This window comes from Pinus tabuliformis, chromosome 5_2 (assembly GCF_031772625.1).
Source record: "Pinus tabuliformis cultivar Carrire ecotype Pingquan chromosome 5_2, CPIR1, whole genome shotgun sequence".
NCBI lineage: Eukaryota > Viridiplantae > Streptophyta > Pinopsida > Pinales > Pinaceae > Pinus > Pinus tabuliformis.
Window position 1 is genome coordinate 659,404,660 of NC_142306.1, and position 72,089 is coordinate 659,476,748.

Sequence of the window (72,089 nt, forward strand, 5' to 3'; positions counted from 1 at the left end):
TGAATATATATGATCAATTCTCCCATGTATGGACCTTCTTGAGAACTACTTTTCCGCCATTGATCACGTCTCAGAAAATGATACCTTACATCGATGTGATTGGTCTTGCTGTGATAAACTAGATTCGTAGCCAAGTGAATAGCACTTTGACTATCACAGAGTACATTCACTCTCTCTCGTGTCCTTCCAATCTCATCAAGTAGACCCTTTAACCAAATTGCTTCTTTACTAGCATCTGAAGCAGCTATATATTCTGCTTCGATAGTGGACAACGCAACTATTTCTTGAAGCTTTGACATCCAACTAATTGTTCCACCTGCAAGAGTAAAAACATAACCTATAGTAGATCTCCTTTTGTCCAAATCACCTGCATAATTAGCATCCACATATCCGCAGACTGATCCTTCACTACCATTAAAGATGATGCAATGATCACTTGTGCCACTTAAATATCGAAGCACCCATTTCATTGCTCGCCAATGTTCTTCACCTGGATTTGCCATAAACCCACTGACAACTCCAACTACATGTGAAATGTCAGGACTTGTAGATATCATCACATACATTAAGTTGCCTACAACATTTGCATATGGTACGTGAGACATATACTACTTTTCTTCATCAGTTCTAGGACTCAAAACCACAGAAAGCTTAAAGTGGTAAGTTAATGGAACATTAATAGGTTTCACATTGTTCATTCCGCACTTTTCAAGTACTTTCCACATACTTCTGCTGTGATAACCAAAGCTTACCATTTTTCCTATCTTTGTGTATCTCCATGCCCAAGATATGTTTTTCTACTCCAATATCTTTCATATCAAACGTCCTAGAGAGCTGAGCCTTTAACCTGTTAATCTCATCCATGCTTTTGCTTGCAATAAGCATATCATCAACATACAAAACTAAGATAATGAATATGCCAGTGAAACTCTTAAAGAAAACACAATGATCATACTCACTTCTAATAATGTTTTGGCTCACCATGAAGAAGTCAAACTTCTTTTACCATTGCCTGGGAGATTGCCTCAGGTCATACAATGATTTCCCGAGCTTTCTAACTAATCTCCTGCTATGATCTTGCACAAAACCTTCTCGTTGTTCCATATATATCTCTTATCTAAATCACCATGTAGAAAATGTGTTTTAACATCTAATTGTTCTAAATCAAGGTTAAATAATGCAGTTAGTGCAAACATAGTACGAATAGAAATAAGTTTTACAACTCGTGAAAAAATCTCATGAAAGTCAATACCTTCAACCTGAGAATACCCTTTTGCTACCATCCTCGCCTTATACCTTTCGATACTTCCATCAACTTTACGTTCCAATTTGAAGACCCATTTTCATCCAACAACACTTCTCCATTCAGGAAGTTCTACAAGATCCCAGGTATTGTTCTTGGTTAAAGAATCCATTTCTTCTTACATAGTCGTTTTCCATCTTTCTCTATTTGTATCATCTACTGCTTTTTGACAACAAGAAGTTTCCCCATCTTCAATAATCAAAGAAAAAGATGAAGGAGAATCTTTATACCTTTTGGGAGTTTCTCTATCCCTTGTAGACCTTCTTAGAGTGTCTGGTTGCTGAACTGGTTCAGAAACTTCAACAACTTCCTTTGTATCTTCATCACCTTTTCCTCCAGAAGTCTCTCCCTTTCGACTTTCAAAAAAAGGTCGAGCCTCCAATTGAATTTGTTGATTTGGCGATACCTGTTCCTATTCAATTCTTTCAACATTTGATTTTAAAAGAGAAGATTCATCAAATATTACATCTCTACTAATGACTATCTTCCATGATGTAGGATCCCACAACTTGTATCCTTTCACCACATAGTCATACCCAACAAAAACATAACATTTCGATTTCAGATCTAATTTTGAACGCTGATTTTTAGGAATAAGAGCGTAAGCATAACAAACAAATATCCTTAAATGTGAATAATCACAAGACTAACCTGACCAAACTTCTTTAGGAGTTTTACATAATTGCTATTGAAGGTGACCTGTTAACTAAATAACAAGTAGTGGATACCGCTTCTCCCCACAACTCCTTTTGCAGGTTAGCATTGTTGATCGTGCTTCTGGCTCTTTCCATAAGAGTTTGATTCATATGTTCAGCAATACCATTTTGTTGAGAAGTATAAACAACAGTTTTGTGTCTAACAATTCCTTCATCCTTACAGTATTGTTCAAATTGTAGAGAAGTAAATTCACCACCATTGTTAGTTTTTAAACATTTAATTGATTTTCCTGTTATTTTTTTTACCATTGCTTTAAATTGTTTAAAGAAATTGAATGCATCAGCTTTCTTTTTCAACATAAAGACCCAAACTTTACCAGAGAAATATCAATAAACATCAAAAAATATAAAGCACCTCCATATGATACAATAGGAGATGGTCCCCACAGATCAAAATGAATATAGCCCAATATTTCTTTACTATTATGAATTCTAGTTTTAAACCTCTGTTTACACTGTTTTCCATACACACAATGTTTACAGAAATCCAACTTCAAGGATTTCAAATCAGGAAGTAATTTACAGCTCATGAGTACTTGAAGGCCTTTCTCGCTCATGTGACCCAATCGCTGATGCCATAAACAAGTACCTTCGACTTCTTTCTCTGACACAATAGCTGCTTCACCCACCTGAATACTTTCTTTGAGTCTGTAAATATTTCCAACTTTTTCTACTTTCATAATAACTAGGGCGCCTTTTGAGACTTTCAACACTCCATTCTGACCTGTAAACTTATAACCATCCGAATCCAACACTCCCAAAGAAATCAAATTTTCTTCAATTCAGGTACATGTCTAACACAAGTTAATGTTCTAACTATGTTATCATACATCTTAATCCTTATATTTCTCATCCCAACAGTCTGACATGATACATTATTACCAATAAACACAGAACTTCCATTTACAAATTCATATGAAGTAAACCAATTTCTGTGTGGACACATGTGATGAGAAGCACCAGAGTCTAACAGCCAACTTTCAAAATCCTGAGAGACATTACATACATGTAAAGTTTCATCTATCATACATAATTATTCAGCAAATAAAACTTCGTCTATCATACTTGAATCAACTTGATTTGATTCTTTCTTTGGGTCATCATAGTCTTTTCGTTTCCGGCAGTATTTCTTGAGGTGTCCAATTTTATTGCAATACCAACATTTCGCTTTACAATTCTTTCCCTTTGATTTTGATTTGGAAGATCCCCTTGTTTTTTCTCCTCTTTCCTTTGACCGTCCTCTGGCTATCATCTCTTCTAATATAGTTGTTTTAGTATTTGTTTTCCTCCGTATGTCTTCAGATAAGATAGATCCCACAACTGATTCAAATTTCAAAGAATCAACAGTGCTCAAACTGATTGAAGCTACGAAGTGGTTCCACGAATTGGACAAAGAATACAACAAGGTTATAGCTTTGTTTTCTTCTTGAATTTTAACTTCCATATGTGATAATTGGCATATAAGTGTATTAAAAACATTTAAATGTTCTGCAGCATTTGTACTCTCCTTCATCTGAAGACTGTACAATTGTCGTTTCAAATAAATTCTATTGGTTAACAATTTTTTCATATATAGTTTTTCCAATTTTTCCCATAAACCTGCAACTGTACTCTCTTCAACAATGTTGAAGTGAACTTCATCTGTCAGGCATAACCTGATTGTACTGAGAGCTTGGGTATCCAAGTCCTCCCAGTCTGAATCTATCATGCTAGCAGGTTTCTTATTTTTCATGTCCAAAGCTTTGTGCAACCCTTGTTGCACTAGCAAATACCTAACTTTCAGTTTCCATAAAGCAAAGTTGTTCTTGTCGGTGAATTTCTCCACCTCGAACTTTGCATTTGTTATTTTAACTATTTCTTTCTAATTTGATTCTAACTATGCATCTAGGGTTTATTTCTGAATTTCAATTTCTCCACAATCTTCGTTCAACTATGGTTTCTTTCTGATTTTCCACAATCTGCCTTCAACTAGGGTTTCTTTCTAATTTTCTGAATTTAAATTTCTCACAATTTGCTTTCAACAAGAGTTTCTATCTGATTTTCCACAAGGGTTTTTTTTTCTGATTTAGATTTTCAACACAAAAAACTAATTCTGTTGCACCCTTTTTTTTCTTTTAACCCTCGTTTTTTTTTCATAATTTCTTTTATCTTACTACCTAGATTGATTACTTCAAGTATACAGAAAACAATTTCCAGAGAAAAAAATACTCCAAACCCTAATTTGTTTTTCAAATTCATTAGCGCTCAACAGAAAATATCATTTCTGTTATTTAAAGATGAGCAAAAGTAAATACCCGAACTCATTTCTACTGATCGAAGCTGCAAATTTTGTCAGCGTAGGCTCAATCTCTCGGCAGCTCAACGCCAATCCCTTTTGTTGGCTTTTTCTGGACACATGGACTCTTGGCGATAGCTGTTCTTTAAAAAAGAAAAAAAATAGCGGCAACTCTTTCTTCTTTCATAAAATCTGCAGCAGATATCTGAGCGAGCTCCTCTTCAAAATTCATCAACAACTCTTGCCCTTTTTTTCAGAGCGGGCTCCTGTTCAAAATTTGGCAGCAATCTTCACCTTTTTTTTCGAGTGGACTCTTCTTCAAAATTCAGCTGCAGTCCTCCCCTTTCTTTATGAGCGAGCTCCTCTTCAAAAAGAAACTCAGCAGGGCAGCACCTCCTCGATGGCGGCTATCACCTCCTCGACGGCGGCTATCTTCAAGAAATCAGCAGCAGCAACCGGGCTCCTCTTTAAAAAAAAAACTTAGCGGGTTACTCTGCAAAAAAATGGTCTCCTTGTCAACCTCTCGGTGGTAGTTTTCAATTAGCGGTTCTTTCTTGCATCTGACTATGGTTCTCTTCGATGGACGACTTTATTTCTTGGGGTTGCCTTTGTCCTCAGTCAATAGATTCCTCTGAGACCACTTGTAGGTTTGAGTGGTTAATTGAACAAGAAAGAAATGAAATGAAACTAAATGGAAACCGAATGCAAACACACAAGTAAAGTATGAGATTTTACATGGTAAAACCTTGACAGCGTGTCAAGGAAACATCCACAAGGCAAGAGATTGGATTCTTTATTTGATCAAGAATGATTCTCCATGATGACAATAGTTCAGGCATTCATTAGCGATTGGATTCTTTATTTAATCAAGAATGATTCTCCATGATTACAATAGTTCGGGCATTCATCAATTTTATAAGAGCCTCCTTTTTAACTGATCAATTTTATAAGAACCTCCTTTTTAACTGTTGTTTCGGTATAAAACTAAAAACTAAGTTAGTAGTAACTAATACAATTGTTTGCACATATTTACATAATTCGTTGTCAAACTCCAACGCCTATTGTCTATTCCTGAAGATTGATCATGTAGTAGTATAATATATCAATCCTTTTTTGAATTGAAAAAAAAAATGTATGCCAATGATGCCTCCATCCACTACCAAATTATGGCCGCTTACATACTGAAATTCATCGCTTACAAGATACAGCGCTGCTTCAGCTATGTTTTTGGCTCCAAGAGTTGGACCATTTAAATTTGGCAGGCCTCTAACAAACTCCTCTATTTTCTGCTTTTTCTGTTCAGGATCTTCTTCCAACATATCTGCATTTTCTGGATCAGATTCCGTCGGAGCATTTATCAACATTGAAGTTGTAACTCCAAAAGGAGAGATGGACTTCATCCGAATCCCATATTTTCCTAGGTCACATGCACCATTCTTTGTTAATCCAATGATGGCATGCTTCGATGCCGTGTATGCATGACGCCCATGGTGAGATTAAGTAGATGATGATGGCATGCTTCGATGCCGCGTATGCATGACGCCCATGGTGAGATTAAGTAGATCGCAGATTTTTCGAATATTCTGGAATCAGACAGATTGATATGGGTGCGGTCAAAAAATGAAAAAATGATGGTGATTATGTTCTTGAATAATTCGAGAATTTGCAATTGATTTAAAGATGCCGGCATATCCAGTGGTGTCCGATTCCCAAATATTCCGGGAATCTGCAATCAACTTAAGAATGACCGCACGCCCCAAGTTGTTCGAGAACGCCTGCAACACTTGCAATAGAAATATTGCACCCATTTCTTTTGGAAACCATTGCTCTGGCTCTGGCTGCATGTTAATGCCCGACTCCTTACACATTAACACTCGTTATTCTATCGAACTCTGCTGCATCAAATTCCATTATGCTCTTGCGCTTGGCCTACTCCCCATGGATTCCTGCCTTGTTGTAGATGATATCTAGTCTCCCATATTTGCCAACCGTTATGTTGACGAGCTCCGCCACATCCTCTTCTCTGCTCACATCGCAATGCACGTATGTTGCAGTAGGAGCCAAGGAGGCGGAGAGATTCTCTCCTGCAGTGTCATCGGTGCCGGCTATCATAACTTTTGCACCATGTTTGGCAAAAAGTCGAACGGTAGCTGCGCCGATTCCCCGCGCACCCCCTGTGATAATAGCCACTTTGCCTTCTAACCTATGTCAAATACAAGCCATCGTCAAACACATTACTGAATTAGTTTTTTTTCAGGTTAAACACTCCCTCAAGACAAACCAACGGATTTCTATGAAAGATCAAGTTGATAATTCTAACAGTGATAGTAATGAATGTAACCAATAGATATTATTAATTCAATCTAATGTTATATGTACCTAATTTGGAAGTTCTCATACATGAAGAGTTAATGGATCACCCCACTTATCAGACGGGTTGAACAATGGATCTCTGTTCCTTTCTGTATATAGTTGTAATAGACAGAGAAAATGATATTACTGGTCTGTCTTACCTTTGAAACGATCTGAGTTCATCTTCACTTCTTTCCGAAATGATAGGGACTCTGAATTGCCTATACCCATCAACTTCTGCAACTATATTGGGTATCGGCGAATACCCATTCACATCAACCTCTGCAACAAAATTTGGTATCAGCGAATACCCATTTCCGTTGCTCTCTGCAATGATATTTGTGAACACTATGGGATGGCCATTGTCTTTGGTCTCTGATACAATATTTGGCATTGGTGAATGGTTAATCTCAGTGCTCAACGGGTAAAGAGACAGAGCACACAGACTTTCGTACTACGTTTTGCTAGTAACGTTTCCTAACCAGCAGCAAACCCAGATCATACTCTCTAATTATCATTGTGCGAAGACCTTATTGGCAGTTACCAGTTATAACAGAATATGAAAGATGAGAACTAGAACCAAATACTTCTATAGAAGCTAATTAAGTTGAGCGATCGTCTTAGTAAATAATTAATATTTAATTTAAGCATTAATTGAGCGCTGATGGGTATGGATCAAGTGATGAGACAATCATGGCATTAGTTTTTAAACGACAACTTTCAAAAATTTATTAATGGAACTTTGTTCGCACTCATATTCCTTTCCCATTTTGTTGCTAAAAGATAATGTGAGAATAGAATGCCAAACCAAATGGAAGGTAGAAGGAAATTGCTCAGAAATTTAAATACATAAAGGTCTAAATGTCGCAAAAGTACCTGTAACAAGCTTGCATGAAGACTTGCAAAAAAAACTCCACATATGACCTATACACTATTGTCAGCATTGGCCACTTGCTATATATAAATATAAATTTTTCGTTACCTTTTCGGAGAAAAGAGACTGCTCTGAGAACCTATCTTCTTAAGAAAGCCGATCGACCATTTATGCAACTTTTATTTTCTTGTGTAGCCAATAGAAAACATTCATGGCATGGAACGCAGAAACAACCTTATTTCTGTTATGGGCGTAATCTCTATTTGTGTTTCGAGAAATGAAGTTATTTAGGAATTTACCGTACAAATCCATATGTGGTTGGTTAAAGCAAAATAACTGAATTTGACGTAACTATTACTAAAGTCGCAAAATAACTGAATTTGACTTAACTATTACTAAAGTCACTTTTGATTACATTACCGCTTCACTTTTGATTACATTACCGCTAGACATTCCATAGATAAGTATGAAACAAATTCTTTAATGGCAAGAACTCTCGATATCGGATTCTACTGGCGTCTCCTCAAACATATCATGAAAGCACATACGGATTGAAGGAATGAAGGTGTAATACCCTGCCCGTTTACGTTGTTGTTAATGTACCTACATTGCTATGTAGGTTGGTGAGCCGGATAAATTTGATCATAGGCTAGTGAACCTAGTTATATAATGTGGCTTGCGTGCCACATTATACGAATCCAAATGGTGGTATTACTTAGTTTGGAAAGTCCGCGGATTTCTTAAATGAGAACTCTTTTTATGATTGGTATTAAGATGGGATGCTTTATCTCAAAAAGGATGGAAAGGTCCAAGAATGTGTATTCTTTGCTCTAAAGAAATGAAACTATCAAGCACCTAATCAACTTTTGCTCCTTTGTGAAGTATGTTTGACAAATGTTATTTCAGCCTTTAAATTAAATACTGGGTGGATTGGGTCTTATGTGGAATAGTGTCTTTGCACATGGGTTGAGAAATTCTCATCTCTAAAGTTTTTTTCCTATATGTTTGTTTTTTTGGAATTTGGTTATAGAAGGAATAGAGATTTCTTTCAAAAGTCATATTTTTTGGTTTAATTGTTTATAAAATAAAGATTTTTTATTTTTAACCTTTATTACGGCAGAACCATTTTTGAGAGTTCGGAAATCTGTTCCAATGATTTCTCGCTTTGGCACTGTATGGGAACGTTCCCTTTTGAGCGGGAGCTGTAATGGGAGTTTGGGAAAGTTCTAGGAGCTTTGAAGACTAATTTTTTTGCAGCTTGGAAGAGTTGCGGGAGCTTTGAAGACTAATATTTTTGGAGTTCCGGGGTTCCCTCAGGTTGGGGAATACAATTGAACTACTCACAAAACATGAGCCTAAGTTGAAACCTTTGCAGGAAGAAATGCTAAAGACATCCTTAACACCGATATTCTTAATTGAGAAACTTGAACAATCTCTTGATGGGTCAAGGAAGCTTGTGGCACCTTGATGTAAGGGCGATATCTAGGATATCTTGTTGATGAGTATTTCTTTTGTTGTTTATGTATATATATGGTAGAAGATTATGTGTGCATATTGTATGGGATGTCATGCTGATGAGTATTTCTTTTGTTGTTTATGTATATATATGGCAGAAGATTTTGTGTGCATATTGTATGTGGCAGTCAATGCTTAAACATTAGAGTTGCTTTACTTTTTCTCTTAAGATGTAAAACTGTTCGTTTGTATTTTTAAGCCAGATTGTTTCAAAGACTTGTCATGTGTCATAATGAACTTGGCATTTTAATATTTCATATATATAAAAGGGAGAGATTTAGGGAAAGAGACACCCAAAGAATATATTTATATATAAGAGAGATTATATATTTAAATTGATTTTAATATTTGAATATTTTAATTCAATATTGATTTTGATTATTATATAAATTATATAATTAATTTTTTTTTATTTTTATATTTTATATTTTTTTGTTATATAATATTACCGTTCCTGTAAATTTTGGGGAAACCTCTAGCCATTCCCGACACCCGTACCCAAGTTCCCAACATTCCCACATTCCAGAAACTCATTCAACATAGCTTTTAACACGCGAATCTTTTAAAAGAAAAAAGGAGAAGGGATATAAGGGAGTTAGATGTTTGTGGGCTTTTTTTAATGGAGCTAGTCAAAGGGGAAGGTGTGGAGCAAGAGTTACTTTTTTATTGTATAAGAATGTGATGTTCTTGGAATAGGTCAAGGAACCATCTTTTTTGCTGAATTAATGGCAATGTAGATTGTTATTTTTTTGGAAATAAGTAAAGACATTCAAATTGGTAGGGGATTCCAAGGTCTCAATGGATTGGTTTAATGAGAGGATTGAGCTCAAAATTCTCCAGTTAGAGTAAGTTATGGAAGAGAAAAGATTGTCAACCTCAAGAACAATTTGATGACATTCAATTCTAGCGGCTTACAGGGAAAAACAATATCATAATTGATATGCTCTCAAAACAAGCTTTGTTGATGAATAATGGAGTTTGATCTTATGCAAAATTTCATAGTGATATTTAAGTTTCTGGATTTTCTTTTAATCTTTTTTATCCTACCAATCCTATGAGGAAATAGAAGATTTTATATAAGTTTTGAGGTAAGACAATATTCTAAGCTAAATGTATACAGGAGTTGACAATGGTGTATTTTTGTATATTCTCTCAATTTCAGAGTTTAAAATTGAAGTAGTTGTCTCTAGCATTTGGTAAAAGGGCATAAAATTATTTCCCATGCAAATGAAAGTTAAAATAAAAATTTGATGGTTAACTTTGAAATGAATATTGTTTTTCATTTTTTCAATTGGAGGGTAAGAAAATCTTTTATAATATGTTCTACTTTTCATTATTTTTATACTTTTTTTATTAGTAATTTTCTATATAGTTTGGAAAAAAAAAAACATGTTAACCATTTTTATCATGTTATCAATTTTATGATGTTATAATTTTTATAATATAGAATTCTATTGTCATGGAGCTCATATATAGATGTATCACTTATTGAAATTACATCTTAGTAGTAAGAATCTAAGATAAAAATATTTGGTTGTGGTGAATATTATGAAGCACAAACAATTCCAATTGGAATCAACTCCCCCTCCTCTTGTTGCTAAAATTGACAAATGGTACTTACCAATCATCCATTGCCCAACCAGTAGATGTAGTCCACTTGGTTGTATTGATTGCATACTCCATTTGTTTGCATATACTATTTGTTCCACTTGATCGGATTTATGAATATCACCTAGATGTCCTCTTTATGCCTACTTAACACAAAAATAGCTACAAATGGTATTTACCAGTCATCCATTGCCCAACCTGTAGATTATCTTACTGTATACTCCTCTTGGTTGTATTTATTGCATACTCCATTTTCTTGCATATACTATTTGTTCCACTTGCTTCGATTTATGAATATCACCTACATGTCCTTTTTATGCCTACTTAATACAAAAATAGCCACTAGGGATAGAAAACAATTTAATATAGTCTTCATTCCTTAGTATAAACTTCAACATTAAATAAGTTGTATTTAATTTAAACATTCATTTTTGTTGAGAAAAAGTCATGTTATGTTCTTTTGCACATCGTGCTATATATCAAAATGCACGTGTCAATTATTAGACTGATAATTTTTATGAAAAAAGACTTTCGTGAATTATATTTCATTTTTCTAAAATTGTGTAGTTGGAGGTTTTGAATAGTTGTTTTTTTGTAATTGGACATTGTAGTGATATCCATAAAATGATACTATATTTGGTTAAATTCATTGCAATTGTTGGAATGATTGGACCAATTACTCTATGATAAGAAAGAAGATTAATTTCATTATAAAACAAATTCATTTCATGTGAGGAATAATGTTAAGAAGATGAAAAAGTAAATGGCTAAATTCCTTCTAAATAAATCAAATGGCTAAATTCCCTCCATATAATTTATATAGAGACTACAAATAAATGGTCCACTGGAATTTCTACCCTATGATTTTTGTATACAAAGTGTAAGTAAATGATTCTATTAAATTGTTTTCATTCCTGTATAAACTGTAATATTGCTGAAATAATGCCATCTCTCGTATTCATTCAAATTTTAGATTGTATATAAAAATGGGCACAATAATACTGGTAATTTGGGAGATAGATATAACCTTTTAAATTATTTTTCATTTTTATATAAAAAGGATAATTTGTTTTACTTATAACAACTGAAAAACCAAAATGAAGATAATCCTTCCAATTAAAACGTAACTCTTGCCTTTAAATTTGGAGTTTGTGTTTGTATTTTGATAGTGTTCTGGATTAAGGCAAAGATAAAGCAACGCTCTGCACTGTGGCAGAGAATCACTGCTCACGTTTTTAAAATTATATTAAAGCTGGACATTAGAAATCATAGATTCCTGCCACTTTTTCTACTCGCCAAGAATATATGTTCAGAATTTTCTTAACAAAGATGCTACTCTAATTAGGGATCATAATATATGTTTAGAATTTTCTTTAACAAAGATGCTACTCTACATGGCCATCACATGTAAAATCACCTCAATAGAATTACGGAGTCTTGTCAGTATAAAAGCCATTGCTAGCCGTAGGCAATGAATCCATCTAACGTTTTAAAGGCCCCAGAGAACGAAAGCCTATTCGATAATGCTAATAGATCTTAGTCTTCTGTGTCGGCATATATTCATAAATTAAAAATCTTAATGAAAAAAGAGGCATGCCATGGCTCGCTTTTCAACGAAAAGGAGGATAAAGGGGCTGGGAATTGGTCGGATGATTAAAAGTGGTTGGAATCTGGGTAAAACATTTCAAAAAATCGTGTAGAATCAGTGTTTGAATCGTGTGTTTGATGGTGGAAATAGAACTATAGATTCAGCAACATGTGGAAATAGATTCAGCACCATCAAAAAACGACTACTACACCTAAAATTTTGAAATTTAACAACTATAATTAGATTTACAAAAATCCTTAACAAATTTCCTTTAAATATAACCAAAATTTCTATACCTTTCTAGGCAACTCCTCCGCCTGGTTAGACTAGGCTAAGGATAAACATAAACACAAATACGGACCTGTTCAGATTTAAATGGTATAATTGTACTGGTCATTACTTTCCTGTATGCATTTTATTTTAATTGAAAACAGCACGACGCATTTTTCTCGTTGTCCTATTAAAATTCGTATTAGTAAGGCGCGTACAGAGGTTCGAAGAAAGAGTGGGATCAGTAGCCATCACCTTCATGAAGAAGTAGGATTATAGGGTGAGTAGGGTCACCTTCGTAGAGAAGTAGGTTCGAATGAGTAGCGTCACGATCATATACAAATACAAATTACGAGTCGTCATTGTAATTTTAATAATAATATTGTAACAGTTAAATTAATTTTTATTTTTATTTTTTTAATATAATTAGATTGAAAACCCATTTTATATATCTATCTATCTATATATATTATTTTATTTTATTTTAAATTTTTAATATAATTTAATCCAGTCAAATATTTAAAGATAACACATTACAACGTATCTATATATCTTATATAATAAACTGCATAGCATATTCTAATATCATATTTAAAAATTTTAATACAATTATGTTAATAAAAATTATAAATATTTTATATATATTATTGCTTATTAAACTAAAAAATTAACCGTGAGATTATACCATCATTGTTATATGAGAAAGACTAACTTAAATTGGAATCAAAATATATCGCATTATCTCCCACACAACCATCAACAACTCTTCAAAATATATTTTACATCAATTTATTTTATTTTATTTTATTTTATTAACGAAAAAAGCATGATTTGTATTAATATAAAAGATATTTACATATGAGGAGGAACTGTAAAGAGCAGATAACTTGATCTGTAGCTGGAAAATTTTGCTATAAGATAGGAAAAAGTTAAAGGCCAACAAGGCTATCATATAGGCATAGAAAGACTCAATTCACTGGATCATGGTATATATCAGAAAAATAGACAGATAGTGAGGAGCCCAAAAAAACACACATACATATACCAAACCCATCACTCATATGAGTCAGGGGGGAGACAACATGCCTATAGAAAGTAGGAGCTAGTAGAAATCTAGGTACCTGGAAGGGTGAAATCTTCTATCAGGTAAATTGAGTCTTGATTTTGTACCTCCATTTTCCATATGCCAGGGTCTATTGCAAGGCCTTTCTTTGACAAAATGTCCGCCTGAGAATTCAGAGACCTGTCCACATGGCTGATTGTGAAAGACGGATTACTGTTCAATAGCATTTTTATCCTGTTAATCCATCCTGTAAGAAAGGGATTCTTGTTTATTATCTTCCCTGTAGCCAAACCTATTATATTTTTTGAGTCCCCATATATCTGCAACAATTGAATATTCAGGAAAGAGCAGAACTGTAAAAGGCCCACTAAAGCCATTGCCTCGGCTTTATTGTTTGTACCACGACCACCATGCCAAAATATGGAGTATTGTAGATCTTCGGCCATCAGGATGTAAACACCACACGCACACATGCCTCTTTGAGCAGCTCCATCAAAAAATGCCCTTGGGAAACCCATCAACCGCATTGTATGGTTCCTTGGAATATTTAATTTGCCAGAAGACAATTTTTTAGGAAGGGAAAAATACATCGAAGTGATTTGTACTAGCAAAGGCATATTAATATCTTTCCCATCACGAAATATGGCATTATTCCTTTTCTTCCAAATTGTCCAGAAAAGCAGAAGAGGGATTGATCTGAGAGAGACTTTCTGCGAGCTCCACCAGCCTATAGCCTCTTGGACATCTGAATGATCTACCAGACGGAAACCAAAGAATGCTGCAATTTCCTTCCACCACTGATAAGTATATCTGCATGTGAGAAAAATATGATTACAACTTTCTTCGGCATTTTTACAAAGGAGACAGATACTAGGACCTGACCAATTTCTTTTTTGGAGATTCTCCCAAGTGAGGATTTTGTTATGAAATACCAACCAGGAAAAATGTATGATTCTGTTAGGCACCCCATTATTCCATAATGATGTGGGAAAAATGTGTTGAAATGGGAGCGGAATGGACCTTGACAGAACTAGATAGATTTCTTTGACTTTTAATAAGTCCCATCTCATAACACCTCTCCATGTAAGATGATCCTTTCCATCAGAATTACATATTCCAGAACCCCTGATTGTTGTCATAATACTGGCCCACTGTTGTGCATGTATTCCACTGAGACCTAAAGTAAGACAATTCTTCCATATAAGAATGCCCCCCTGCCAATCTTCAATAAGTTGATTCCAGAAAAAGATTCCAGATTTGTGCAGAGCCAAAATTATAGATTGTGGAATTTTAAAATCCTCTCCCAGGACAGTGATATGATCATAACCTATAAACACATCTTTCCCATTTTGAACATTCCAGAATAAATTCTTGAGGAAGAAGGATTCAATTCTACGAAATTTGTTCCAAATAGCTAATCCCTGTAGTTTTCCAATTGTGCCTTCTCTATACCAGAATGTAAGGTCTTTATTCTTCATGTATTTCTTTCTGATAGTGGTAGACCAAATTATTGTCCGCATTAAAGCACTTCCACAAAGATTTACAAAGGAGGGCCTTGCCAAAGTTCCTAATGTTCATGATACCCCGGCCTCCCAGTATCTTTGGGAGAGATATTTTTGAAAGTTTGGTCAGATGATATTTGCTCTTATGTTTTCCTCCTCCCCATATAAAATTTGCCATGAGCCTATTCAAAATAGCAATGATACCAGAGGGGAAATAGAATAGGTGGGCCCAATATACAGTAATCTGGGCCAGAACAGATTGGGCAAGAATCACGCTGCCTGCTATGGAAAGGCATTTGAAATCCCAACCTTCAATTCTTTTATAAAACCTGTCTGACAACCACATCCAATCAACGATTTTGTAACCTGCAGGTCTGAGATGAAATCCCAGATATTGAAAGCCCTCCTTTAAAGACTTAGTTCCAATATTAAACAAGGCCGACAGAAAGTCCAATGTTCCCCTATCTACAACATCAAAGAAGAAGGAAGAGTTTAGTTCATTTATATAGATACCTGAAGCTTTTTGGAAATTTCTAAGTATACCATGTATACATTGCCAAGAAAGTCTACATATCATGCCAAAAATCATAATATCATCAACAAAAAGGCTATGGGAGATATAGGAACCACGACATATCCTGATAGGTCTATATTTACTTTCTTTGACCGCCTCATTGATATGTAGACTCAGCAAATCCATTGCAAGGATGAATAGAAGAGGAGAAAGAGAACAACCCTGTCGAAGACCCGTGACAGCTGCAAAAAAAAATTGTGGGGAGGCCATTTATAAGGATAGCAAAATTAACATTCTCCACACAGGCCATAATCCATTCAATGCATTCATGTTTTAAACCAATCTTACAAAGAATTCATATGAGAAATCCCCAATCTAGGCTATCATAAGCTTTCTTCAAATCTAATTGTAGAATGGCCTCATCAAGCCTTTTGTAATGAAGGGAATGTAAACACTCGTGTATTGGCCACAACCTCTATGATGTTGTATTTTCCTCAGATCTTTCTCATCTAAGAAATGAAAGTTGTACCAATCTTTCATTAATCTCACTATAGTTGGTATATATCCCAGCAAATGGTTCCATCGTTTACCAAGCCACAATCGCATCTGTGACTCCCCCATATCTGGAAAATACCACCATCCTACCAGAGCTCTCTTATGTAGGCTTGTGATTTTATTAGCAAGGAAAGTGCTATCGAGGTTGCATGCAGAGGGTGGTGGAATGGTCTTCATAGGTTGTTGTTTCTTTCTTCGTTGCAGGAAATCATCCCCGCCACCTTCTTTCTCACAAGCCGACATATTAACAGGAGGAATAATTGTATTCACCACCTCGGATTGCCACTCTTTATGGATAGATCCACCACCATAAGCTTGTTCAGCCCCGATAGTGGCCCGCACTAAGGTTGATGAGGTGGACACGTCAGAGAGGATCTCCATGTGTACTACAAGGAGAAAACTTATAGCGTTAGCTCAGAACTATATGGCAAAATTCGAAAAAGGCAATACACAATTGCTGCAGAAAGCTAGGAAGAATTTAAATGTGGGAGAGGATAGATACAGAATAGATGATGAAATACAGAAAGGTTAGATGATAATAGAATGGCATATATAGTTTAGATTCACCTAAAGGGAGAAACTTATAAGTAATATAAAGTCTTCAGATAAGTACTTACTGATTGACTATATGTCATTCAAAAAATTAATAATGAGGATAATGTAGATAACGAAATGGGAGATATTTCAAGTCATTAGAAAATCGATGGCTAGAAAAGTTATTATATACATGTCAGTTGTACATCCAACACGCTTCCAGCACATTCCTTTCCATGGATTCTCAGAACAGAGGATCGGAGAATGGAAAATGGCACTGGAAAAACCACACTGTCCATCAACCTATGGAGCCGAAACAAAAAGCCAGAATCCAATGGACTATCCTTGTTACCATGTATAGCCAATGGCTTATAATTATCAGGGAAAACAAAACACACTAACAGAAAATTATAACCATGACATCCATATCGTTTAAACATAGAGTTCAGGAAAGGTTAGGACAACAACAGATACAACCATAACATATGCACTAGCAATTTCCTAATCTACATCGAAAATCCTTGCAGGGACGGGATATTATGCAAAACTTTGAAAAAATAAAGCACGGAAAATTCAAGGAAAACACCTCCTTTATAAATAGTAATGAGCTCTGTAAGAAATGTTCCAGGTGTTCAAAAAACATTTCCTTTTACATGGATAGTGCTAAAAAAATGAGTAAGGAAAGCTCAAACCTAGCCCCTCCCGAGTGTTTATGTAACAAGATAACGATAACAGTAGAAATTATGAGCAAAACTGGGACAGGGTATCAGAGTACATACCTTAGTGCTCTGCACATTGCCCTCAATGTGAAAAGAAAGCCTGAACCATCAAAACTCCAACCTTGCGGCATGACCAATAAACAGTGCTATCGACGAGACTCCCTAAGAGGCTTTTGGAGAGGATGGTCCTAGATCAAAACTATTGAGAAGATATCTAAACTCAGAAGAGAAAAGGCATGTCTATGGGAACCCTGACCATCAACAAATACAAAATGATAAATGGAGATAGAATATCCTTTCGCTTGTCAGGAATTCAAGACGCTAACCCTCCGAGCTGTGATCTTAAGCAGGAGGGAAAGATCCTTCCACCTTACTGAGATGAGGAGAAAAACCTCCAAGAAGCGAAAAAAGATAGATTTAAACTAGAAAGGAGACTTACATGCAGGCTAGACCCATGTCGGAAGTTCGAGACGCGAGGAAGATGAAAACACAATTGGATCATGGGAAGGGTTTGCGATACGAGGAGAAAGCAGAGCAAACTCTGAGCAGGATTGAAAAAAGACAAGCCAAACCAAACCAATAACCCAAAAACAGGTAGGGATCATGAACATTAAAAAACAACACTAAGTATTCATTAATGAGACATGATACTTCTCACCTGTGAAAGCATGGAAACTCGCATCACAACATACTATTGGAAGAGGCCACATGCAAGGACATAGGACATGGCAATGGGCCACGCGCAGAGACATGGTTCATGTCTGAGGTCCACGCGTAGAGCAGCTGAGCCAAACCATCCCATTGAATTATCAATTTTACATCAAATTGTTGTAAATATATTTATAAATGTAAATACAGTTTTTAATGATTTTAAAACATTTAATTATATATTTTTAAAAATCTAATCACATATTAAGCGGTAGAGCGCTTCCAAGGGTAATAATTAAAATTAAATATAAAAAAGAAAAATATTTATTTTTATTAATTGAATTAACCTTCGGAAGTGGAAAGGGATGATCAATGGAGTGGTAAGGAATGATGGATGAAATATATTACATGACACTTTTTATATTAATCAATAATTTTTTTATTTTTTTAAACTCATTCATCTATTTTGCAATTGATAAGTTAATATTAACTATTATTGCAACGATCTTTTTTAAAAAAGAAATTTTGTTTTTTGTTTTTGTTGAAAATGCAGCAATAAAATCTCAATTTCACTTTGTCTTGGTTAAACTAGAGAAAATTCGAATTTATATCTCATCAAAAGTCTTGGAGGTAGTTGGTGACATAAATATAAAATCTTGGAGGTATTTAATTGAGGTGACATGGCACTTGTCACTTAGTTAACTCAGTTAATTCGAGTTGGGGAAGCTTGAGTTCAGTTCCATATGATTGATTGCTAATTTGTAGCAATCTATTTTTAGTAAATTTGAGGTATTGCCAAATTAATTAGTTCTAATTGTTAGTCCTAGTGGATGTGTTGTGGAAGTGGAACTTCAACCACACTCAGTGATCAACCAACTAATTGATCAACCAGGCCAAAATAATTGTTGCATGCAGAGAATTCGAGCTACCCAGTTGAGATGGAGATTGCAAGGTAGTGTATTATCAGTTGCAGCATATTCCCATGTGTACAGGTGGTACATGTAGTCAGAGGAAGTAACTAAGGGAATTGTGAAATTTAATAATGGGAAATTCCTAAATAATAGGGGCCAATTTCCAAAGGAACAACGCAAGGAAAGAACAGAGATAGACTATGCACTTGTAGGGTGTGCTCAAGCTTCAGTAAACATATGTATTCCATATCTATTCTCTGATTAATGCAATATAGATAGTAAGGGGTTTTGAACAGTTTCTTTCCCCTAGATAAATCTATGTGCATGTGTGATGTTCCATTTTTCATGTCTATGATTTATGTTCTATATGGTGAATTAACTTCCATAGATCAGTAGAGTAGCTTTGAGTCTTGTGATTTCGTAAATTTCATGAGCAGTTTCAAACATACACACTAATTTCTACATGGTATCAGAGATGGAATCAACATAGAGTAGATATTTTGAAGCTGTCATTGCAAGAGGTTCGAATTTGAAGATCATTGTTGTGGGTTTTCTTCAGGATTGAGAAGATGGCATTCAATAGACTCGGACTCGAGTATGCCTTGGAAGGCACCTAAAACTTTGTTGCATGGAAGGATCACATGGAGGCAATATTTGATGACTATGGGCTACTAGGATACATCAAGACAAATGTAGAGAAACCCCAAGCATATGATGTCTGGAATCTTTCTTAGTGGAAGAAAGATGTGACCAAGGCGACAAGAATCATATTGGAGGGAGTATGGGATCATATTGTCTCGAATCTTCACAGAAAAGAGACTTCGTTCATGATGTGGAAAGCACTAGCAAAATCTTTCAAGAATAACAATGACCATAGTAAGTTTACACACAAGGATAAGCTTTGAAGTATAAAGATGCAAAAGAATGACACAATTTTGTAGTATCTGAGCAAGTTTATACAGTGTCGTGATGAACTTTGCGAGGTCGGTGTTAATGTCCTTGAAGAAGACTTGGTAGCTCTAGCCCTTTTGGGCCTTCCAAAGAGTTGGCATAGTTATAAAGATTCGGTAGATGGTAGGGAGAAACTCCTAAGTTGGGAGCACTCATGGTCCAACCTGGTACAAGAGGAAATAAGGTGGAATACCAGAGATGGGACTTCATCGAAGGGCGAGGATGAGGAGAATTGTGCCTCGGATAGAAAGGAAAAGTAAGAGAAAGGGAAGAAATTTGAATCCAAAGAAGAATATAGTTAAGGGGGCAACAAGAAATACTTGTCTAGAATGAAGTTCTTTCACTGTCATGAATTCAAGCATTATGTCACAAAGTGTCCACACAAGAAGATGAGCAAGAAGACCTAAGGAGGAGTAGTGGGTGAAGATTTGTCTTCACAGTTTGAGCTTGAATTTACTCTCATTGCACACATGGCCAACACAATGATGGGAAGAGTGTGGTACCTGAACAACGGTGCCTCATTCCATATGATGGGGAATACATATTTTTTCAATGATTTGGAGGAGAAAGAACTCTATATGCACATCAAGATGGGAGATGATAAAACGTACATTGCAACCAGGATTGGTACAGTCACCTTTCATATGTAGTTAGGTTCCCGTCTTAGACACAAGGATGTGATGTTCATTTCAGGTCTAAAGAAGAATAGTGTCTCCATTGCAATTTCAGAAGATCGTGGTTATGATGTGATCTTCAGCAAAGGAAAGACATTCCTAAGACACATAGCCATGGGGTAGGTGAGGAAGATCGGGGTTCATGTGAAGAACCTATACAAGATAGATATGGAGGATTGTCTTGCATTGAGCACAAAGGCAGAGAAGTTGCAAAGCCACGATGTCGGTGAACTTTAGCACAAAATACTTAGACATTTGGATCATGGCACTTTGAATATCATGCAACAGATAACCACAGGCCTCCCCAAAGGAGCACTAGAGCAACATTACACATGCAAAGGGTCTACCTTGGGGAAGTACAAAAAATCCACTTTCCATGATTGGGACAACAGAGCACATGCAGTCCTTGAAAGAATCCACTATTATGTTTGTGGACATTTATTGATAGCCTCCACTGATAGGCACAAGTAATTTGTCATCTTTATTGATGACTTCTTGCAAAAGTGCTGGATCTTCTTCATGAGGAAAAAAGATGATAATTTCTCCAAGTTCTTAGAATTCAAAGCATTGGTTGAGAAATAAACAAAGAAGAAGGTGAAGGCTCTCTGCAGCGATAATGGAGGAGATTACATGCCAAATGAGTTTACAATTTTTTGTGAAAAAGAAGGCATTCGATGAGAATTGACATCACCCGACATCCTAGAGTAGGATGGGGTGGCTGACAGGAAGAACTATAACATTGTGGGAGAAACACGGGTGATGTTGCACGACCAAAGGCTACCTCTGCACTTGTGGGAGGAAGTATGCAACACAACAGTCTACTTGTAGAACAAGAGTCCTCATCGGATTCTTGGCATGATCACATAGAAGAGGATTTCTTGGGGAGGAGCCCACATTTGTCACACTTCAATATTTTTGGAGCCTTTGTTTATTTCCATATCTCCAAAGAATCAAGGAAGAAGCGAGAGCCGACAAGAGAGTTGGGAGTATTTGTGGGTTACACAAAAACTCCCCACAACTACCGTGTCTATTTTTCATCCATGAGAATGACAGTCATGCGAATGGATGTAAAATTTGATGAAGACAAAGACATGCAGAGCTCTGTTGAGAGGGAGCTTCAAATCCCACCAGAGCAAAAGATTTTAGATCCAAAGGAGGAGCCTCAAGATGTTGTGGAGTAGCCACAAGTTCAGGAGTAGAGAATGGAGATAACCACTCAAGAAAAACCATCCAGAGAAGGAAGGAAGATAACCAGGGAAACTGAGAAACCCTTGCTCCTGTAGTAAGGTACTCATCCATCATATCAATACTTCCTTTGATTGCATAGATAGGGTGGAAGATCCACCAGATGGATGTGAAAACATCATTCCTCAATGGAGTTATTGAGGAGGAGGTGTATATAAAGAAACCAGAAGGCTTCGCGACTTTTGATCGAGATTATCATGTATGCATACTCAAGCGAGCATTGTATGGTCTCAAGCAAGCACCATGTGCTTGGTACACTAGGATTGATAACTATCTCACCAGTTTGGGCTTCACAAAAAGTGAAGTGGATGCAAGCCTCTATCATATTTTGGTGGAAGTTAAATTTTTTATAATTTTTTTATATTTTTATGACTTGATTTTGACTGGTGATGAGTAGCTGATAAGATATTGCAAGGAGGAACTTGCAAGAGAGTTTGAGATAATAGACATGGGCCTCATGCACTACTTCCTCGGATTGGAAGTATGGCAAGGTAATGGGGAACTGTTTGTCTCTCAGGGAAAGTATGGAAATGAGATACTTTAGAGCTTCCACATGGACATGTGCAAACCCATGAAGACTCCTCTAGCGACAAAATGGAGGAAGGAGGATGCCACTTTAGGTGAGGAAGTGGATGTGACTATTTACCAGCAATTGATGGGTTCACTCATGTATATTGTGAACACATGACTAGATATGTGCTTTACAGTGAACCAGCTGAGTCAAGTTATGGTTAGGACAACCAAATGTTTTGAAGGGAAGTGAAGCATGTTCTACACTACCTCAGCGGCGCTACCCAGTTTGGACTTTGGTATAGACAGATAGAGGGAGTGAATATGTGTGGCTTCACCGATGTAGATTGGGAAGGGGGTCCATCATATCAGAGGAGTACATCATGTGGAATTTTCAGCGTTGGGTCTCCAACGGTTTCTTGGTACAACAAGAAGAAAATATTTGTGGTATTCATCTCGACAGAATTAAAATACATCGCTTCCAGTCAAGGAGCATGTGAGGTGATTTGGATGAGAAAGATACTTGTTGGATTGGTTGGTGAGATGATGGATCCAACTGTGATTTGTCGTGATAATCAGAGTTGCATCAAACTCTTTGAAAATATTATTTTTCATGATCTATCCAAGCATATTCATATTTGGTATCACCATCTACAGGATTGTGTGCAAGGGCATATTATGTTGTTGGAGTACATTCTGATAGAGGAACAAGATGTTGATATTTTGACGAAGGCCTTTACAAGAGGGAAGTTCGAGTTCCACAGGTGCAGGATAGGGGTGGTTGATAATCCCTTTCTTGCTGAGAGGGAGTGTTGAAAATGCAACAAGAAAATCTCAGTTTGACTTTTCCTTGGTTAAACTAGAGAAAATTCAAATTTCTATTTCAGCAAAAATCTTGGAGGTAGTTAACTGAGGTGACATGGCAGTTGTCACTAAGTTAACTCAGTTAATTCAAGTTGGGGAATCTTGAGTTCAGTTAATCATGATTGATTTCTAATTTGTAGCAATCTATTTCAGTTAATTTGAGTTATTGTCAGTTTAACTAGTTCTAACTGTCCGAAGAACTAGTGGAGGTCAAGTTGTGGAAGTGGAACTTCAACCACACTTAGTGATCAACCCTAATAGAGGGAAATGTTCCCCTAGGGCTTTTTGGGTTGAAACCCTAGCAGACTGAAAGTTATCTATTCAAAGAAACATGCATTCACACAGCCATTATGCTATTATAAGAAAATTCTATGATAAGGGTACGTACCTTTGGTCCTACGTCTGAGAAGGCCCTTAGGGTCCAAACCCTTCTTGGAGTTCCCTTCTTCTCTTTTGTCCTGCAAAACAACCAATTCAAAGAACACAGCAGTACATGGACAAAAACTTATAAAGAAACCATCTTCATGTTATAAAGAAAGGTAGTTAGTTATGAAATCCAAACAACCATTTACATATGAATTCTAAACATGAATATCATTAACATAAAGAAGATTCATTTCGGGAACCAAGACATGTGTTTCTTTTATTATAGACAAATAAAGTACATAAAAAGGAATATTTTCACCTGAGTCACCTTCAGCAGGCTCCAAGCAAAGCTTCCTTCCGGATCCGTTCCAGCCTCAAGCCTCTAACAAACTCCTTCCATGACTCTCTCCATGATGTCATAAATGGTGGATGAACATCAACACACAAGGAAACAAAGGTTTCCTGTACAAAATGGGGGAAGTGCAGAAGGCACAAGGGACTTCAGATCTGGTCAATGGAAAAATCTCAGCATAACAACCTTTCTCTCTCTTCTCTCCTCCCTTAGGCCTTCCCTTTGAGGTCTTTTTATACCACTCCCAAAGTAGTTTTTTAGTTAGGAGTTGGTTGGAAACAGTTGGGCCACAGGCACTAACAGGTGATCAGCAGGTAAAACCCACGATCTCCGCCCGAAAATAAGGAGTTTTATATTTTTTTAAGTGTTTTAATACATACATGTGGGTTGGATATACACAGACCCGCGTATACACGCGTTTAACTCAGGGAAATATCGCGTATAAGGGATAAAACACTATTTTTTAAATTTTAGGACTAGGTCTAGAAGGAGGGGTTGCCCTAGGCCATGAGTACAGCATCACAAACCAGAAGAGTGAGATTTGGAGCTATAACAGATGCCCCCTAATATATGAGGTCAGAAGGGGTACATGATGGCTGAAATGTATTATGCAAGTACATGGAAAGGAAGTCTGTCAAAAACCGAGGAGGACTTCACTAGAATTCAGCCTGCCAAGCCACGAAAGGAGATCAGAAAGAAACACTGTCTGAGGCAGGCATACCCATGCTCAGAAAAGTAAAGCATGCCCGCATATCAAGTACAAGCGGATCCACTAAGCATACAAGTATAAAGGACTGAAAGATACATAATGGGTCATATGATCATGATGAACAAGTTCATGTCTGAATATCACATATAAGACTGTCAATGATGCTGAAAGATGCGACGGATCACTGATATCAAAGACTGATCCCAAATGGTACCAACTGAACATGATGGAATAGGATGGTACTACACTGCAACCTCAGGTGCCAGCATATAGAATGTCGCCATGACTGACTGCAACATATAAAGTGGAGTGGTATCAACTAGCAGCAACAGGAGCAACTATCAAGTGAACCAATGAATGCTGATACAACCTGAGGTCTTCACCGACTGCCGTGGTACATTTCTACACCATGAGAATAAATGATCTAAAGTCGACCATGTGAGAAATCGTTTGATTACCGGTCATTGATGTATACCGTTAACAAACGCGAGACTACTCACTGATAATGATAATGAGAGTCAAGGTACCCAGTACAATCTAACAAGTGTGAATATATGAGCTGGAGTCGAACACCTGTAAGAATCTATCGATCAGGAGACAATGATGGTTTCCCACTGTCGATAGCGAAGGATCTGCCACTAATGACTGCAAACCCCAAGGTACTGCCAAATGGACTCTAGATCTTTGCACCAGAGCAATAAGTCAGAGTCGATAAGGAAAGATCTGCTAGAAGGAAGGCATTAAGGTATCCTTCATCAATCTAGCGCGAGTGTAACCCGTAGGCCAATAATGTGGAAGGGATCGGACGAAAAAGATGTAGTAACCCAACCGAAGTATGTTTCTGGCATACACAAGATGTGGCTAGCGCACGGCAGAAACCCTCTAAACCAACCAATAATGAAAGATGACACAGAGGCAAGGTATCCACCAATAGGGTCAAATGGAAACCAAGGTACTGCACGAATCCCAATGTGTGATAATGTAAGCTGACGTCGAACACAAGGGAAACCACTCAGTCAAAGACCCATGATACTGATCGATGCTGAGCACAAGGTGACCTATCGATAATGAAAATAGGGCCAGGGTGCGGCTCTAGGCCTGTCCTCAGAGCAAGATGTCGTCGTCGATAAGGACAAGACCCGCCAGCAAGAAGTCAATGTGGACCTTCTCAAACCGGCATGAGTAAAGGACCAATATAACTGATGTGATGATAGACATGACACTGAAAATCAGGGATGGCCGACTGAAGAATGAGTCAAGAGACACCGCAGAGAGGCCGACTCAGGCTAACTTCCCTTGAACAAAAGCACGACTCAATGTGACTATGTGGCAGCATATGATGACTCTGTATAAGTTTGTCATGCAGGAGGTACAAACGAACCCTCCATATGATTGGAAGAGATAACCAATCGGGGGAGAACTCACTCAATAACAAGGTTATGGCATACCTAAGTCAAACTAAATCCCACCCACACGGAGGAGACTTTGTTTTGAGTGCTTTGTTCAAGGGTGACACGACTGACTCTAGCTGCCAACAATAAATGGAAATAATGTCCTGTTCCCGCTCTTTTTTGGAATATTTAATTTTTTTTGTCTTTTTCTGTTAAGCTGGAAAAAGAATAAAAGAATGCTATGGTATAGTGGAAAGAACGAGTGTCGGTGAAACAGATGATCTAGTTCCTGGGAAAGGAACGTTCCTATGCTCAATGCAGGGAGGTGAAAACTGGTCAATGACACTCAAAGGTATGTTCCTTCCACGGGTCAAGGTGTGTCAAGCTGCAGAAGTCAAACGTATGCAAGGTTGATTTTGCAGACGTCATGGTCAAAAGTTGGCTTAAACACGAGTCCAAGTGAAGCCAGCTCTAGGCCAAAAGGTGCAAGTGGTCAACATGCAATGCAGTAGTACAACTCAACACAAAGGAGCCTCTAGGGTATAAGGCCAAAACGAAGCGAAGAAGCTAAGAGGAATGAGTCTTCAACGCATAAGTCATGGCGGGACTACAAAGGACTCCCGAGCCTACTCAAATCGGAGCAGCATGGGCAACAAATGTCAGTGAGGTGCTAACTAGGATGCCCATGTAAAGGATGGCTCTACCATCGTGTCATGATTTAAAGAATCGGCGAGTGAAGATGGCTGATGAACCATAACACGATGGGATCGACCCTATGGCATATGTATCGGAAAATGGAGGCTAGTATGCAGAATGCAACGGAAAAATGATGTCCCTAACCTATATGCCAGTGAGAAAACGATACCTGCCATGATGGGTCATCAGTCATGGAACCGTCTCGAAACTGAAAATCGTCCAAAATGCCTTGAAAAACAGACCAATCTCGACATTCCAAGCTCCCAAGTTAAAAGTCACATGAGGCCAAACAAAATAAAATTTTGAAAAAAATTTGCATTTTCAAGACTTATAAAAAGCATTTTGGACTCACCATTTTTACCATTTGAGTTTGAGAGCAAAGGATTTGGAGCAAAAGGAGCAAACTTCCCACAGCCAGATTCAATCGTTCAAATTCGTTGAAAACCTCCAGGTAACTCTTATACTCAGCTTGCAATTGATTGTGACAGGTTTTAAGATTTTTGATTGATGTTTCACCATTGAACTTTTGTCAAAAATTTCCCCGCGACGTATACGCGGGTTGGTAATATTGAACCCGCGTACACACGGGCCTTATATGCTACTGTGTGCACAGGGACCCGCGTATACACCGCGAATCATTTTTAAACAAAAACTAACGGTTTTAAATCGATTTTTTCTCAGGATGCCTATCACGTGGCGTGAAAGAGAGCACGCAGCAGTAGACAATGAAGTTATGAACAGTCCAGAAGCATTAGATGCACTACGGGGATGCGGTTTGCTTAAATTTTTCAAACTTTTGAATATGAAAGCGAACACGTGTCTACTTGAGATGCTCATTGATTATTGGGATGTCGATGAGGAAGCCTTTATGATCGATCAGATGCCGCTCAGGGTAGAAGTGGAGGATATCTATTTTATCACGGGCCTTTCCTGAAGGGGAGAGGTAGTACAGTCCCAGAGCAGGACACGGAGTAGCCTCTCGATAGAGGACTATGTACAGATATACTGCTCGGGACATCCTAAGAAGGTTGGGAGCCAGATTTCCATCACACATGTGGCGAGTTTATCACTTAGGATTATCCTGTTCACCATGGCTCAAGTGAACGGATCATCCTCTCTGCATCAGGCGTCACAGCTAAACATGAGCGTGGCAGTTGACTGTCTCACTACTGTGTTCAACTGGTGTACTCCTCTTCTGGCCAACATGAAGAGCCAGCTCACTTCTATCAAGAGGGGACAGACCAAGAACTTTGGATATGGGAATATCCTGTGTACTTTCTTTTTCGAGAAGGTTCCCGCACTCTGCCCCAGGGTAGCAGTTTCCATCAGCACCCCACGCGATCCACGCATGGGCCGGTGGGCTGATATGATGAAATGTCTGGGGGGTGGGGAGGTCCCACGGACTGCCTTCGATGATGACTTCTTCACCTGGTGGGATCAATAGATCATCGCCGTGGATGACTACCCCTATGCTGGGCTAGATTTTCGAGGAGATCCTGATCTAGCGTTACCACCGAATGCAGCATGGGGCGAGATTGGTAAGATTTTTTGATTTTATGATTTTTTTGGATTTTTCAAATATAATGATGCATTTTGAAAAATATTTTTTGATGAGATTCAAATGACTAATATGATGATCATGTTCCAGACATTGGGCCAGTACGACCAGATGGATTCCCGCGGCATGGACGGCGTGGTTGAGGAGCCGAAGAGGTGGCTGCTAATACAGAACGAACTCTAAACAACGTCCAGCGACACTTGGCGAGATTGAGCTGTCGAGTACCAATGGCTGTCATAGAGGACCTTCCTGAGGATATGCAGCGTCATGTGGTTGGCATGCCACGTGACTGGGTTCCCACTTTTCGGTGTGTGGCCAATGCTATAGTTACATACTTAGACGCTCATCCTGAGCCGAGGCATTAGATATGCCGGACATGATTATGGGCATTTGAGTCCCAATTTTGTATATTTTTGGACATACATATGTACACTCGAGACACTTTATGATATCTATATATATATATATATATATATATATATATATATATATATATACAGTTTGACTTTTTGATGCTTGATTTTATTGTGATGAATGATTGATATGCCAGTCTAATGCTTGATTAGCGATAAAATCAGCTAACCAATTCAGAGATCTTGGAATGTGAAAATAATTAATATAAGTAAATGATCTTTGCAACAACCTCACCCTTAAATACTGGCGATATAAGGATGGATCCCGTACCCGATAAATGTTATTTAATTGAGACACTATCAATTGAGAATCAAGATATACTACCAACGAGTCGATCCCATGAGAGATTGCCTCGGATAATAAATTAATAACAGAAGTATACTCAGCCATATTGTTTGAAGTAGGACCGATACATACGCCTCTTGATGCCATCAATTGACTAGTTGGATAATAAAGTACCCAAGCTGCGGAAGCAACATTCCGGGTGTGCCGACTAGCACCATCGGCGAACCCAAAAGAGACCAAATCATCCATCGACACCTGCCACAGCAGACCAAAAAGTGCTGATATCAGAAAACTCTCGACGATATATGTACAAATATACATAAAGTACAAAGAAGCCATTGCCTAGCCAAAGCTAAGCAAAGCACTTCATTAGGTAGAGCCCGTCAGGGGGCTCCGCCAACTTACTCCTAGGGATGTTTATAGGTACGATGATCGAACCAATCAATATACTTCCTTCGGCAAATGAATGTGTTGGAGCCAAAGGGACCGTACAAACATCGCTAGTCGAACTGGAGGACTGAGATTCAACTTCATGCACAGGGGAATGAAAATGTAGCCGACGATGTAAATCTTCCAAAGGTCGATCTACAACCGTCATTGCTTCGAATATCGCTTCGTTCAATGGAAAAACAATATCCGAGAAATCCGATGCAGAGGTGGAATCAAGGGTCCAAAAATGAGCCACATCACCATCTATCTCCTTCCCAGAGGAAGAAGTAGAATGGTTATCTACAGAGTTATCGATAGATTCACATCTAAGCTCTATTGCAGATATAAGAGATTCTATTCCACCCACCTTGTTGTCACCTGATGTGGTCACAGATGAAGCTAAGGTTCCATGTTTTGGAGAATAATGAGTTTGAACAAACTCTCTCCGTAAAGCGTCCCTGGAGGATGAAATTGTATCTATCCCAGCTGTAGGAGGGGGAAGATTAAACGTACTCATCAATGAAGAGTACATCCCGACTCCTAGACTCTCAGTAGGTGGATAGGGGTTACCCACTAAAGGAATAGTAGAGTCAGAGCTTGTTTGAGGATCGAGTGGACAATAGTCCAATTGATCAACCTTAACGATTTTCCCCTCATGAGGAAAGCAAATGACACGAAACAGAGTTGAAACAATGGCGTCCATTTCGTATACCCAATTCCTTCCTAATAGGAGATTATAGTATAGGTTAGCATCTATGACCTCTACTTCAATATTAACGACCTTTCCTCCAACACATATAGGAAAGGTCGGGATAATCCCGTATGGCCTATGAGAATGACCATCAAATGCTGTCAATAGGGTGGGTGAAGGAATGACCGACGGTGATCCAATGGCCTTCCAACATGACATAGACATGACACACGTGGAAGCTCCCTCATCTACAACCGTCCGAAAAATATTCGTTTTCTGGTAGGTAGACTTTATCTGGAAAGCCATGTGATGAGGAAGTCTCTTTTTGAAATTATTCATATCAAAAGTGAGAGCTAAAGAATTACTTGGATCGACTGATCCAATCGCGGAGAGTAAAGCACTTCTCTAAGTCGGACATGACTGGAGAACCTCTAAAGCGGACATGGCGCACGGAATCTGAGACAGATCCTCCACAATGGAGTAATTCTGGGCAGCCCTAGCATTAGGATTAATTGTCGCGCGTTTAGCGGAACCTTTCGGTATCTATGGTATAGTCTCGACAAGGGGTCGCTCAATATGAAGGTCAGTACTTCTGGGAACAATCTTGTCCTTGGAAGTTTCGGCTTCACCATAATCACGTGATCGAGTAGCCACATGGACGTTAGAACCCATCATGAAAACATTTGATGATTTTTCCCCTTCCTAGTTGCCCCCTGCGGAGGTTCCAGGGTTTGAACTCGCGCCAGCAAGAAGTTGTTGCCCTTGGGGAAACGGGTTGGTTAACACAGCTTGAGAACTAGAAGTCCCTTGCTGTCCTAACAAGCGCTGAGCGTCTTCAATCTTAGGGCAGAGATGAATTAGATGGTCTCCACTGCACAACTTGCATGGAAACTTGACTTTCTTTCTCAACTCATTTCTACCACCACCAACGTTGTTGCCGGATTTATTTGCATCAGGCTTCCCATCCTAGTTCTTTTTCTTACCTCGTCCTTTCTTTTTTCCATTGGAATTTTGATTTCCTTTGGGGTTATCAGATTGGACAGCATTAATTGAAGAAGTTTGGGAAGCGCGGGGGTTAGACGATGTGACTTGGTTGTTAGAAGCAGTTTGCAAGGACAACTGCTCCAATTGATTTAACAAGTTCACTGTAGTTGTGTCTACTGACCTAATGATACCATCCGCGTGCAGGCCTGGCTTCAACTTAGCTATGTCAACCTTAGATCCAAGAGCATCTGGCAAGTATTTTTGTAGGATCCCAGACTGTGAGTAGATCAATTCTAATTGCTGGGCCCTAAAAATGGCTTGCTCCTCAGAATAGACCCCAGACATGGAGACATCCTTGGAGATCTCGGGTTGTAAAGACTTCAAAAACCACTCGAGACGGTAGTCCGGAGGGATTTCGGTTTTAGTGAGCCTCTTTCTCCGTCTCCATTCCTGAATATGGTCAGAAATGTGGGTTGCCTTATCCTGACGAAAGGTGGCCAGAAGTTCAGTTCCGGCATCATAGCGGACATGCAACTGGAAAAGATTTAAGAAAATATTGGCTAAGTCAGCGAAAGATGTAACGCTGCCCCCTGGAAACTCTATATACCATTTGGCCGCATTACGAGTCAAGGTGCACTGAAAGAGTCTCAACCTAATCGAGTCATCGATAAGGGAGTTAGATGAGCACCACAAATGGAATGTGGTTACATGGTCGCCTGGGTCTTCACCACTCTTCCCTTCGAATTTTGGAATGTCCGAAGGGAGTTTGGTTGGGACCGGAGGCCAAGCTGGATTGTACTTGATTGGGTCATTTATTAACTTAGTGAGATCTGGCAAGTTCAACGTTGCCAGAAAGGGAAGCCTAGGAGGACCTTGGGGATTCCATCCAGACTGGGCAGAACTCCCAAAGTTCTGAAAAGATTGTCCTGGAATTTGGGAGGCACCAGGCTGCCCGAAGTAACCAGTAGAACCAGGTGAACCAAAAGGAAAGCCTTGTGATCCAACAAAATTCAGAGTTTGACCAACTCCGATCGTATAGCCTCCATAACCAGCAAAGTTTCCTCCTAAAGGATGGTAAGGAGTTGATAACCCTTGATACGGATTCCAAGCCGAAGCTAGGGGAGGAATACTTTGAAACAAACTAACCGTGGAGTATGGCCTATTCCCTTGTTGGCCGATAAACGGATTCCCAGTTCCCACGCTACTAACCCCAGGGTTAGTCCAACCTTGGAAAGGATTACTGCTTTGTCCTATAGAAGAAAAAGGCATGGATCCTACTGTCAGGTTGGAGTATATGACCACTTCCAAAAGGAAAACCCTGGAATGAAGCCGATCCGCCCATCATGGACGTAGCGACACTAAACGGATTCGATGGAATACCCTGTGAGTGGGTGCCAAATGGGAAGAATCCAGTACCAAAAGCATTGGTTTGGGCATTTCGACTCGTGGACGGAATGGAGGTAGAACCAGCTAAAGATGTGCTAGTAAAAGATCTAAACAAGGAAGCAGAGGAGATGGAAATGGTTCCTCCCCCTTGCACCGATGTTGGGGTTTGCATAGTCATAGCACTTGTAGAAGCCATGCTTCCAGTAGTGGTCATCGATGGTAAGCGCGTAGTGTAACCTGGACTTGACGGTCTATGCGTCGGAGTCCCAACGTATTGCAATACGTCTGGATGAATAGATGGTAGGGGAGAATTCGAAGCCGCTAACGACTCTGAGAGTTCTTCTACCTCTATGTTATTCTCCGCTTGAAAGAGAACTCGAGAAAGGACTGGAGTGTCCCTCTCTTGTTCAGAAGTGCCAGGCCTTGCTTGGCCACTAATGCCCCCGGGAGGAGGATCAATCCCCGATGCATCAACCGGCATGGGACGGAACCCACCAGTAGTATTTCCTCTGTGCCTTCTAGGAGAAGGCTCTAAACTTGGTGGCGAAAGACCACGAAGTCTTCGAGACCGTCTAGGAGATCGGTCAGCCACTTTGAATTTTTTGTTATGATCTAACTAAAGACTCAAAAAATTGAAAGCTAGGCCAACTAAGAGCACAGAGCACACACTATAAAGTCCCTAAAGATACAGCCAGTCAAACAACTTCCAAATATTTCCGCTCCAGGTGATAAATACCGGACACCAAAATACGAGAAAGTGAATTAAGGGGCCTTCCGAAGATAGTCTAGGATGATGAGGGCCCAGTCCTATCAGCGAAGGTATCAGAGGAAGTTACGCTGACCTCCTAACAGTAGCCTGCGCCGGTGCAAGCCCCCCAGCTTCGCAAGGGTACCCTCCAGTAGTACTATCGAGAGTGATGCAACGTAAACCTCAGGTGCCACGGGATTCCCCTCCACAGCCACCTGTGTAGATCCATAGGAGTAGTAACTATGGATACCAACTCGTCGCAGAAGCTAGGCGGAACAATCGTGAGGTAAGTTCGGACAAGTAGGAGAGGGGGTATCTCTCTTCCCTGTCTTCACAGACCCTCGTGCTTAACTCCCAGATCCGGAGCTTTCCTGGTCTTCCTAACGCTATTGGATTTTCTCTCGTTATTCAGACTCCTACGTTTGACATTTATATCGCCTTGGAGAGTTAACTCTCCACTTGCCTAATCCAAGGCCATAAAGTCCTAAGCTTGTTGGTGTAACTAACTAAAACAAAAAGTTCTAGTGAATTTTAGTTAGTGCTTGATTTTAAATTAGGCTGTTCTTTAAGTCACAAGGTAATGGAAGTGAAACTAGTGGTGTTTTTTGACGCAAAAGAAATTAATAAAAACTTAACTACATGCACATGCACTTTTTCGTTTTTCGATGAAGAGCAATTTCTATAGGGTTTAGAGGTACTTCTTATAAAACATTTTTTTCTTTTCTTTTCGTTAATTCCCACTTCACAGTCACAAAAGCTAACAAAACTATGTATGCCTAAAAAAGGGGATGCAAATCTATCCTAATGCAACAACTATATGTGGATGCAAGATTTAAAACTACTCTAAAAACCAAAAAATGAAAGTTGCTTGCTTATCAAATTTTATCTTGCCACTTACAATGTCTAGATGGAATATGAGATGCTACCATTCATTTCGTCTAAACACTAAAAACAAGTTCTAAGACAGACATAAATCACTTTCACTCACTAAAAGGAAACCAAATGAAAAGCAAGTTCAAGAAAGCAAAACTAAGATTTTCTTCAAAAGTAACAAGCAAAAAAGTCTTTTCAAAAAATGCTCTCAAAAACACTGAAACTTGTGATTGAAGAATAGGCAATTAAACACTTTTGCGAATCGACACCACTCAATGGATGAAAACCCAACAAAAATAAATGTGTTTGAAATCACTCTTAACAATCAAAAGCAACAATGAAAGCTTTGGCAATGAAAACCAAAAATATCAAAACAAATTCCAAGAAAGTGTCTAACAACAACTTTCATGAAACAAAGAAGTGGATGGTCACAAAAAGCGATTTTGTCAAGCAAACAAAAAGTCACCAAAAGCGAGATTAACACAAACATTGTGATCAATCTCCCTACTCTGATGAATCAGAGCAGCCAAGATTCCTAGCAAGAAATCTTGCGTGCTTTAGCAAAAAACGATGACGCTTGCAATCAACAAAAAACAAGACCAATACTCCTTATAATCAGAGAGAATTCATAGCAAGATGCTCGCTGTAAAAAAAATAACTGATACTGGAAAATGACTGTTTCAAACTGACTCAAACCACCAAACAAACCTTCAGAGACTAAAAAGATTTATAAATCTTGAAAATTGCAATATATACGCGACTGTACTGAAGTACAGATTGCGTGTATACGCGACTGTATCTGAGGAAACCTGCGTATAAGCGAGTTCGCTCAAAGAAACAAGCGTATATACGCCTTTGTATCTAAGAAAAATAGCGTATATGAAAAGCTTCAAGAAAAATAAAAAAAACAAACTGAAGAAACTGGCAAAGCTTAAAGTTCAAGAACAGACCCGACAGTAACAAGAAGCAGGCAAGGCAGCTGAGCCCTGATTGGCTTGAAAAACACCCAAACTAGGAACAACAAGAGTGTTGTCCCCAGTGGAGTCGCCAATTCTGATAGAGGGAAATGCTCCCCTAGGGATTTTTGGGTTGAAACCCTAGCAGACTGGAAGTTATCTATTCAAAGAAACATGCATTCACACAACCATTATGCTATTATAAGCAAATTCTATGATAAGGGTACGTACCTTTGGTCCTACGTTTGAGAAGGCCCTTAGGGTCCAAACCCTTCTTGGAGTTCCCTTCTTCACTTTTGTCCTGCAAAACAATCAATTCAAAGAACACAGCAGTACATGGACAAAAACTTATAAAGAAACCATCTTCATGTTATAAAGAAAGGTAGTTAGTTATGAAATCCAAACAACCATTTACATATGAATTCTAAACATGAATATCATTAACATAAAGAAGATTCATTTCGGGAACCAAGACATGTGTTTCTTTTATTATAGACAAATAAAGTACATAAAAAGGAATATTTTCACCTGAGTCACCTTTAGTAGGCTCCAAGCAAAGCTTCCTTCTGGATCCGTTCCAGCCTCAAGCCTCTAACAAACTCCTTCCGTGACTCTCTCCATGATGTCATAAATGGTGGATGAACATCAACACACAAGGAAACAAAGGTTTCCTGTACAAAATGGGGGAAGTGCAGAAGGCACAAGGGACTTGAGACCTGGTCAAGGGAAAAATCTCAGCATAATAACCTTTCTCTCTCTTCTCTCCTCCCTTAGGCCTTCCCTTTGAGGTCTTTTTATACCACTCCCAAAGTAGTTTTTTAGTTAGGAGTTGGTTGGGAACAGTTGGGCCACGGGCACTAATAGGTGATCAGTAGGTAAAACCCGCGATCTCTGCCCGAAAATAAGGAGTTTTATATTTTTTTAAGTGTTTTAATACATACACGCAGGTTGGATATACACAGACCCGCGTATACACGCGTTTAACTCAGGGCAATATCGCGTATAAGGGATAAAACACTGTTTTTTAAATTTTAGGACCAGGTCTGGAAGGAGGGGTTGCCCTAGGCCATGAGTACAACATCACAAACCATAAGAGTGAGATTTGGAGCTATAACAAACCCATTAAATGATCAATCAACCCAAAATAGTTGTTTCATGCAGAGAATTCGATTTATCCATATGACATGGATATTCCAAGGCAGTGTACTATGAGTTGTACTATATTCTCATGTTTACAAGTGGTGCATGCAGTCAGAGGAAGGACATAAGGGAATTGCATAATTCAATAGTGGGAAATTCCTAAATAATAGGGGCCAATTTCCCACAAGAACATCGCAAGGAAATAGGAGGCTCTTCGAAGGCTTGCAAATTGGTTAAGTGTTGGTCATAGTCGGTTAGTGAGGAAGAGGGATAGACTATACACTTGCAGGGAGTGCTCAAACTTGAGTAAGCATATGTATTTCATCTTTATTATCTAATTATTGCAATACATATAGTAGGGGGTTTTCAGCAGTTGCTTCCCGTAGATAAATCTTTGTGGATGTGTGATGCTTCTTTTTGCATGTTTATGATTTATGTTCTATATGGTGAATTAACTTCCGCAAATTAGTAGAGTAGCCTCGAGCCTTGTGATTTAGTAAATTTCATGAGTAGTTTCGAATTTACACACTAATTTCTACAGTTTTTTTCATGAAATGATTTCTTATTTTCAAAGAATTTGTACTATCAAATAAATATATATTTTATTATGTAATATATTATTTCTGCCTTTCTATCATAATATTTTTTTTTTTACTAATTTTTAGTTTGGATTCGTTTTAAACATTTTTCTCAACTAAATTTTATAAAAATATATATACATTATTTTTCCTTAATTCAAATTTATGATTTATTACGAGAAACATCTAATTTTAATATATATTTATGATTTGTTACAACAACATATATATATATATATATATATATATATATATATATATATATATATATATATATATATATATCTATATATAATTTTATTTCTTATTTTTATAAATTTACATGCATAATTGTTGAAGTCTATGTTGGTTTTTCATTAGGGAAACCAATGTATATTACTCCATCAGCAGGGAAATGAGAGCACACTTCAATGTCTCAAAATATCAAAAGAAGAGATGAAGATTTTAGCTCCTAGAAAAGACACATGAGATTTAGTTGTTTGGCCATAAAAGCCCTTCTTCTCCTAGAAGATAAGAGAAGAAAAAATAAAAGGTACTAAAAGTAGATAGATGGATAAGCATGCATTCCTATTTATTTGAATGAGGCTCCTTGTTGCTTATGGGAGATCAACAAAGAACATGAAGAGGTGCCATTTATTGCTCAGTTCTCACAAGTTTGTATTCCATTTCCATCAGGAGTCATTGCATTTGATTCAGATACAAGATGGTGTCTTATTTGATCCCATTTCAATCTACATGCACTCTCCCCAAGAGAAACTTGAGGTCCCATGTCAACTATGTACATGTATTGATTACACCTTCCCTCCACCCAATCTTCCACCTTAGTCAGTACCTCACTGCGTGTAAGATTGTAGCAACTCATTAGAAAGCTCATTTTCCACTTGAGTGATCTCTTCTTGATTTGGTTGAGGGGCCACATCCTAATAGTGATTTATTGAGCTCTCGACTCATGTCTCTACACTCGAGCAACATCTCTCTTGGTAACATCTTACACCCCACATGAATTTGGCTCTTTGTCAAGGCATGGAAACCAGCTAGAAGGAAGAGAGTGTTATGGTGGGTTTTGGTCCCCCAAAAAGCATGTAGGAGTTGAGTCGCAACCCCCAACCTTATGAAGACCACATAAGGGTTGAGCTAGCCAAAGACCTATAGCATATGAAGTTAAAGAACATAGACCAAACCAAGAGATGGGATTAAAACTATATAATCAAGAGTGGTAGTGTACATATTCTCTATAGGTCCACTTGGTTCCATGGGGCCTCGTCTTGAGGAGAGAGTGTTAGCGTACCTAGGCTATATAGGTCCACTTGGTTCCATGGAGGCTCGCCTTGAGGACAAAACGAGCTCGCACATGTGTGAATAATGGAATGCCTCATGCCTAGAAAGAAACATAAACATCCAAAGAACTGATGTTCCAAGAGGGAGGATGTTAGCGACTACTTAGGTAGAAGAAACAACTCATCTTTGCCAACTCTTCACTCATGTTCTTGTTCTAACAGTCCGACATGCACTACTAAAAAGGTATTGCACCAAGCACAAAATGAGGCACTTGTTAGGTGCTTGAAAGGAAGGGAAAGCCCAACAATGGAGGACTAGCATCTAATGACTGAAAAACTCAATTTAGGTATGTTTTAAACCAATCCCTTCTTTACGTATTCGAAGTCTCAATTTGGTACCCATTAATTTAATCATTGAATGCGAAATGAGTGATAGGATTTTTCCTGCCATGAAAGCTTACTCTTAGCCACGTAAAACGACTACAAATTCCGTGTAATCCTTCCCAACTCAAATAACTCAATTAGGAAATCATAAATGAAGTGCAAATTCACCATTAGAAAATTGAGTAGAAATGCATGGACACACATTCCAACTTTTTTCCTACTTGATCCCGATTCTTTTCCAACTTGTTCACCCCATCCAGTGTAAAACTATAATTTTAATCACTACAACATCTTACTCATTTAAAAAAAAAAAAAAATTAAAAATATTCTAAGATTAATCAATCACAATTTTAATGTTAATTATTTTAGAATATTTCAACTTCTTGCGTGAACTCCGCCTAGATTAAATTGCACAGTTATATAGCCTTGATCAACAATATATTATTTGCTAATATATTATTTTCTTATATGCCCATCAGGGTTGGAATTTGACGGGGAAATATGCCCGTTGAGAGCATTTTGGTTTTTGTTTACTTCTGATCAGATCACAGGGTATGTTGGAGTGATTTTTCTTTCCTTAGTTTTGTGTTGGGAAATATTTCTTTCACTGTTGGAGTGAGTTTTCCTGCCCTAGGTGTTGGGGAATATTTTTGAACGAAAGCTGGGTAAACTTCTTGAAACATTTGGGCGAACACTTCATCCATCATCAGGGCGAGACAGCTGAAGTGAGATAGAAGAGAGGAAGACCATGTGTGTACTTCTTGAAACATAACATTTGGGCGAACACTTCATCCATCGTCAGGGCGAGACAACTGAAGTGAGATAGAAGAGAGGAAGACCATGTGTGTACTTCTTGAAACATTTAGGTGAACACTTTACCCATTATCAGGGCCAGACAACTGATGAGCTTATGGGAAATGGAAGAGAGGCAGGCCATGATTATATCGCATTGAATCCAAGATAAATCTGTAGGAGAGAATTTGAATGTTGGAAAAATTAGAAGAGGGCAAGAGAACCAGGTTGTGGTTTCTTAAACCTAAATTAATTAGTTTTAAGAAAGATGTTAAATTAGAGAAGGGGGAGGATAAAATTAAGTTTTCCCTAAACTTTGGATGGTTTAAGAAGTCCACAGTTTTCTTTCCGAAGTACTCTCCCCATGGATTTTGACTGTGAATATCTGCATACCTTGGTTTTTTTTTTTCCATACTATAACCTGAATAGTGGAACTTTTGACTTTGAAATTTGTCCTTTTTTTGCTTTCTCCGATTGATGAATTTTGTGATATATATCTATTCTGAATGGTGGAAAATGTTTTTTAACTTGCTCTGGTTGATGTATATATTGATGGTCTCACCATTTTGATGACAGAAGTGTTGGGAAATGGAACTTCATAATGATTAATGACATAGAATCTGTTATGGAAGAACAAATAAGAATTTGTTGTGTAATCAGTTATCTTTTCCATTAATGTGCTCAACATGAATGTAGTATCAACTTGGCTGCTTTTATTGAAATTTTGGATTATGTAGAATGTATTGAGTTAGAGAAATACACTACAAGAAAGGCAAAGGTGTAAGGATGACATTGGAATTCAAATGAATTACATGTAAAATAAACAGACAGAACAGATTTTATGATGGTAGATGACTGTTTGGATCCAAGTGAGCTACATCTTAGAAAACCAGAGCTGGAAAGTATATGAGGACACTAACTCTTTTAGAAACCCAGATCTGGGAAGTATACGAGGACTAACTCTTTCAGTCACTGAGCTGTCAAACTTGCATCATTCAGAAAGGATAACCTGTCTGAATCTTTTTAATAGCAACAGATTTGCCAAACTTACATCATCCGGAAAGAATTGTTTGATTGTTTTTAGTAAAATGGTAATTAGTTTGGGAGGGGAGATTTTTTCTATTTCCATTTTTAATTAGGGTTGTAATTTATGAAATAGAACTAGCAATTTACTGAAAGCATGTGGTTTCTTCTGAAAAATAGATATTTCAACAGTGGCACTGCGTTGAAATCTTGTTTAACGTTCACATAATTTTTTAATAGAATGGCATTTATATGATGGATTAGCTATAATTGATGTGTGTGGTTGCATATATTATTTATTTCAATTAAATTTTTGTAGAACGAGTGATTATTATTTTGTTTCACATATATTATTAATTGTTTATTTATTAATAATTACGTCGTAAGGCGTTCCTTTGAGAAAGACATCCCTATAATGTGACGTGTGCGATCCTGAGCCATTGATTATGTGTGTTAGATGATTGGAGTATTTTCTGACGTTTGTTTAATCTGTTTTTTTTATAGAAAAATGGTTTTTTTCCCATGGTAATGGGCCATGAAAAGCTAGGACTAGCCTGCTGGCGATGAGACTCTTCTTCTGGCGATGAGACTCTTCGCAGAGACTGCCTGCTGGCGATGAGACTCTTCTGCTGGCGATGAGACTCTTCGCAGAGAATCTTCATGTCTTTCTTCCCTGCATGCGTAGCCTTGTGCTGTTATATCAATAGCAACCCTGTGCGCATGGAAAAAAAATGACCTGTCTTGAGTTTGACAGAAACTTGGCCCGCCGTTTTCCAGGCTCGTCCAGATCATTCAAATTATATAATTCAGACAATTACGTTGCAAATCATCTTTAAAAAGTTTTATATTCAAGCACTGTTATTTGTTAAGCGAAACAATTTTGTTCTATTTTCATACGATTTTAAGGCAATTTCAATTCTTGTTCTTGGCAACTGTTTCCATTCCTAGAGTTGGGCAGCCCGAGGGTATTACAGAGGTATTTATGGCCTAAACTTTTCAATTTACGAATCATAATTTATTTGTCTTCTGTAAATGTAACTTGGTTAACTATACGTTGTCTAAATTAATCTGGGTTTCTTAAGACATTGCGTTAATCACCTCTCTATTTTGTTAATCATCAACTAATATGCTCAAGATTCTTTAATGAAGAGATTCGTTTTGGTTTGTACTTTTATCTTCAAATTTAAATTCATTAACCTTTGACTCACAGCGTGTCACCATAGATTAGAATTGTAATCACAATGTATGCCGAATGTACATTAATATTTTAAATGGAGTTTCCTTGACAATATGAAACCCCATCCAATCTGATACGATGCTCACAAGCATAAGCATCTTGAGATTTTTCTTTTGTTTAGACATATTCTAGATTTTTTTTAATTACTGTAATTTGGGTATAATTTTTATGCTATTTATTTTATAGCTTCTTTAATTCCTGTAATTTGGGTGTATTCTTCATTCTAGGTAATTAATTACTGCACTTTATATATTCTTTAATTACTGTAACTGGTTATAGTTTCTATCTTGTCCTTGTTCTGTTTTTTTTTCTTTTATAATCTTGGATGTATAATCATTTCTTAATTTTCCTATGTATCAATTTTCTTCGATCTTGTATTTTATTTGGTTGATTTTCATTTTTCCTATGTTTCAATTTTCTTTGATTTTTTTAATTTTCGCTGTTTCAATTTTCTTTGATCTTGTGTTTCATTTGGTTGATTTTCATTTTATCCTGTGTGTTTTCTATTTTTATATCAATTGTTTGTAGTTGTATGGTTGAAATTTGATTGTAATATACGCTGGTGAAGGTTTCTTTTGATCGTGCTTTTTCTTTCACATGAATGGATGAGAAGTAATTTTCACAATGTATATACAAATTGTGCATTGCTGTGCTGGAATGCTATGTTATGGATATATTTAAAATCTACTGATCCATACTCTTGGACCTTGGCTGTAGGGTGGAAAAATAATAATCGCAGATGTTTGCTGAGAGGAGATATGTTGAAAAATGAAAGGCAATTTGGTAAAGCTTTTCGTCCGGCAAGTTACTATGTTATGTTATTTTTTAATATGTTTTTTTCATAGAAAAATGGTTTTTTTCCCATGGTAATGAGCCATGAAAAGCCAGGACTGGCTTGCTGGCGATGAGACTCTTCTGCTGGTGGTGAGACCCTTTGCAGAGACTCTTCATGTCTTTCTTCCCTGCATGCGTAGCCTTGTGCTGTTATATCAATAGCAACCCTGTGCGCATGGAAAAAAAATGACCTGTCTTGAGTTTGACAGAAACTTGGCCCGCCGTTTTCTAGGCTCGTCCAGATCATTCAAATTATATAATTCGGACAATTACGTTGCAAATCGTCTTTAAAAAGTTTTATATTCAAGCACTGTTATTCGCTAAGCGAAACAATTTTGTTCTGTTTTCATACGATTTTAAGGCGATTTCAATTCTTGTTCTTGGCAACTGTTTCCATTCCTAGAGTTGGACAGCCCGAGGGTATTACAGAGGTATTTATGGTCTAAACTTGTCAATTTACGAATTAGAATTTATCTGTCTTCTGTAAATGTAACTTGGTTAACTATACGCTGTTTGAATTAATCTGGGTTTCTTAAGACATTGGGTTAATCACCACTCTATTTTGTTAATCATCAACTAATATGCTCAAGATTCTTTAATGAAGAGATTCGTTTTGGTTTGTACTTTTATCTTCAAATTTAAATTCATTAACCTTTGACTCACAGCGTGTCACCATAGATTAGAATTGTAATCACAATGCATGTCGAATGTACATTAATATTTTAAATGGAGTTTCCTTGACAATATGAAACCCCATCCAATAAAAGAGGAGTTTCCTTCACCAAATAAAGAGGAGGCTCCTAATATGTAGCCAAACACAACAATCAATTGAAATTCAAGATGTTTAACATTTATGAATATCAAGCTGTCATCCTAAGATATAGCTGAGGAAGTTTTCACAAATAAAGATGACAACATAAGATGTGGCCAACAACATCAATGACTTCAAAAAATTGTTAGAGATGCTAGCACCTGTTGAGGCAGTCATCGCCTTGCTTGCATTACTAGCCTAATCTTATGACAATCTGGTCACTTCATTTGACATAGAACCCAGATCGCCATAATAATGCAAGAGAAGACATGAAAGAAATATTCAAGGTTGATAACAAAAAACACAGTTTTCTTTCAGCAAGTAGGAACAAGAAGTTCGAGAAAAAGGTTGTTGATCTGACACAAAAAATGAGATTCACTTGCAATTATATTTTTTGTTGCTAAAATAGCAAGGTATAATTCATTTATTGCAGAAAGCAATGGCACCACACCAAAGGAGCATTGGAAAATGTTTTCAGTTGAAAAGGAGGATAAAGCAAATGTGGCAACATACTTCAGGTAGTCTGAGCCTACTTCTTACATCAATGCTCCACCGGTTGGCGCCCTTGCATTTTTCCATGGTCATCCTTCCTAGCAAGCATGTGAAAATTAATGTGCACCAAATTCCTCTCACAGAATTGAATATATTTGTACTCAAAATCTCACCCCAATGAAAAGCCCAAACAAACCATGCACCTGGCAAAGTGCACAAGCAGGCACAGTGGATGCAGGAAGCTTGCAATGGTGGTGGTTTAGGATTATTTGATTTTCATGGCCTCCATGGCTATGTGGGTAGTACACAATCAAGCACACTGGATGCAGGAGCTTGAGTTTGCAATTGTAATGGCGGTGGTTTATTGTATTTTTTTTCAACTAAAAAAATTGTGTTTGGAGCAGTTTTCAGATATATATAATTTTGCTTGAGATTGGACCGCGTTTGGAGCAATTTTCAGATATATATAATTTTGTTTGAGATTAGACCTCCCTACTTAACTATTAACCATTAAACCACGTCCTAAAAACTATTGAAGATGTCTGAATGGCTAAGTGGTTCGTTATAAATCTGGTAACTGATTACGATGCAATGGGAAAACACCTTCAGTGTCGCTTGAACCTGCGCCCAAATGGAGACCTTGAATGTATATGTTTCGCAAGACGCTGGGAGCTGCCAATGCAGACAATTTATAGCAGCACGGGGTGGGATTCGTATGCATGGGCCTTCTGGGCACCTGCCAAAACGGTGGACGTCATTGTTCACAGAGTATAATTTACCTTACGCCTAAGGCACACCCTGCCAGGATTCAACACCGCGAGCGGACCTGTGAGGTGAGCAAGCACCGTGAGCAGGAGAAACGAATTCTCGAGAGGACCTGTTCCGGTTGTGCGAATGGAGCAAATGAATGTTTGGTGCGAGGTATTGTTTGAAATTCCGTGGGTGTTAGTTGCCAAAATGGTGGATGTCATTGTTCACAGAGTATAATTTACCTTACGCCTGGGGCATAGCCTGCCGGGATTCAACACCGCGAGCGGACCTGCGAGGTGAGCAAGCACCGTGAGCGGGAGAAACGAATGCTCGAGAGGACCTGTTCCAGTTGTGCGAATGGAGCAAATGAGCAAGCACCGTGAGCGGGAGAAACGAATGCTCGAGAGGACCCGTTTCGGTTGTGCAAATGGAGCAAATGAATGTTTGGCGCGAGGGCTCATTTGAAATTGTGCGGGTGTTGGTTGCCAGCACAGCGGGTGCCAGCTCGGAGGTGGTGGGTCAAAAAAGCGTTAATTAGTGTCATATGTTATTGATGGCTTTACATAGCGTTATATGTTATCCATTGCCTTACGGCGTTTTCTTTGCAACGTCTGGTGCAAATGCTAGTATATTATTTGCTTATATGCCCATCAGGGTTGGAATTTGACGGGGAAAAATGCTCGTTGAGAGCATTTTAACAGTAAAATACGTCAGTAATATACATTTAATAATTTTATTTTGTCGTTTCACAGTATGTGTTTAGAAATTTCCAGAACGTTTTTTTGACGGTTTATTTTCTTTCAAAACCGTCATTAATATCTTTATACATAATTACTTATTTTCCAACAGCTGCCCTCTCACGCAGGCACGCTCCAACTCTTCGATGTAATTTATGAGATCCACCGATCTACATTCAATTCCACCATTCAAGCAATCGTTATTGATCCAACAAGTCAGTCACTATGCTGTAGCTAATCAATTAATTAGGCTACTCAACTAATTAGACAGTCAGTGACTGTGATGTAGCTAATCAATTAATTTGTCTAATCAACTAATTAGACATGTCAGCAAAGCCATCATAGCATTTGAGATACAGTTTAACAATTCTTTGGGTTATTGTATGTGTATTTATTATCAAATTTCAACAACTCGGGCAAATCATTATTTCAACGGATAGACTAAAGGTAGTGGAGTTATCGGCCATTTAACAGAAAAATTAACTAATAAAAATATCAAAATCCAGGAGCAATGAAAAATAAACTAAAACTAGGAAACTAGAAAAGATGGGTTAGGTTTATCTTAGAAAACTTTATAACAGTTAAATGATATCTTTGGATTGTGTTTAGGTTAGGAAATTTTATAAGGAGTGAATTATATTTTTATATAGATTTTTGTGTTTTTTTTAATTGTTCAGTAATATTTTGTCAATTCTTATTATTGTTGAAATGTATTTTTATTATAAACACTTTACAAATGGTTATTTATTTCTTATTATTAAAAATAAAAAATAAATCTTACCAATTGTATTTAATTGTAAGATGGCCTTGATTCATTAAGGATGGATCAATTCTTTCATCTTTATTGATTTTTTTTTTTTTTTTTTTTTTTAAATTAAATTTTTATTTTTTTAATTGTTTTACGTGAAAAGTAAGTATGGTTTATTATAAAGTAGCTTTGGAGTGCCAACTACTAGGTGAAGTAACATCTTTTTAATTGTGTTGAAATGAAGGTATGGTTTATTATAACGTTGTCATGAAGTGCCAATTATGAGATGATTAACTTCACCTGGTTTATTATAATGTCGTTATTAAATCCTAATTGAGGTGATAAATTTCACTTTGTTGTAGCCTTTGGTTTTTATTTTTAGCCTCAATTTGATATGAGTTATAATTATGGCCAAGAAAGAATTAAGTGAAAGAAAGGAGTTGTTATTCAAATGTAAGAGAAGGAAAAATAGTGAAAATGTGTTTGAGGAATAGAATATAAAGAGTATATTGTAGAATTTTATGAGATGTAATTTTACATAAAAATGAGGAGGAAAAAAGAATTCCAACCTTCCAAATATGCTAAAAATTTACAATGTAAAATGAGATAAATTTACATAAGCTGCATTTTAGAGGAAGTATATCAATTCGTGCTCTAAAATGATGAGAAATTAACACATAAAACAAAGAAAGAAAGGGAAATTAGTTTTAAATGATAAGAAATTAGCACACAAAACAAAGAAAAAAAGGGAAGTTAGTTTGAGGATGAGACATTAGGAGTGGAGTGGAGGCAAACCCTATAATTTCACATGAAAATTAGAATATGTGCACCATGAGATGAGTGAAATTATATGAAGGTGACATGATAGCCATGCTCAAGGTAAAGGGTAAGGGTACTTTAAAAGATGACGAAGAAGATATAGCAGTTATTGACTATAGATTTACTATTACATATATGGGAAAGAGGACCACAAATTATTAGAGAATCTACAAACTTTTAATGTAGGATGGAAATGGAAAATGTAATTTAATCAACGTTGCCTTATACCAGCATTTTTGGGTAGAAATGGAAAATGTGATTTAATCAATTTTGTCTTATACAACATTTTTGGGTTGATTTCACTAAACTAGTTTTTGCTACAAGTTAATGGAAAATGTAATTTAATCAATTTTGTCTTATACAACATTTTTGGGTTGATTTCACTAAACTAGTTTTTGCTACAAGTTGATGATGTATAAATCATTTGTATTTGTATATCTATGTTAACAATTTCACCACGGGTTATTTGGAAAGCTCTGTAATGGGATAAAACTTATTTTCAAAAGGTTATGTAATAGGATAAAACTTTATTTTCAAAAGGCTTTGCTTTCTTTAGTTGGGTGGAGTCGTCATAGTAGCCCTCATGACTTAGGTAAAGAATGATACTTAATTGAGTCTAATTGGAATTAATAATAACAATTGTGTACAAATAATAATATGGATGTGTACAAAAATAAAAAATAATATGGTGTATAAATTAAATAAAAAATAAATGATTCTCTAGGAATGTCTAAAATACAAAAAATTCACCTATGAGGGACTATATAATTTTTTGTACAAGACTTACAATGAAGTACTTTTATTTTAATTTTTGACAATTAATTTGATTTTCAATTTGGTTATTCAAAAATTTTGATATAAAAAAAAATTAAAATAGAAAATATGTAATCATTATTAATTATAAATAAATAACAAGATTCAATAAGTCATTTGTGTGTTATGGTCATTTTGTATTTTTTCTTCTAATAAATATATTAATTTGTGTTATTGAAGGGTAAATTTTTACTCAAAATTTTATTGGTGAATGGTTAATTTATTATCAAAACATCATTAGTGAAGGGCAAAATTTTAAACATAATATTCTTTGGCAGTTAATATAAAAATCCAAAACGTCAGAAAAAATTGTTTGATGTGCAAAAAAAATCCATATTCCAACTCTCATACCAATAACTAGCGATTTATTGCCATTTTTTAGGATATTCAATAAAATAGAGTCTACGTTAAAATTAGCTCAACTGAATTGTTTGCTTAACGATTCAAAAATACTTAAGCAATTTTGCAAGTATACTTTCAAATTACTTCCAGTATAATCAACCATTCAAACTCCGTCTATTTACATCTAAACTATTTTCTAGGTTTGTATTCCAAAGGCATTTCTCAAAAGGTAAGAATGTATATTCGATTGATGGCTCAAGTAATTTATGTTTTTATTTTCGCCAAATTATTTTCTAGGTTTGTGAATTGCTCGTAAAGTTATGGAAATTCTAGTTATATTTAGAGAAAATTTGGTAAGGTTTTTTGTAAAACCAAGTTATAGTTGTTAAACTTAAAAATTTTAAGTGTCTTGGAAGTTTTTAGAAGTTTTTGATGGTGCTAAATCTATTTCCACCATCAAAAACATGATTCAAACATTTCTTCTACAAAAATTTTTGAAATTCTTTTGCCCAGATTACAACCACTTTTGGCCATACGGGCAATTCCTCCACCTTGGTATACGACTCCTGAAAAGGTATGAAGCTAGATTCGATCGATGGCTCAAAGTTATTTATGTTCTTTGATCCAATTAAATGGATTTTATAACGATATCTGCATACGGTACTTCGTACCTAAAATTTGTACGCGAGTTTGCTTTCTCGCCTACTTTGCATTAAAATAAAATAACGCACACGTACAATCAAGACTATTCAGATTAAAGAAAGCTCTTTGGAATTCCAAAAATGTAAAATGGTAACGATTGACCAACAAATTTAAACAACGAAAAATTTAATATAGGGGTCAACAATTCCCTGGTGAAAGAAATACAGTTGAAACAGAAAAGATTAAATACAGGAGTCAGCGATTCCTTGGTGAAAGCAATACGAGTGAGACAACAGAGATTATGGATACAAATTGCATGCAAAAAGCTGACAATCCAATACAGTTATTGACAATGGTGATGCCTCCATCCACTAACAAATTATGGCCGCTTACATACTGAGATTCATCGTTGGCAAGGTACAGCGCTGCTTCAGCTATGTTTTTGGCTCGAAGAGTTTGGCCCTTTAAATTTTCCAAACCTCTAACAAGCTCTTCTATTTTCTTCTTTTGGTGTTCGGGTTCCTCCTCCAACATATCTGCATTTTCTGGATCAGATTCCCTCCAAGCATTTATCAACATTGAAGTTGCAATTCCAAAAGGAGAGATGGAGTTCACCCAAATCCCATACTTTCCTAGTTCACATGCAGCATTTTTTGTTAATCCAATGATGGCATGCTTCGATGCCGTGTATGCGTGAGGCCCAAGTTGTTGGGAATTTTCTGGTAAATTCCAAAACAAAATCACTGAACAAAGAGTAATACTCTGTTTTTTTCACAAGATCTTTAACATAGGGAAGCAAAAAAAATTTCTCCAGAGAGCAGAGTTTCAGCAACACACATAAAACTTTCTATTCATTAATAAACTGCATGTTACACATTTCTTCCCCTCTCTCACAGGGATTCACCAAGAACTTAAAAAAAAATTACTCTGTCTCATTTTGAAAAGATTTACACTGCTGTGTGTAAATTTTCATTTACATTTACTGCTGTAAATAAAAAAAATTCTTACATATGTTGCTGCAGTTTTACATTCATATTCAATGAAAAAAAAACATTACATTCAGGCTCTGCCGAGCATTCCCTTTTTCCCTACTCACGCGCTGCTACGTGCTTACAATGCTTTCTTCTCAATAATATTTTCACGCTGCTCTGTTCTAGCTTTTGTTTCGCACTGTTGTGCGTTCCTTCCCCTTGCATTACAATAGTCGACTAAAAAAAAAACATATTACATTACAAATATTTTTAATAACAAAAAAAACATGACCATACTTCTCGTACATGAAAAAAACAATAAAATTAAAAGCCTACCTACATTTTCCATCCGGTAATAAATTTCATTAAATATTTTACTCATAAGATCGGCGGTAAAAATGAAACTTCACGCAATCTCCATTTGCTGCAGGCATGCACATTAACTTTGGTTTAATCAACGGTCATCATCCATCCTTGCAATCGGACGAATATCGCTTGCCCAAACAAAACAAACGTTACGTCCCGATAAAAAGCTGTTTTGCAAAAAGCACTATGGACATGCGTCAAATGGTGTACAGTAGTGGATCCCCTCGGAGGAAAACCACTACCTCAGCAAAAGCGGTCCGATGGGAGACTGGTGGCTTTGCTGAATTAAATGTGCACTGTACAACAGTTTGAAATTAATATTTCAACACTCCCCTTTAATTTCTAGTCCAATGGCTTTGTCAGAATGTCTGCAATCTGCTCTTGAGTCGTGCAATGTTTTAAAACAATTTCTCCATTGCTTACCAACTCCCTGATGTAATGAAACCTTGTGTCAATGTGTTTCGTTCTCTTATGAAACACAGAATTCTTGGATAATGCAATAGTTGAGCTATTGTCACAAAAAATCACCGTTCCTTTTGCCTGCTCTTGGCCTAAGCTCCTTAACATCCTTCTCATCCAAACTGCTTGACATGATACTGTTGCAGCTGCCTCATATTCTGCCTCTGATGTAGACAATGCTACAATAGGCTGTTTTTTAGAAGCCCATGAAATGGCTCCTGAACTCATGTGAAAGGCATAACCGGATGTGCTTTTCTGATCATCTACACTTCCAGCCCAATCACTATCAGTGTATCTAGTTAAATCTGAACATTCTGAAGTATTATATAAAATTCCAAACCGTTTAGTACCTCTAACATGCCTCAGAATCCTTTTTTCTGCCTACCAATGTGCTTCTTTTCGCCTCTCCATGAATCTGGAAATTAAACTAATAGCAAACATTATATCCGGCCTAGTTGTAGTCAAATACATAAGGCTGCCAACTATGCTCTTGTATAAACTAGGATCAAAACCCTTGATGCTGTCTTCTCTGCTGAGTTTTAATCCCATCACTGTGGGAGTGATTGCTGCTTTGTTCTCCTGCATGTTAAATCTTTTCAACACTTCATTAAAATATTTTGCTTGTGAAATAAAAATTATATTTTCATTTTGATCTACTTCTATTCCTAAGAAGTATCTCAGCAAGACCATGTCAGTCATTTCAAATTCTTCTTTCATGACTGTTTTGAAATTTTCAATGAGGTAGTCATCATTACCTGTAAAAATAACATCATCAACATATATTACAACAATTAACATTTTACCATCCTTTTCTTTGATGTAAAGAGTGGGTTCTCCCTCACACTTCTCAAATACTTTTTTTAGTAGATAGGAATCTATCCTACTGTACCACGCTCTTGGTGCTTACTTCAACCCATAAAGAGCTTTCTTCAATCTGCACACTTTGTGCTCTTGGCCTTTCTTTTCATAACCTAGAGGTTGTTCAATGTAAACCTCTTCCATTAACACTTCATTTAGGAATGCTGACTTCACGTCCATTTGGTAAACTTTCCACTTGTTTTGTGTTGCTATGGACATCACTGCTCTCACAGTTTCCATTCTTGCAACCGGTGCGAAAGTTTCCTCATAATCTCTCCCATACTGTTGCTTGTATCCTTTGACAACCAATCTTGCCTTATGTCTTTCTATTTTGCCTTCAGCATTACTCTTGGTCTTGTAAACCCATTTGACTCCAATGACTTCTTTTCCTTTTGGTAGTTCAACCAAATTCCATGTCTTGTTTATTTCTATGGCATTGATCTCCTCATCCATAGTTTTTATCCATTTCTTGTCCTTAATTGCATCTTCAAAATGAATAGGGTCATCAACATGACAATATAAAGCAAACAAACAATTCATACATTCATCATAAATGTCACTTAAATTTCTGAACTTCTTACCTCTTTCATTTGGTGTGCAAGTGCTTGAAGAAGCACTTGAATTTCCTCCTTGTGGTGTGCTTGGAGAAGCACTTTCATTTCTCCTCAAAGGTGTCTCTTGTTGCCCTTATGTTGGCGCTGCTGTTTGGGGATGTATTTCAGCCATCTCCTCATCATCTTCATCATGAGACAAACAGTTTTTAACATTCACTGTTTTCTCTATGCTTCCATCCCAAGCTTCCTCCTCAATGAATTGAACATCTCTGCTCACAAAAAACTTCTTGGTAGATGGGATATACAACCTGTAAGCTTTGGATTCCCCACTATATCCAATGAAAATACATTTCTCCCCTTTGTTGTCCAACCTCTTCCTTAGCTGATCTGGAATGTGTGCATAAGCCACACATCCAAAAACTTTCATGTGGGTGACTCCTTGCTTTCTCCCACTGCATGCTTCTTCTGGCACTCTGTTTATGACTACTTTTGTTGGGCATCTATTCAAAATATATTCTGCACAGTGTACAACTTCAGCCCAATAATCATTTGGCAAATTCTTTGCTTTTAACATACTCCTCGCCATATCCATGATTTTCCTATTCTTTCTTTCAGCAACTCCATTTTGTTGCGGGGTGTACCTAGCTGTAAACTGCTTGTGAATTCCATTTTCTCTACAAAAACATAGAAATTCCTTGGAGATATACTCACCTCCTCTATCAGTTCTTAGAACTTTAATATGCAGCCCGCTTTGGTTTTCTACAAGTGCTTTGAAATTTCGAGATTTTTCAAACATTTAACTTTTGTTCTTTAGAAAATAAGCCCAAGTCTTTCTGGTGAAATCATCAATGAATGTTAGAAAATATTCGCTGCCTGCAAGTGATGGAGTTTGCATTGATCCACATAAATCTGAGTGGACAATCTCTAAGGGTGCTTTTGCCCTTATGCTTTTCCCTGATGGAAAACTTTCTCTGTGTTGTTTCCCCAAGATACAACCTTCACAAATGCTATCTCGTTTCTCTATCAATGGTAATCCTCTTACCATTCCTTTTCTACTCAACAAGTTAAGACCTCCAAAGTTGAGATGTCCAAATCTCAAGTGCCACAACCAATTTTCATCTTTCAGTTTGCTTTGGAAAGCCTCTTGTGTCACTGCTGCTATTACTTCTTTATTTTTCAAATCCACCTTTATTCTGAGAGGGAACATCATGTTCCTTGTCATCTTCACTTCAGCAATACATCGTTTGTTGGGTTCTCTATCCATGATGGTGCGTACATCATTCACAAAGAAAACATTGTAACCCTTTTGAACAAGCTGTCCAATACTTAAGAGGTTACACTTCATTCCAGGAACATAATAGACATCTGCTATGGTTTTCTTTTCACCTTTCTTTGTAAATATTTTTACTTCTCCTTTTCCCATAACAGAAATTTTACTATCAGTCCCAAGTGTGACTTGTGATTTCACATTTTGATCTAAAGCAGAAAACATGGCTATGTTTCCTGTCATATGGTTACTGCAACTGGAGTCTACAAACCATATATCTTCACTGTTTGTTTCAGCCATGTTACAAGCTAAAAGCACATTATCTTGGCTGATATTTTCTCTAGTGATATTTGCACTAGATCTATTACTCATATGATGTTGCTTCTTCCTACATTCATTTGCATAATGCCAATATTTTTTACAATAATAACATTGGACATTGGATTTTTCATACCTTTGTCGTTAAGCATGATGTTGTCCACTTTTTTGGCTGTTGCCTAGGCCTTGGTTCTGATTTGGATTGTTGCCTCTTCCTTGAGCATTTGCTGAACTATTTCTTCCACCTCTGTTTTGGCTTCTGCCTCTTCCTCTCTTGCTTCCTCTACCTTGACCTCTTCCTCTTCCAAAGGACATCTGGGTCTTGAAGGCATGCTCTAGAGATGAGTTTTCATTTCTACTCAATCTCTACTCATGTGTTATCAGTGATGCATGAATTTCATCAACTAAAAAGTTTGTGAGATCTTTTGTCTCTTCTATGGTGGTGACAATCATATCAAACTTTGAGGGTAGGACCCTCAATAGTTTCTCCACAATCCTCCTTTCTTCAAGAGTTTCTCCATGAGACCTTATTTGTGTGACCAGACCAATCACATGTGTGAAGAATGAGTCAATATTATCTGACTCTTTCATGCACAGGTTCTCAAAATCTCTCCTCAGCAACTGTAGTTTTGTTGTCTTCACTTTCTCCATGCCTTGATAGGCTGTCTTGAGAGTTTGCCATGCTTCTTTGAATGTCTTGGTTGCTGCTATCCTAGGAAACACACTCTCATGCACTGCTTGATATAAAAATACGAGGGCTTTGGAATCCTTCTTCTTATTGCTCTTCAATAGATCTTTCCCTGCCTGAGTTAACCTATTAAACTCATCTTCATCTTCTGGTTCTTCAAAACCATCTTCAACTAATTCCCATAAATCTTGATAAGCAAACAAGGCTCTCATAGTTATTGCCCAATAGTCATAGTTTTTCCCATTAAATTGTGGGAGCTGAGTATTAAAAATACCCATGCTAGTGCTGGTGCTGGTCATTCTTGCACTCCTTAACTATCACTGTGTATTTAAAAATCACTCACTGTTCTCAACAACGACACACAAAAAAAACTTGAGAAATACCTTGACTGAGTCTTCACTCTGCTGGAAAAGCTGCTGTAGAAGAAAACCTTCCTTCAGCTTCTTTGACACCTTCACAGAGCCTGGACAAGCTCTGATACTCCTGTTGGGAATTTTCTGGTAAATTCCAAAACAAATAAACTGAACAGAAAACAATGCTCTGTTTTCTCCACAGGATCTTTAACACAGGGAAGCAAAAAGAATTTCTCCAAAGAACAGAGTTTCAGCAACACACATAAAACTTTCTATTCATTAATAAATTCCCTATTACATATTTTTTCCTCTTTGTCAGAGGGATTCACCAAGAACTTCAAAAAAAATTACTCTGTCTCCTTTTGAAAAGATTTACACTGCTGTATGTAAATTTTCATTTACATTTACTGCTGTAAATAAAAAAAATTCTTACATAGCAGTTTTACATTCATATTCAATGAAAAAAAAACATTACATTCAGGCTCTGCCGAGCATTCCCTTTTTCCCTACTCACATGCTGCTATGTGCTTACAATGCTTTCTTCTCAATAATATTTTCACGCTGCTCTGTTCTGGTTTTTGTTTCGCACTGTTGTGCGTTCCTTCCCCTTGCAATACAATACTTGACTCAAAAAAAAACATATTACATTACATATATTTTTAATAACAAAAAAAACATGACAATACTTCTCGTACATGAAGAAAAACAATAAAATTAAAAGCCTACCTACATTTACCATCCTGTAATAAATTTCATTAAATATGTTACTCATAAGATCGGCGGTCAAAATGAAACTTCACGCAATCTCCATTCGCTGCAGGCATGTACATTAACTTTGGTTTAATCAACGGTCATCATCCATCCTTGCAATCGGACAAATATCGCTTGCCCAAACAAAACAAACGTTACGTTCCGATAAAAAGTTGTTTTGCAAAAAGCACTATGGACAATGGTGTACAGTAGCGGAGCCCCTCGGAGGCAAACCACTACCTCAGCAAAAGCGGTCCGATGGGAGACTGGTGGTTTTGCTGAATTAAATGTGCGCAATACACCTGTTTGAAATTAATATTTCAACACAAGTCCTCCGAGAACGCCAGCCACGCTTGCAGTAGAAATAATGCACCCATTTCTTCTGGGAACCATTACTCTCTCTGCATGTTTCATTCCAAGCCCCATTCCTTCCACATTAACACTCATTATTCTATCAAATTCCTCTCCATCAAATTCCATTGTGCTATTCCGCTTGCTCCGCTCTCCAAGGATTCCTGCCCTGTCATACATGATATTCAGTTTCCCATATTTGGCAACCGTTATGTTGACGAACTCAGCCACATACTTTTCTCTGCTCAGATCACAATGCACATATGTTGCAGTAGGAACCAAGGAGGCGGAGAGATTCTCTCCTGCAGTGTCATCAATGTCACGTTATTATAACTTTTGCACCATGTTTGGCAAAGGTCGAAGGGTAGCTGCGCCGATTCCCCGCGCACCCCCTGTGATAATAGCCCCTTTTCATTCTAACCTATATCAAAACAAGCAATTGTCAAACACTTACTGAATTAGGTTTTTTCATGTTAAAACTACCTCAAGGCAAAACAATGGATATGTATGAAAAATCAAATTGATAATGCTAACGGTAATAGTAATCAATATAACTAATAGACATTATTGATTCAATCTAATGTTGTATGTATCTAATTTGGAAGTTCTCATACATGAAAAGTTAATGGATCACCCCACTTATCACCCCGGTTGTACAATGCATCTCACTTCATTTCTATATAATTGTAATAGACAAAGGAAAGGATATTACTGGTCTGTCTTACCTTCGAAACGATCTGTGTTCATCTTGACTGCTTTCCGAAATGATAGGCACTCTGAAATGCTTATTCCCATCAACTTCTGCAACTCTATTGGGTATCAGCCAATGCCCATTCCCTTCAACCTCTGCAACAACATTTGGTATCAGCGAATACCCATTCCCATTGCTCTCTGTAATGATACTTGTGAGCACTATGGGATGGCCATTGTCTTTGGCCTCTGGTACAATATTTTTCATTGTTGAATGGTTAATCTCAGTGCTCTTGGCTGCGAGCTGCCCTGACATGATTGTGATACCTAAAGAGATAGAACAACGGGAAATGATACAGAACACACAGAATTCCGTACTACGTTTTGCTAGCAAGGTTTCTTAAGTAGTAGAAAACCCAGATAATACACTCAAAGTAGCAAACCCACATCATACACTCCAATTATCATTGTGTGATGACCTTATCAGTAGTTACCAGTTACAACAGAATATGAAAGATGAGAACTAGAACCAGATACTTCTTTAGGGCTTAATTAAGTTGGGCGACAGTGTTAGTAAATAATTATGATTCAATTTAAGCACTAGCTGGCTGAGGGGTATGGACCAAGTGATGAGACAAAAATCCTGGCATTATTGTTTAAACGGCAGCTTTGACAAATTTATTAATTGAACTTTGTTCCCAGTGATATTCCTTTCCCAATTTGTTGGGAAAAGACAATATGAAAATAGAATGCCAAACCAAATGGAAGGAAGAAGGAAATTGCTCCAAAATTTCAATACATAAAGGTCCATGGTTTAATTGCGCAAAGTCTTTGTGACCACTTCGAGTTTCGGCCACTTGCTTTATATAAATATAAATTTTGAACCGGACTCTTTAAAAACCTAAACTCTTAATAACGGTTCATCGACGATTTATGCTTTTATTTTCATGTTTAGATACTAGAAACCATTCATGGGGTGGATCCCGGAAACAACCTTATTTCTGTTCTTTGCGTAACCTCAATAGAAAACATTCATGGGTGGAACGCAGAAACAACTTTATTTCGGTTGTGGGAGTAATCTCTATTTATGACTCAAGAAATAAGTTATTTACCAATTCAATAGTAAAAATGAGATGCGTAATTTGTTCAGGATAAAAGTGGAGTTGAAATATCCTTTAAAAATAGAGATAAAATATATTTTAAATTAAAAAATAAATTCAAGTTAATAAAATATATTTTAAATTAAAAAATAAATTCAAGTTAGAGTTGACACATTTTTTTAAAATAGACATGAATTAGCATAATTATATTTACCAATGTGGTTGATATACGCTGATAGATCTATATAAAGTATATCTACAACCACATTTATCAATGTAATTGATATGCTCAGATAAGCATGTATCTACCACATTAATAATTATTATGTTTATTTTGTTAAAAGTCAACTATTTCTAATTATTAATAACTATATAAATAATAACAACCATATATATATATATATATATATATATATATATATATATATATATATATCATCATCATCATCATCATATATGATTATTATATTAATATTATATTATATATTAAAAAGATATTAACTTACTCTTTAATATTTTTTAATTTTAAAATTTTTAATATAATTTAAATATTTAATAATAATATTAACTCATAATAATAATAGTAAATTTAATTAACAATAATAATAATTATTTAGTAAGCCCCACGAGGTAGGCGAGTTGGTAATCACAATGCGGTGAAGTTCGTTAGAAAGGCGGGCTCCGTACTGAAGGTCACGAGTTCAAATCCCTCGGACTAACCCTGGAGCTGTATAGAGGGGTGCGCACAGCGCCCAGTGGTTATAGAGGTAGCGGTCAGAATCGACCCCATGTAATGCCAGTCGTGAGGCTGCCCCTATTACCGATTCCACTAAAAAAAATAAAAAAATAACAAACAAAACAAAACAAAAGAAACAAACAAACAAACAATCATTATTTAGTAAATATGGTTAATATAGGTATAAGGCTTCATTTGTATCTATGACACAAATCAATAATGATAATAATATTCAATTAAATATAAATATTAATAATAATAATAATTTATTATTTCATCTTTTATAAAATTTAATTTAATAATTATTTGTTTGATTAAAAAAATAATTAATTTTTAATATTGTTTTTAGAAAAATATAAATATTTATATGTTATATTAGTTTATAATAATAACCATAATAATAATAATAGTAATAAGAGTGTTAATAGTAATTTACTAATAATAATTAACAATTAATTAATTAATTATTAAATAATAATAAAAAGTTCTTAATTAAATATTAATAAATAATAATAATATTAAACTCTAGGAATGTGAACCCTTAGATCAATAAACCCAAGGTACTGATATTATAAACCAAAGGGAATAATAAAACCTAAGGGATAAAATTTATAAGTGCAATGTATATAAACCCTAACATAAATATTATAAACCTTAAAATAAACATGGTTAACCATGGTTGACCATGGTTGATTCCCATATAGAGAAAGTCCTCGTCACAATGCAAAGTTGGACCATGCTTAAACTTGGTTGAACATGATTGGCTTTCATATCGAGACAATCTTTGTCAAAACACGATGTTCGACGATGGTTGACCATGGTTGATTTCGATATTCAGACAATCTTTGTGGCAACGTAATATTCGACCATGGTAAACCCAGAGGTCTACAAAGCTAAGGGAATAATATTAAACCCTAGGAATTTGGACCTTTAGATTAATAAACCCAAGGGATTGATATTATAAACCCAAGGTAATAATAAACCAAGGGGATAAAAATTATAAACCCTAACACAATATTAAGCATGGAATAACATTAAACCTTAGGAATATGAACCCTTAGATTAAAAAACCCAAGGGATTGATATTATGAAGTGAAGGGAACAATAAACCCAACAGAATAATAAACCCAAGGGATTAAATACTAAAACACCAAGGGATTATGACCCCAAGGGAATAATAGTAAACCCAAGAGACTAACATTATAAACCCAAGGTATATAAACCTTAAGATAAATATTGTAAACACTAAAATAAACATGCTTGACCATGGTTGATTTTCATATAGAGACAATCCTTGTTGCAATGCAATGTTGGACCATGGTTGACCATGCTTAACCATGACTGATTTTCATATCAAGGCAATCTTTGTCACAATGTGACGTTCAACCATGGTTGAGCATGATTGACCATGGAAAACCATGTTTGATTATACAAACCATGATTGACCATGTTTGACTTTACAAAACATGGTTGACCATAGTTCACTAATGTTGACCATGGTTGACAATTGTTGACTATGATTGACCATGGTTGACCATAGTTGACTAATGTTGACCATGGTTGACTATTGTTGACTATGATTGACCATGGTTGACTATGATTATCATATTGAGACAATCTTTGTCATAATGTGACGTTGGACCATCGTTATGACAATGATTGATTTTCATATTGAGACACTCTTTGTCACAATGTGACATTGGACCATGGTTAACCATGATTAACAATGGTTGACTGTGGTTGAATAATATTAAATATAAGGGACTAATATTATAAATCCAAAGTATATACACCATAAGATAAATATTATAAACACTAAAATAAACATCATTGAACATGGTTGACCATGGTTGATTTTCGTTTTGAGACAATCGTTGTCACAATGTGATGGTAGACCATGGTTGACTGTGAATGATTTTCAAATCGAGACAATATTTTTCACAATGCGACATTGGGCCATGGTTGACCATGGTTGATTCTCATATTGAGACACTATTTGTCACAATGTGACATTTGACCATGGTTGACCATCATTGAATTTATAAAACATGGTAGACAATGGTTGACCATGGTTAACCATGATTGATATTATAAACCCAAAGGAATAACATACCCTTGGGATTAATACTAAAAACCCAAGAACTATAAACCTAAGGGAATAATATTAAACCCTAGGAATGTGAACCCTTAGATCAATAAACCCAAGGTATTGATATTATAAACCAAAGGGAATAATAAACCCAAGGGATAAAAAATTAAAACTCAACGTATATAAACCCTAACATAAATATTATAAACCCTAAAATAAACATGGGTGACCATGGTTGATTTCCATATAGATAAAATCCTTGTGACAATGCAACGTTGGACCATGGTTAAACTTGGTTGAACATGATTGGTTTTCATATCGAGATAATCTTTTTCAAAATGCAACATTGGACCATGGTTGACCATGGCTGATTTCCATATTGAGACAATATTCGTGACAATGTGACATTTGACCATGGTAAACCCATAGGTCTATAAAGCTAAGGGAATAATATTAAACCCTAGGAATATGGACCCTTAGATCAATAAAACCCATGGGAAACCCAAGGTATATAAACCCTAACATAAATATTATAAACTCTAACACAATATTAATCATGGAATAATATTAAACCCTAAGGATATGAACCCTTAGATTAATAAACCCAAGGGATTGATATTATGAAGCCAAGGGAATAATAAACCCAAGGGATTAATACTAAAACACTAGGCGATTATGACACCAAGGGAATAATAGTAAGCCCAAGAGATTAACATTATAAACCCAAGGTATACAAAACTTAAGATAAATATTGTAAACACTTAAATAAACATACTTGACCATGGTTGATTTTCATATGGAGACAATCCTTGTCGCAATGCAACGTTGGACCATTGTTGATCATGCTTAACCATGACTGATTTTCATATCAAGACAATCTTTCTCACAATGCGACGTTCAACCATGGTTGACAATGATTGACCACGAAAAACCATGTTTGATTATACAAACCATGGTTGACCATGTTTGAATCTACACAATATGGTTGACCATGGTTGACTATGGTTAACCATGGTTGACTATGGTTAACCATGGTTGACTAACGTTGACTATTATTGACCATGGTTGACTATTATTATCATATTGTGACAATCTTTGTCATAATGTGACGTTGAACCATCGTTGTGACAATGATTGATTTTCATATTGAGAAAAGCTTTGTCACAATGCGACGTTGGACCATGGTTAACCATGAATAACCATGGTTGACCACAAATGCTTTTATAAAATATGGTTGACCATGGTTAAATAATATTAAACCTAAGGGACTAATATTATAAATCCAAGGTATATACACCCTAAGATAAATATTATAAACACTAAAATAAACATCATTGAACCTGGTTGACCATGGTTGATTTTCGTTTTGAGACAATCCTTGTCACAATGTGATGGTAGACCATGGTTGACCATGGTTGACCATGAGTGATTTTCAAATCGAGAGAATATTTGTACCAACGGATTGTTATTATAAACCGAAAGGAATAATAAACCTAAGGGATTAATACTAAAACCCCCAAAGGACTATGATCCGAAGGGAATAATATTAGACCCAAGGGACTAATATTATAAACCCAAGGTATATAAACCCTAAGATAAATATTATAAACACTAAAATTAGCATGGTTGACCATGGTTTATTTTCATATTGAAACAATCCTTATCACAATGTGATGTTGGACCATGGTTGATTTTCATATTGAAACAATCACTATCACAATGCGATGTTGGACCATGGTTGACCATGGTTGATTTCATATCGAGACAATAATTGTCACAATGCAACGTTGGACCATCGTTGACCATGTTTGATTTTCATATTGAGACAATCTTTATCACAATGTGACGTACTACTTTGTCACTTTTGATTACATTACCGCTAGACATACCATAGATAAGTATGAATCAAATTCTTTAATGGCAAGAACTCTCGATATCGGATTCTACATGTGTCGTCTCAAACATATCATGAAAGCACATACGGATTGATTGAAGGAATGAAGGTGTAATACATTGCCTGTTTAAGTTGTTGTTAATGTATCTACATTGCTATCTAGGTTGGCGATCCAGATAGATTTGATTATAGGCTGGTGAACCTAGTTATATAATGTGGCTTGTGTGCCACATTATACAAATCCAAATGGTGGTATTACTTAGTTTGGAAATTCTGAGGATTTCTTAAATGAAAACTCTTTTTATGATTGGTTCTGGAGAGAAAAATATTAAGATTGGATGCTTTATCTAAAAAGGATGGAAAGGTCCAAGAATGTGTATTCTTTTCTCTAAAGAAAATGAAACTATCAAGCACCCTATTCAACTTTTGCTCCTTTGTGAAGTATGTTTGATAAATGTTATTTCAGCCTTTGATAAATGTTCTCTAAAGTTTTTCATATATGTTTTTTTGGGGAATTTGGTTATGGAGGAATAGAGCTTTCTTTCAAAATTCATATTTTTTGGTTTAATTACTTATAAAATAAAGATTTTTTACTTTTAACAGGTGAATCTTTTGAAAGAAAAAAAAGAGAATGGATGTAAGGGAGTTAGATGTTTCCGATGTAACAATGTGGACTTTTTTTAATGGAGCTAGTCAAAGGGGAAGGTGTAGATCAAGAGTTATTTTTTTATTGTTTAAGAATGTGATGTTCAAATGCATGCTTGGAATAGGTCAAGGAAGCAACTTTTTTGTTGAATTAATGGCAATGTAGATTGTTATTTGTTTGGAAATAGGTAAAGACATTCAAATTTGTAGGGGATTCCATGGTCTCAATGGATTGGTTTAATAGGAGGACTGAGCTCAGAATTTTCCATTTTGAGTAGAGTCATGGAAGAGAAAAGATTGTCAACCTCAAGAACAATTTGATGACATTCAATTCTAGCTGCTTATAAGGAAAACAATATCATAATTGATATGCTCTCAAAACAAGCTTTGTTGATGAATAATGGAGTTTGATCTTATGCAAAATTTCATAGTGATATTTAAGTTTCTGGATTTTCTTTTAATCATTTTTATCCTACCAATCCTTTGAGGAAATAGAAGATTTTATATAAGTTTTGAGGTAAGTAATGATTCTAAGCTAAATGTATACACGAGTTGACAACGGTGTATTTTTGTATATTCTCTCAATTTCAGAGTTTAAAATTGAAGTAGTTGTCTCTAGCATTTCACAAAAGGACATAACATTATTTCCCATGCAAATGAAAGTTAAAATAAAAATTTGCTCGTTAACTTTGAAATGAATATTGTGTCTGATTTTTTCAATTGAAGGGTAAGAAAATATTTTATAATATGTTCTTCTTTCTATTATTTTTATATATTTTTTTTATTAGTAATTTTCTATATAGTTTGGAAAAAAAAAAAACATGTTAACCATTTTTATCATGTTATCAATTTTATGATGTTATAATTTTTATAAGATAGAATTCTGTTGTCATGGAGTTCATATCTAGATGTGTCACTTATTGAAACTACATCTTAGTAGTGGGAATCTAAGATAAAAATATTTGGTTGTGGTGAATATATGAAGCACAAACAATTCCAATTGGAATCAACTCCCCCTCCTCTTGTTGCTAGAATTTACAAATGGTAATTACCAATCATCCATTTCCCAACCTATAGATTTTCTTACTGTGTAGTCCACTTGGTTGTATTTATTGCATACTCCATTTGCTTCCATATACTATTTGTTCCACTCGCTCGGATTTATGAATATCACCTGCATGTCCTCTTTATGCCTATTTAACACAAAAACAGATACAAATGGTACTTACCAATCATCCATTGCCCAACTTGTAGATTTTCTTACTATATACTCCACTTGGTTGTATTTATTGCATACCCCATTTGCTTGCATATACTATTTTTTCGACTTGCTTGGATTTATGAATATCACCTACATGTCCTCTTTATGCCTACTTAACACAAAAATAGCCACTAGGGATAGAAAACTATTTAACGTAGTCTTCATTCCTTATTATAAACTTCAACATTTAATAAGTTGTATTTAATTTAAACATTCATTTTTGTTGAGAAGAAGTCATGTTATGTTCTTTTGCACATGGTGCTATATATCAAAATGCACATGTGTCAATTATTACACTGATAATATTTATGACAAAAGATTTTTGTGAATTATTTTTCATTTTTCCAAAATTTTGTTGTTGGAGATTTTAAATAGTTTTTTTTTCTTATTGGACATTGTAGTGATATCCATAAAATGAGACTATATTTGGTTAAATTCATTGCAATTGTTCGAATGATTGGACCAATTACTCTATTATAAGAAAGAAGATTAATTTCATTATAAAACAAATTCATTTTATTTGAGGAATACTCTCAAGAAGATGAAAAAGTAAATGGCTAAATTCCTTCTATATAAATCAAATGGCTAAATTCCCTCCATATGATTTATATAAAGACTATAACTAAATTACTTCCATATGATTTATATAGAGACTATAAATAAATGGTCCAATTGAATTTCCTCCCTATGATTCCTATATACGAAGCGTAAGTAAATGGTTCTATTAAATTGTTTTCATTTCGTCCCTGTATAAATTGTAATATTGGTGAAGCAATGCCACCTATCTATATTCATTCAAATTTTAAATTATTGGTAAAAATTTACACAATAATACTGGTAATTTGAGAAATAAATATAACATTTTAAATTATATTTCATTTCCATATAAAAACAATAATTTATTTTACTTATAAGAACTGAAAAACCAAAATGAAGATAATCCTTCCCATTAAAATGTAACTCTTCCCTTTAAATTTGGAATTTGGAGTTTGTGTTTGTATTTTAATAATGTTCTGGATTAATGCAAAGATAAAGCAACGCTCTGCACTGTGACAAAGAATTACTGCTCAAGTTTTTAAAATTATATTAAACCTGGACATTGGAAATCAGAGATTCCAGCCACTTGTTGTACTCGGCATCAGAATATATGTTTAGAATTTTCTTTAACAAAGGTGCTACTCTACATGGCTATCACATGTAAAATCACCTCAATAGAATTACGGAGTCCTGTAGGCAATAAGTCGCCATTACTAGCTGTAGGCAATAAGTCCATCGAACGTTTTAAAGTCCCCATAGAGCGAAAGCCTATTCGATAATGATAATAGATCTTAGTCTTCTGTGTCGGCATATATTCATAAATGATAATAATAAAGATAAAGATAAATGATATTCACAAGTCCCCATAGAACGAAAGCCTATTCGATAATGATAATAGATCTTAGTCTTCTGTGTCGGCATATTCATAAATGATAATGATAAAGATAAAGATAAATAATATTCATAAATGAAAAATTTTAATAAAAACGGAGGCATCGAATGACTCGTTTTTGAACGAAAGCCTATTCGATAATGATAATAGATCTTAGTCTGATGTGTCGGCATATTTATAAATGATAATGATAATGATAAAGATAAAAGATAAATGATATTTATAAATTAAAAATCTTAATAAAAACGGAGGCATCCAATGACTCGCTTTTCAACGAAAAGGAGCATAAACCTAACCACAAATACTGACAATGACATGATAATGATAAATGATATTCATAAATTAAAAATCTTAATAAAAACAGAGGCATCCAATGGCTCGCTTTTCAACGAAAAGGAGGATTAACCTAAACACAAACACTGACCATGATAATGATAAAGATAGAGATAAATGATATTCATAAATTTAAAATCTTAATAAAAACGGAGGCATCCAATGGCTCGCTTTTCAACGAAAAAGAGGATAAACATAAACACAAATACTGACATCTTCAGATTGAAATGGTAATTAATATTTTGGAGTGACATAATTGCACTGGTAATTACTTTCCTGTATGCATTTCATTTTTAATTTAAAACAGCGCGACGCATTTTTCTCGTTTTTCTATTAAAATTCGTATCAATAAGCCGCGTACAGAGGTTCGAAGAACGAGTGGGGTCAGTAGCATCACCTTCATCGAGAAGTAGATTATAGGGTGAGTAGGGTCACCTTCATAGAGAAGTAGGTTCGAATGAGTAGCGTCACGATCATATACAAATACAAGTTGTGAGGTGTCATTGTAATTTTAATAATAATATAATATAATTTGATTTTATAGGGATATATATAAATTTTTATTTTAATAATATCAACTTTCTCAAAATAATTGTTGTATGTAGAGAATTCGAGTTACCTAGTTGAGATGGAGATTGCAAGGTAATGTATTATCAGTGGTAGCATATTCTTATGTGTAGAGGTGATACATGCAGTCAAAGGAAATACCTAGGGGAATTGAGCAATTTAATAGTGGGAATTTCCTAAATAATAAGGGCCAATTTTCCAAAGGAATAGCGGAAAAAAACAGAAGAGAGATAGACTATACACTTGCAGGGTGTGCTCAAGCTTAAGCAAGTATATGTATTTCATATATATTTTCTGATTAATGCAATATAGATAGTAAGGGGTTTTGAGCAGTGGCTTTCTTCTAGATAAATCTATGTGCATGTGTAATGTCTCATTTTTCATGTCTATGATTTATGTTCCATATGGTGAATTAACTTCCGCAGATTAGCAGAGTAGCTTTGAGTCTTGTGATTTAGTAAACTTCATGAGCAGTTTCGAATGTACACACTAATTTCTACATGATAATAGAGTTGGAAGGACCACATAGAGGCAGTATTGGATGACTGTGGGCTGCTAGAATACATCAAGGCAAATGCAGAAAAACCCCAAGCATCTGATGTCCAAAATCCTGCTCAGTGGAAGAAAGATGTGACCAAGGCGACGAGAATCATATTGGAGGGAGTACGGGATCATATTGTCTCGAATCTTCACAAAAAAGAGACTTCATTCATGATGTGGAAAGCACTGATAGAATTTTTCAAGAATAGCAGTGACCATAGTAAGTTGGAACACAAGGATAAGCCGTTAATTAAATTTGACCTGGGTCCGTAGGTCAAAATTAGCCGTTGATCGATTTAGGCATTGGAGTCTCTGCTCAGACTATTTAACATGCTTAGCTGGATCTGTTTCTTCAACTTGTCCTGACGATGAACCACACTGGCTGGTTCGAAACACGTCGACAAAGGCCTTTCCTCATGTGATTTTTGCCGAAGTTCTGCTTACAAGGATAAGATTTTAAGTATCAAGATGCAGAAGAATCACACAATTCCGTAGTATTTGAGAAAGTTTACACAGTGTCATGATGAACTTTGCGGGGTCGGTGTTAATGTTCTTGAAGAAGACTTCCTAGCTCTACCCCTTTTGGGCCTTCCCAAGAGTTGGCATAGCTATCAAGATTCGGTATATGGTAGGGAGAAACTATTAAGTTGGGAGCACTCATGGTCCAACCTGGTATAGGAGGAAATAAGGCAGAATACCAGAGATGGGGCTTCATCCAAGGGTGAGGATGAGGAGAATTGTGCCTCGGATGGAAAGGAAAAGTAAGAGAAAGGGAAGAAATCCCAATCCAAAGAAGAATTTAGCTAAGGGGCCAAGAAGAAATAATTCTCTAGGATCAAGTACTTTCACTATCATGAATTTAGACACTATGTCACGAAGTGTCCACACAAGAAGACAAGCAAGAAGAGCCGAGGAGGGGCAGCAGGTGAAGCTTTGGCTTCATAGTTTGAGCTTGAATTTACTCTCGTTGCATGCATGACCAACACAATGTTGGGAATCGTGTGGTACCTGGACAGCGGTGCCTCATTCCATATGATGGGGAATCTAGATTTTTTCAATGATTTGGTGGAGAAAGATCTTCAGATGCACATCGAGATGGGAGATGATGGAATGTACATCGTCACCAGAACTGGTATAGTCACCTTTCAGAGGGAGTCAGGATCCCCTCTTAGACTCAAGGATGTGATGTTTGTTCCGGGTCTAAAGAAGAATCGTGTTAAAATTGCAATTTTGGAAGAGTGTGTTTATGATGTGATCTTCAGAAAAGGAAAGGCATTCCTAAGAGACATAGCCATGGGATAGGTGAGGAAGATCGGGGTTCATGTGAAGAACCTATACAAGATAGATATGGGGGATTGTCTTGCATTGAGCATAAAGGTGGAGAAGGTTCAGAGCCACGATGTTGATGAATTTTAGCATAAAAGACTTGGACATTTGCATCACAACGCTTTGAAGATCATGCAAGAGATAACCACAATCCTCCCCAAAGGAGCACTAGAGAAACATGACACATGCATAGGGTCTACCTCTGGGAAGTACACAAAATCCACTTTCCATGATCGGGAAAACAGAGCACATGAAGTCCTTGAAAAGATCCACTTTGATGTTTGTGGACATTTCTTGAGAGCTTCCACTGCTAAGCACAAGTAATTTGTCATCTTTATTGATGACGTCTAACAAAAGTGCTAGATATTCTTCATGCGGAAAAAGGATGATAATTTCTCCAAGTTCTTAGAATTCAAAGCACTGGTTGAGAAATAAACATACAAGAAGTTGAAGGACCTCTGGAGCGATAATGGAGGCGAGTATGTGTCGAATGAGTTTAAAATTTTTTGCGCAAAAGAAGGAATTCGACGAGAGTTGACAACACCCCACATCCTAGAGAAGGATGGGGTGGCTCAGAGGAATAACTACAACATTGTGGGAGAAACACGAGCGATGTTGCATGACCAAAGCCTACCTCTGCACTTGTGGGAGGAAGCATGCAACACAACAGTCTACTTGCAGAACAAGAGTCCTCATCAGATTCTTGGCATGATCAAGCGAAAGAGGCTTTCTTGGGTAGGAACCCACATGTGTCGCACTTCAATATTTTTGGAGCCTTTTTTTATTTCCATGTCTCCAAAGAATCAAGGAAGAAGTGAGAGCCAACAAGAGAGTTGGCGATATTTGTGGATTACATAGAAACTCCCCACAACTATATGTGTATTTTTCATCTCTCAGAATGATAGTCGTGCAAAGGGATGTAAAATTTGATAAAGACAAAGACATGCAAAGCTCTCTTGAGAGGGAGCTTCAAATCCCACCATAGCAGAAGCTTTTAGATCCAAATGGAGGAGCCTCAGGATGTTGTGGAGTAGCCACAAGTTAATGAGCAGAGGGTGCAATCAACCACTCAACAAAAACCATCCATAGAAGGCAAGATGATAACCAGGGAAGTTGAGAGAAGCGTGCAGGATGTGAGGGATAATGTGGATGCTCCTTCAAATTAGCGTAAGAAGAGAAAGTCACCAGATCGATACATTGGCTACATGGATCTATTAACCAAACTAGTAGACACTAAGCCATCCTCTTTTGAGGAAGTAGTAGAGCAACTTGTATGGGTTGATGCAATGGTGGACGAGTACGAATCCATTGTAAAGAATAGTGTTTGGGAAGTGGTCCCAAGATGAGTAGAAAAATCAATTGTGGGTTCGAGATGGATCTTCAAGGTGAAGATAGTAGTAGATGAAATCATAGAAAAGTATAAGGCTAGATTTGTGGCCAATGGGTACTCTCAGGTTAAGGGGATTGACTATGAGGAGACCCTTGCTCTTGTAGTAAGGTACTCATCCATCATATCAATACTTGCTCTGATTACACAGATAGGGTGGAATATCCACCAGATGGATGTGAAAACATCATTCCTCGATGAATTTATTAAGGAGGTGTATATTGAGAAACTAGAAGGCTTCGAGACTTTTGATTTAGATTCTCATGTATGCATACTCAAGCGAGCCTTATATGGTCTCAAGCAAGCATGACATGCTTGGTAGACTAGGATCGATAACTATCTTACCAATTTGGGCTTCACCAAAAGTGAAATGGATGCAAACCTCTATCATATTTTGGTGGAAGTTAAATTGTTGATAATTGTTTTATATGTTGATGACTTGATTTTGACTCGTGATGAGGAGCTGATAAGATATTGCAAGGAGGACCTTACAAGAGAGTTTGAGATAATTGACATGGGCCTCATGCACTACTTCCTCGGATTGGAAGTATGGAAAGGTGATGGGGAACTGTTTGTCTCTCAGGGCAAATATGGAAATGAGATACTTTAGATCTTCTGCATGGACATGTGCAAACACATGAAGACTCCTCTAGCAACCAACTTGAGGAAGGAGGATGCCACTTTAGGTGAGGAAGTGGATGTGACTATTTACCGACAGTTGGTGGGTTCACTCATGTATATTGTGAACACGTGACTAGATATGTTCTTTGTATTTAACCAGCTGAGTCAAGCTATGGTTTGCCAACCAAAATTTTTTGGAGGGAAGTTAAGCATGTTCTACAATACCTCAGAGGCACTACCTAGTTTGGACTTTTGTATAGAGAGACAGAGGGAGTGAATATGTGTGGCTTAACCAATGTAGATTGTGCATGGAGTCCATCATATCAGAAGAGTACATCATGTGGAATTTTCAATGTTGGGTTTACATCGGTTTCTTGGTACAACATGAAGCAAAGATCTGTGGCACTCGGCTCGACAGAAGAAAAATACATGGATTCAAGTCAAGAAGCGTGTGAGGCGATTTAGATGAGAAAGATACTTGTTGGATTGTTTGGTGAGATGATGGATCCAAATTTGATTTACTGTGATAGTCAGAGTTGCATCAAACTCTCTGAAAATCCTGTTTTTCATGATATATCCAAGCATATTCATATTCGGTATCACCATCTACAGGATTGTGTGCAAAGGCAGATTATGTTGTTGGAGTACATTCTGATAGAGGAAAAAGATGCTGATATTTTGACAAAGGCATTTATAAGATTGAAGTTCGAGTTCCACAGGTGCAAGATAGGGGTGGTTGATAATCCCTTTCTTGCTGAGAGGGTGTGTTGAAAATGCATCAAGAAAATCTCAGTTTGACTTTGGCTTGGTTAAACTAGAGAAAATTCAAATTTCTATTTCAGCAGAAATCTTGGAGGTAGTTAACTGAGGTGACATGGCAATTGTCAATCAGTTAACTTAGTTAATTCAAGTTAGGAATATTGAGTTCTGTTAATCATGATTGATTGCTAGTTTGTAACAATATATTTTAGTTAATTTGAGTTATTGTGAGTTTAACTAGTTCTACTTATCTGAAGAACTAGTGGAGGTCAAGTTGTGGAAGTGGAACACTTAGTGATCAACCCATTAACTAATCAATCAACCCAAAATAGTTGTTGCATGCAAAGAATTTGAGTTATCCATATCAAATGGAGATTCCAAGGCAGTGTACTATCAATTGTACTATATTCCCATGTTTATAGGTGGTGCATGCAGTCAGAGGAAGGACCTAAGGGAATTACATAATTCAATAGTGGGAAATTCCTAATTAATAGGGGCCAATTTCCCTGAGGAATAACGCAAGGAAATAAAAGGCTCTTGGAAGGCTTAAAAATTGGCTAAGTGTTGGCCATAGTTGGTTAGTGAGGAAGAGGGATAGACTATACACTTTCAGGGTCTGCTTGAACTTGAGCAAGCATATGTATTTCATATTTATTATCTGATTATTGCAATCCATATAGTATGGAGTTTTGAACAGTTTCTTTCCCTTAGATAAAACTTTGTGGATGTGTGATGTGTCTTTTTGCATGTTTATGGTTTATGTTCTATATGGTGATTTAATTTCCACAAATCAGTAGAGTAGCCTCGAGCCTTGTGATTTAATAAATTTCATAAGCAGTTTCGAATTTACACACTAATTTCTACAGTTTTTTCATGAAAAGATTTCTTATTTTCATAACATGTGTACTATCAAGTAAATATATATTTTATTATTTAATATATTATTTCTGCTTTTTTCTCTTAGTATTTTTTTTTTACTAATCTTTAGTTTGGATTCGTTTTAAACATTTTTCTCTATTTTTTTTCTCAACTAAATTATATATATATATATATATATATATATATATATATATGTATATATATATATATATATATATATATATATATATATATATACTTTATTTTTCCTTAATTCAAATTTATGATTTATTACTAGAAACATCTAATTTTAATATATATTTATGATTTGTAACAAGAAACATCTCATATATATATTTTTTCTATTTTTATAAATTTACATGCAGAGTTGTTGAAGTCTATGTTGGTTTGTCGTTAGGGAAACCAATCTATGTTAATCCATCAATAGGGAAATGAGAGCACACTTCATTG

The 72,089-nt window shown here is 36.4% G+C and overlaps 2 pseudogenes; both read right to left on the reverse strand.

Annotated features, from left to right (window-relative positions):
* Nucleotides 1–5,376: 5,376 nt before the first annotated feature.
* Nucleotides 5,377–7,040, reverse strand: LOC149160801 (short-chain dehydrogenase reductase 2a pseudogene; annotated as a pseudogene).
* Nucleotides 7,041–13,614: 6,574 nt separating this feature from the next.
* Nucleotides 13,615–56,389, reverse strand: LOC149160802 (uncharacterized; annotated as a pseudogene).
* Nucleotides 56,390–72,089: the final 15,700 nt, after the last annotated feature.